Genomic DNA, 60,948 nt, shown 5'->3' with positions numbered 1-60,948 from the left:
TCCCTCCACGTGCTCCAGTTTCCTCCCATTCTCCAAAGATGTACGGATTAGTGGGTGTAATTGGGTGGCGTGGGCTCTGAGCTGAAAGGCCTGTTATCATGCTCTATCTCCAAGTAAATAAAAGCCCAGGTCAGTCTCCAGACTGAACATGGGAATCTGAGGGAAGAAATGAATGACGAGTGCAAGATACTGAAGAGGAAAAACATAGAAAGTCAGTGAATAAAGTCATCTTTTATTTTTAAAACACATTAATACAAAAATAATTTGTTAGAAATTCTGAAATACTGAACCAAAGGCACTTCAGTGAAATTTCAGTTATTTAGGTGAAGGCTTTTCCATGCTGCAGACCCCGTAACAATTTCCCAGAACCACACAAACACTTCTACAAGACTCCATTAATACTCTCACTAATACCGCAGCACCTCCAGGAGGTTATGTCCAAGGCTCTGGTGTCTCCACGATATCACCTCTAAAGGTAGCCAATTAAAGCAGGCACAGGCCTAATGACACGTCGCTGGCTCAGACCCTCTAAAGCCCCAAACTGGGCAATAGTGAACATGTTCACACCTGGGATAGTAATATGGATTGTAGTGACATCAATATAAATCAGCTTCTATTTTAAAAAGATCCCTCAAAGAGACGACTACAACACACAAAACATTCACTTGAAGCAGTGTCCTTCCCTCAGGACTTTGCAAAATGTTGATTCAAGACCAGATTATCCAAATTCATCTCCCAAAGAGAAGATGAGGAGTTGGAATTGGAGAACTGTCACCATGACCAATTGGTCAGGGAACTGGGTTTGACTAACGACACTCTCCCTTGCTGGGTCTTGGCCACTTAATGGTTCAATAACTGGCAGTTTCACCATCTCTCCTATTAATCTCTACTACTTATCACATTCATTTTGCTGTTTCCAACCAGAAGACAAACAGAATGGATATTTACAAGCACAGAGTCAGCAACAAAAATATAATTTTAGCTGCACAACCCGGGAATATGTTGTTTTAGATCAGGGGTTCTCCGACCTGGGGTCCATGGACCCCTTGTTTAAGGGTATTGGTCCATGGCCTTTAGAAGGTTGGGAACACCTGTTGCAGAGTATCAGACATGGTTCAAGGAGTTGAGGCCCTTTTTTATGATTGGCGCTTTTTAAAAGAAATAATAATATAAAACGTTGAGGCCAGGAACTCTCATTTATTTATCTGCTGTGAAATGCCTAGAAGCCAAGAGGTTATTAAAGTAGTGAAGGGAATGTGCTCGTGTACAAGAGCTTACCCTCTTCCACTGCACCCTCACTAGTTTGTCCACATACACGCACACACACACACACGCACACACACTCGCACCTCAGAAAGTGCATGTGTCAGCTTAAAAGTAGCTCAGTGCAGTTGCTAGGATCTTTGGTTACTCAGTCTCACTTAATTTCTACTTTATATAATTTTCCCAAGGAAAAGCATCAATAAAAACTCAAAACTTTGACAATATTCTTTCCTTCCAGGCACCTCCCTGATTTCCTTCTTACAATGAATAAATTCTTTAATTTGAAAACAGAAAAAACTTTGGATGCTGGAGATCTCAAATTAAGGCTGTAGTACTTGTTAACCTGACCTCACTCTTCAATCTCCGGAAATTTTGGCTAAGTTTCACAGGATGGAGACTACTTTAGTTGGACTCAGGAGCCTTCTTTTTGTGGAATTTGGTAAATAAAGACAGGTATTAAAAATGGAGAGCACAGATTTAATATTTACTGTCAATAATTAAGTAATTGGTGAAAATATGGATCCCATTATTCCAGTCAATAATTTGAGCTTCAAGACAGACAGGCTGGTCCAAGAGGGAGGCATGCAAACAGGATAATATTTATTCACTTAGGAAGATCAAATAATAAGAGTAGGTGGAACTCCTGAGTTGGGGAAAGGAGGTACTAATCAGAATTTCCTTTCCTGCATCTCTGTACTGAGATAGCTTTACCTTCTCTGGCAGATTAAAGGCAGACACAATCTTCTGACATTGGAGCAAAGAAGCATCTTATTCAAACTGTTGGTTGCTCCTGCATTGGGTAATAATCTCCAAGACTGTTCTCAGTGGATCAATAACTGGAATTCTGGTCAAGCCATCAACTTCACATTCTTGTAATACTACACTGCGTCAACAACAGCACTAGTAGCTTAGTGGTTAATATTTAAAGCTCTAATGGCTGTGGATTCAATTCCTGACCACTGAACTAGTAAGGGTGGCTGCACTGTTTGTTTTATGTGAACTAATAAGCCACTGGTCATATTATAGTGAAATGGTAAGAAAATCTTCTCAGTGTTGGATAAGTTTACCCAACAATCCAAGGCACTTCTTGGGTACAGGATGAAGTGCACTTCTAATGTTGACCCAATAAAGGGATATTTCCATGGCCACTCATTAAAAGGACTGTGAGAATGGCTGAGAGGATCATAGGGGTCTCCTACTATCCACTGGGGACATTTATCAGGAGCTCTGCATGTACAGGGCCCTTAGTATTATTAAGGATCCCACTCATCCATCCAGCATCCTTTGACCTTCTACTATTAGGCAGAGACTACGATGCATAAAAACAAGAACGGCCAGGAAAGGGAAACGGTTTCATCCATCAGGCCACTAGGCTTCTGAACTCCTGGCCACGAAGTATCACTGTTATTCAAAGTATCACTGGTTAAACTATTCTGTACCTTACAATTATGCACTTTAGTTTATGTATAATCCATCTGTAGATTTCATCCTTACTTTCATAAGTTATTATGTGTTATGTGTACTACTGTGCTTTACACCCTGGTTTGGGGAAACATCGCATTTGATGGTATACATGTATATAGTTAAATGACAATAAACTTGACTTGACTTTGAAAAATATTTCAGAAAATGTCCATACAGCCAGTCGTTGGTTTCTACCATTCAAAGGCTGAATGGGTCAACCATTCTTGCAGTCAACAAGGAGCCACTTGTGGATAAAATATCAACAATATTGGTAAAACAGGGCATTGAAATGATCACCACTTAAACTCCTAGAACACAGAGATTGCTTAAAATATAGCATTAGTTAATTCAAACTCTCCACAAAGTAAACAAGGCAATCCCTTGTGGAAAGGTCATTGGAAAAACAAATTCAATTTCTGAAAAATGGCTCAATGCCAAAATCTACAGTCCTTCAAAAAGCACAAATAAAGTTCATTTTACACATTCAGGGTCTCTGAAGATTCTTCAAACTCCAAATTTTAATAAAAAAACTTTTTTTGAAATGTAAAAGATGCACCAAATGTGGGAATAGACCTACCACAGAACAAATCTTTGTACCGGAGACAAAGCCCAAACCTCCAGTAATTTGTTCCCTCACATTTTAAAAAAATCTAATCCAAATACACCATCCCACATGGACTCGTTCTTAAACTCAATGATCACAACATGAGAGCTCTGAAACTGGTTGCCAGTCCATGTTTGGCACACAGGATGGGCCTGTGGCCTAGTTATCAGTTTTACCCCAAACCCCTCCCCATCAAATATGAGCAGTGGGTGGGGAGGGACAGGGATTAAGTGTCCTCATCCCACAAACACAACTGTTTCTGTGGGACATAGAAATCAAACTGGGAACACTTCTGGCAGCTTTTGATGCCACACTTGTAGGTACTAGTTTTGCCAGTAGCATCTTTTGTCCGACAGTATTTCAGGAAGCAAGGGTACCATTCCACACACAAGGAGTAGCGGCAGATGCAACCCTTCCACCATTCCCGACTGGCCCGGCATTGTGGAACATCCTCAGACACGTGGATTGCTTCAAAGATTGAACTGTCGACACCTGAAGGAGGTGCGGTGAGTGGGGGTAGGGGGTTGGGAAGTGGGAGGGAGCAAAAACAGAAATAGATCAACCAGGAGTCATAAACACAAGAAATTCTGAAGATGCTGGAAATCTACAGCAACACACAAAATGCTGGAGGAACTCAGCACATCAGGCTGCATCTAAGGAGGGGAATAGACAGTGGCAGTCCCTTCATCAGGACTGGAAGGGGGCAGGAGCCTAAAGAAGGTGGTAGCGGGATGGGACTTGATCTCCCTTCCACATCCATCCATGGTCCCCTTCACCTGGTCTCACCAATCACCTGCAAATGTACTCCTTCCCTCCCCACCACCACCTTATTCTGGCTTCGGCCCAATTCCTTTCTATTGTTGATGAAGGCTCTCAGATTAAAACATTGGCTATATATTCCTCTCCACAGACACGACCTTTCCAGTGTTGATCATTAGACCATAAGATATAGGAGCAGAACTAGGTCATTTGGCCCATTGAGTCTGTTCTGCCATTTCACCACGGCTGGTCCATTTCCCTCTCAGACCCAACCTCCTGCCTTCTCCCTGTAACCCTTCATGGCCTGACTAATCAAGAATCCATCAACCTCTGCCTTAAATACACCCAATGACTTGGCCTCCACAGATTCACCACTCTCTGGCTAAAGGAATTCCTCTTAATCTCCACTCTAAAAGGACACCTCTCTATTCTGAGGCCGTGCCCTCTGGTCCTAGACTCGCCTACCATAGGAAACATCCTCTCCACATCCACTCTATTGGAGCCTTTCAACATTCAATAGGTTTCAATTAGATCCCCCTTCATTCTTCTGAACAACAGTGAGTACAGTCCCAGAGCCATCAATCGGTCCTCAGATGGTAACCCTTTCATTTCTGGAATCATTCTCGTGAATCTCCTTTGAGCCCAAAAAGGGCCCAAAACTGCTCACAATATTCCAAGTAAGGCCTTACCAATGTCTTATAAAGCCTCAACATTATATCTTTTCTTTTTTATTCTAGTCCTCTTCAAATGAATGCTAACATTGAATTTGCGTTCCTCACCATTGACTCAACTTGCAAATTAAACTTTAGGGAATTCTGCACGAGGCCTCCCAAGTCCCTTTAAACCACACATATTTTTAAAAACTTACTTTCCATTTAAAAAATATTGTAGGCTTTTATTTCTTCTACAGAAGTACATGATCATACGTTTCCCAACACTGTATTCCATCTGCCACTTCTTTGCCCATTCTCCTAACCTGTCTAAATCAAAGTCCTTCCGCAGCCTCCCTGTTTCCTCACTATCTGCTCATCCACTCGTCTTCGCATCGTCCACAAACTTGGCCACAAAGTCATCAATTCTGTCATCCAAATCATTGACATATAACATATAAAGAAATGGTCCCAACATCGACCCCTGTGGAACACCACTAGTCACCGACAGCCAATCAGAAAATGCTCCCTTTATTTCCACTCTTTGCTTCCTGTTAATCAACTAATGCTTTATCCATGTGACAATCTTTCCTGTAATACCACGGGCTCTTAGATTGCTTAGCAGCCTCATGTGTGGCATATTGTTAAAGGCCTTCTGAAAATCCAAGAACACAAAACTCACTGATTCTCCTTTGCCTATCCTGCTTGTTATTTCTTCAAAGAATTCCAAAGGATTTGTCAGGCAAAATTTTCCCTCAAGGAAACCACGCTCTGACTTTTCCTAAACCTTACTTTTATTATCCTTAAGTTATTGACGCTACTGTGTATATTTGACATAATGCAATGGCCCATGTTGGTTAGGTTTTTTTTCTTGTTTGGGTTTTTTTTCTTATCTAGTCCATTTTTCATAATTACTACGAGTTTGGGAGGTTATTATATATGGATTATCATCTGTTTGTATTTATACCTTAACCTATTAATTATGTTCTCTCAAACTCTCTGTATTCATGTTTCATTTATGCTTGTTTAAGATTAATAAAAAGATTTAAAAAGAAAGGAAACCACGCTGACTTTGACCTATTTTATCATGTGCCTCCAAGTACCCCAAAACCACATCCTTAACAATCGATTCCAACATCTTCCCAACCACTGAGTCAAGCTAAATGGCCTATAATTTCCTTTCTTCTGACTCCTTCACCTCTTGAAGAGTGCAGTGACATTTGCAATTTTCCAGCCTTCCAGAACCATGCCAGAATCTAGTGATTCTCAAAAGATCATTACTAATGCCTCCACAATCTCTTCAGCTACCTCTTTCAGAACCCTGGTCCAGGTGACTTATCTACCTTTAGACCTTTCAGTTCCCCAAGCACCTTCTCCCCAGTAATAGCAACTGGACTCACTTCTGCCCTCTGACACTCTGGAACTTCCAGCATACTGCTAATGTTTCCACAGTGAAGACTGATGCAAAATACTTATTCAGTTCTTCCACCATTTCCTTGACCCCATTACTACCTTTCAGCATCATTTTCCAGTGGTCTAATATTTCCTCTCTCCTCTTTTACTTTTTATGTATCTGGGAAAAAACATTTGGATTCCTCCTTGATATTATTGGCTAGTTTACCTTTATATTTCCTCTTTTCCCTGTTTATAACTTTTTCATTGCCTTCTGTTGGTTTTTAAAAAACTTTCCAATCCACCAACTTCCCACTAATTTTTGCTCTATTATATGCCCACTCTTTGGCTTTTGTGTTGGCTTTGACTTCCCTTGTCAGCCACAGTTGCATCATCCTGCCTTTAGAATACTACTACTTCTTTGGGATGCATCTATCCTGCACCTTCTAGATCAACTTTGATCTTTGTTCTAATCAACTCTTATGCCTCTGTAATTTGCTTTACTCCACTGCAACGATGATACATCTGATTTTAGCTTCTCCCTCTCAAATTGCAGGGTTAATTCCATCTTTAATAATCACCATCTCCAAGGGGTTCCTTTACCTTAAGCTCTCTAATCAATTCTGGTTCATTGCACAACACCCAATCCAGAAAAGCTGATCCCCTAGTGGGCTAGTGTGCCCAACCACGAGTGCTCTTAAAAAGCATCTTGTAGGCGTTCTACAAATCCCCCCTCTTGGTATCTAGCACCAACCTGATTTTCCTAATCTACCTGCATATTTAAATCCCCCGTGCCTACCGTAACATTGTCCTTTTTACATGATTTTGCTATCTCCTGTTGTAATTTGTAGTCCACATCCTGGGTACTGTTCAGAGGCCTGTATATAGCTCCAATCAGGGTCTTTTTATCCTTGCAGTTTCTGAACCCTATCCTGCAAGGATTGTACATCTTCCAATTCTATGTCACCTCTTTTGAATGATTTGATTTTTTACCAACAGAGCCACTCCACCCCTCTGCCTAAGTGCCTGTCCTTTCGACACAACGTGTATTCTTGGTGGAAGGACTTGGCCCAAAATGTCAAATGTTTATTTCCCTCCATAGATGCTGCCTGACTTGCCGAGTTCCTCCAGCATCTTGTGTGCTTGGCTCAGTCAGGACTCAATCAGTAGCTGGAGCTTCCCAAGCAAGAGTGTGCATTTCTAATCCCATTCCTTACATCCCTTTCAGAACATCCCAAAGCACTCTACAATCTATCCAGTACATTTGGAAAAGGTGTTGTTTTGATGTAGAAAATGCAGTGACTAATTTATACACAGCAAGCCTTCGTAATCAAACTTCCGGGTTCAAATTTCAAAGTAAATTTAGTATCAAAGTACTTATATATCACCATATACAACCCTGAGATTCATTTTCTTGTGGGCAATCACAGTAAATACAAGAAACACGATTGAATCAATGATTCCCAATGAGACCACACCCAATGACAACCAACAACAACCAATGTGCAAAAATAAACAAACAGCAAATAGAAAGAGAATAAAAAACAAAATAATAGGATTAAATAGATAGATGTTCAGAACATGAAATGAAGACTCTTTGAAGGACAGTACATAGAATGTGGGAACAGTTCATTGATGGGGCGAAAGAAATGATCCCTTCTGGTTCAAGAGCTTGGTTGTTGAGGGTTAATGACTGTTCCTGAACCTGGTAGTATAGGCCCTGAAGCTCCTGTACCCTTTTCCTGATGGCAGCAGCAAGAAGGGAGCATGGTCCTGATGATGGATGCTGCTTTCCTGTTACAGCACTCTGTGTAGATGTGCTCAATGGTGGGGAGGGCTTCATCTGTAATAGACTAGGCCGTATACACTACTTTTTGTAGCCATTTCTGTGCAAGGGCATTGGTGTTTCCAACCAGGCTGTGATGCAACCAGTCAACATACTCTCTCCATCACAGATCTATGGAAGTCTATCAACGTTTAGATAACGTGCCAAATCTTCACAACTTCTAAGGAAGTTGAGGCGCTGCCGTGCTTTCTTCATAATGGCACTTATGCGCTGGTCCCAGGACACATCCTCTAAAGTGATAAGTTTTAAGTTGCAATTTTAAGTTGCTGACTCCCTCTACCTCTGATCCTCCGATGAGGACTGCCTCATGGACCTCTGGTTTCCTCCTCCTGAAGTCAATAATCAGCCCTGTGGTCTTGCTGACATTGAGTGAGAGGTTGTTGCTGAGGCACCTTTTAGCCAGGTTCAACAATATGATAATAGCTCAGTCATCTTTATTTACCAGATCACCAGAGATCCTTTGCTCCTCTGCAAAACGATACCACAGGAGCAGTTTCTTTGTTAAATATCTAGTGAAGAGTAAAGATAGCCTTGTTTAAACTATCGTGCCTGAAGAACTCGTCCCTCAACACTGTAGCACGCCCTTGGTACGAGTCCCTGTTATTCACGATGGACAGAGGGATAAAGGTATAAACATCCCACAGATTAAAAAAAACAATGGCCATTAGGCCCATTGAATAGACAAATATCCTTCAATGTATGTGCTGTGCTTGTGCTGTGTATGTTTCACCCCTTGGCCCCAGAGGAATGCTGGTTTATCTGGCTGAATTCATGTATGTTTGAATGATAATTAAACTTGAACTTGAATGTTCTAAAAAGCATCAACATAAATGGACGTAGTAATAAACTTAAAAGTAAATTATATTAGCAGCAACTGAATGTACTCAAACATAAGCAATTACTAATTTTGAAATCACCAAGTACACCTTTGTGAATACAGGCAGCTCTTCACTGGAACAGAACCCAGCAGGGAGCCACTTGACTCCAAAGGGTATGAAACTGATGACTTTATTCTGAAAGACAACATATTGGTTCCTCAAACTGTACACATATGTATTTATTTAAAAAAAATTGAAGATGGTGTCTGTGACAACCTGGTAAAAATGCAAACCCACAGATAAGGACTGGCGATACATTCTACATTTTGTTTTAAAAGATGGGAGTGTAAATGGAACCATCTGCCTCATTGGGAATAGTTAGGGAATCATACAGCTTGCGAACAGGCCATTCGGCCCCACATCTCCACCAACCAGTGAGCACACATCTACATTAATTCCATCTCCCAGCACTTGGCAACCGAAGTGCTCGGTAACTCAGCTCCCACCACTCTCTTTCGCTCTGCATCCCAGCACTCTCTGGGTGAAAAGGATCCCCTCCAAGTATTTATTATTTATTGAGATACAGCATAGAGTAGCCTCTTCCGGCTCTTCAAGATGCGCCACCCAGGTTTTCCCAGTTGAATCCTAGCTTAATCACAGGGCAATTTACAATGACCTACCAATTGGCAAGTCTTTGGACTGAGAGGGGAAACCAGAGCACCCGGAGGAAACACGTGCGGTCATGGGGAGAGCGTACAACCTCCTTACAGACAGCGGTGGGAATTGGATCCAGGTCACTGGTACCCTGCTAACCACTACACTACCATGCCACCGCCATCTTACCCCTTACCCCAGATCTATGTCCTTTTGTTTCTTTCACTCTTGAAATGGGGAAAGGATTTCTGAAGTCTACCCCGTCTGTATTTCTCATAACTACTGGGATAGTATGATAGCACAGTGGCTAGCATAATGCTTTATTGCGCCAACTGCAAGATTGGGGTTCAATTCCCGCTGCTGTCTGTAAGCAGCTTGTATGTTTTTCCCATGACCATGTGGTTTTCCTCCGGGTGCTCCAGTTTCCTCCCATGTCCCAGAGATGTACAGTTAGTTATGGGCACCGGAAGTGTGACGAGACTTGAGAGCTGTTTCCTGTACACCTTGGACTGCGTTGGTCATTGACCCAAACAACACATTTCACTATATATTTCAATGCGCATGTGATAAATAAAGATAATCTAAAGAAAAAAAAAACTTTATATACCTTAATCAAGTCCCATGTCAACCTCCTGTGCTCCAAATAAAAAAAACTAGCCTCTATAATCTCTATAATCTCTCCATAATAATTAAATGTACTATCCTTCTGCATCTTTTCTTTTTACAGCACAGTGACCAGAACTGCACACTGTTCTCTAGCAGGGGTCTGACCCACACTGTATAAAGCTGGTGCCCAACATCTCCTGCTCCACTCCTTCAACTTTCTTTCCCACTTCTTCCACTAATTTTACAAACCTGAGTTTAACCAGTGTTTCACGTCGCTCTCTCTTGCATAGATGCCGTCTGTGGCCTCTGCACATACATTGTGTACGTGGGCGCTCAGCTGACTGGCCCTGCTGTAGTTCACTGCTACATCCATGTACAAGTGCTCGAGCCCGCGCTGCTCCTCTGCCACGCGCACTGCTCTTGGATTCTTCTGCAATGGAAGAGAAAGCATTCGGTGTTGGCGACGCAGGAAGAGAAAGAGCAAAGGTCACATTTCAACAACATAAAGAGAAGTACTGCGAAAGCTAAAGTGAAGGCTTGAGAAGTTAAATTACAGAATATTGCACTGAGTATTTTCCATGACAGCCAATCCAATTCTTCTGCCCGCATTACTCATCCAGTATAATCTCAACTAAACGGGAGAGAAAATGGGTTGTGAGATCTTCCCTGGAGTGCATACAGATGCGGGCGGGAATGATATATTCTGACACTACCGCGTCATGGTAGCGTAGTGATTAGTGCGATCACTTTACAGCGCCAACAATCACCAGAGTTCAACTGACGGCGCTGTTTGTAAGGAGCTTGTGCGTTCTCCCCTTGAACACACGTTTTCTCCAGGTGCTCTGGTCTCCTCCCACATTCCAAATAAGTACAGTTTAGGTTTGTAGATTGCGGGCGTGCTACGTTGCCATTGGAAGCGTGACAACACTTGTGGGCTGCCCAGCAGAATCCTCACTGGTTTAATTTGATACAAATAATGCATTTCACTCGACATGCGACAAATACAAGCTGATCTTTAATCTCTATCACTGTTCAACTGTTGGAATTTGCATCATTCATTAAGCAGCTTTTAGAGGTCAGAAGCAAAATTTCCCAGGAGTTAATATTGATTTCTGCCAAAGTTTAGTTTATTGATTTCGAGGCATGTCATGGTAACAGGCCCTTCCGGCCCGATAAGGCTGCAGTACTCCGTTACATCCATGTGACCAATTAACCCACTTTGGAACGTGGCACCCGGAGGAAGCCCATGCAGTCATGGGGAAAACATACAAGTTCCTTACAGGGAGTGCTGGAATTGAACCTGGGTCGCTGGTGCAGCAAGAACATTGCGCTAGTTGCTGTGCTATAGTGCCACCCTTGAAGTGCTCAAAGCAACATTTAGATGCAACCAAAGCTAGAATGAGAGCATGTCCCTTACTGGAATGTACAGATCAGGAACAGGGATTTACCACCAAACCTCTGGATCTGCACCACACTATCCAATAAGGTTAATTTGCATGCAATCTCAATTCCACACTCGCAGTCACCAACATCAATTTTTACTGACAACTTAACCACTCCTGCCTCAAAACACTCAAAAACAACCTCCATAAATAAAGAGACATATCATACACAATTCCCCAGATGTAGTCTCAATAATGCCCTCTACAACTGACCTACAGTATAAACTCTCCAAGTATTCAATCCTCTTCACAATAGACGCCAACAGAATTTAGAATTTATTTTATTTCTCACATCCATCTCACATCAGGGAGTAAAATTCTTTATGTTGCATCTCCGTCGCAATGTATAAGCAATAAGGAAGGGAAAAGTAGGAGAATATTGCCCAAACCCTATGATTTTATGAACAATATTTTTGTATGATGTATATACAGTCAGATACAATGTAAATCAGATATGCAATCAAATGAATGTGTATTGATAAATCTGACAGCCTGGTGAAAGAAGCTGTCCCGGAGCCTGATGGTCCTGGCCTTAATGTTATGGTAATATTTGCCAGATGGAAACAGTGGAAACAGTTTGTGGTTGGGGTGGTTGGAGTCCCCAATGATCCTCCAGGCCCTTTTCACGCACCTGCTGCTGTAAATGTCCTGAATAGAGGAAAGCTCACATCCACAGATGTGCTGAGCTGTCCTCACCACTCTCTGCAGTGCCCTGTGATTGAGGGAAGTACAGTTCCTGTACCAGGCAGTGATACAGACAGTCAGGATGCTCTCAATCGTCTCCGTTACTAGCAGTACCTACATACTAACATTTGTGAATCACACATTTGGACTCAGATTCTTCTCCATCCACTCTCCCTTTTCCTTTGCGAAAATGGAGAATGTCACAGTTTTCCCCATTTGCTAGCTCATTGTGCATTCACTTGAACTATCATCTCTTTTGAGGCCTCCTTGCACCCTTTTCACAACTTTCCTACCCAGCTTGTGTCAACAGAAAATTTAATAAGTTTCTCTGGCAACTCCTTCCAAGTCATTTACGAATTGTAAGCATTTGTTGTTTTCACAATTCCTGTGGCACACGCTTGAATTTTACTAACTGGAGAAATACCCATTTTGCTTCTCTTTGTTTCCTGTTAGACAGTCTTTTATCCACCCTAATTTGTATACTACAAAGATTTTATTTACCTCATCAGCCTTTGACGCAACACCTTATCAACTGCCTTTTGGGAGATTTACCACCTTCCCTTTGTCCACAACACATTACTTGTTAAAAGCATGGCAACAGATTAATCAAACATGGTCATTAAATAAATATTAACCGCCTTGCTGTAACACCTTTATAACAAGTTCTGACATTTTCACAAGAGAAACAGTGCTCTCCAATCCCTGTTCAATTACTCCAGAGATGAGTGAATGCATTTTATTCTCACAGCAACATGAAATCGTTCACAAAATGTCTCAGCATATCACCACACAAGCCCGCACGGAGGAGCAGAGAAGAAACTGAAGGAAAAGAGGTAGCAAAAATGGTTAGAGACTCCCTCTGGCTTCGCGTGGAACCATGTCTCACCTGTCGAAGTTTTGCCATGGACTCACTGGGAATAATCTCATTCTTGTGAAGCCTGGTGATGAAACACAGACCCTGAAACTGTGTTTGCCCTCGTTCCATCTCCCCCAAGATCAGGGAACGGATAATCTTCACTTCCTATTACAAGGAGAACAAAAATGAGACACGTATTACCAATATTGTGGAAGAATGCAGGACAAGCAAGAGTCCACACGATACTCAGATCATCATCTACACTCTTCCATTATCTGAGCTTTCAAGTCAAGTTGAGATACGGGTACAATGAAAAAGTTGCTTGTCAGATCTGCAACACTGGCTCAAGTCTATCAAGACCCACCAAGGGAGTCAAAACTGGATGATTTCATAACAAAAGGAAATTCATGTTGTACATCCCCAAAAGATAATTCAGAACACAACGATGATTGCAGGAGTCCTTTCAAAATGTACAGGACCTTCCAAGATTTAAAGACAGATCACTGGCACATCTATTTCTTCTTCCTCCCAACCCACACCATAACCTTACCCCTCAATTTACAGCACTTGTGACAATATAAAAATGACAATTGAAATCCTTGCCCAGATGATGGCGCCAGACACCTACAAATTCCAGGCTCATTGGTTCAGAGTAATTACTTTAATAATCAACTACTTTCACACTCCCCCTTCACTGCCACCCTAACCCCCTCAGCAGTTTCCATCACCTCACCTTCTGACTTGACATCTTGATGAAAACAAAATTCAGAAGACCAATCAGATGCTAGAAATCTGAACTCAAACCAAAAAAAAAATGCTAAAAAGACTCAGCAAATAGGCAGCATCTGAGGAGAGGGAATCACAAAGTTGACTTTCAGGGCCAAGGGGGTTTCAACCCAAAACATTAACTCTGCTTCTTTTTCCACCAGTACTGCCTGACCTACTGTGCATTTGGACCATTATCCGATTTATCCCACCCTCCAACAACATTGGGAATTCACTTGACACTCACACAGTGGAAGAACTCAGCAAGTTAAATATAGCCACTTGACTCACTGAAATTTCATTAATGACCCTCCATCACTCAGAGAAGTTAAAAGATTAACATGCAACTAATGCTCACCTTTGGGGCAGCTCATTAGAAAGTTGTAGATTTGCAATCAAGGAACAGAAAGATCGTGTTTCTGAAAACAAACCTCTGAGGAAGCAGACTTTGATCATTCTCTTGCTCAAATTATGTGTCGCATTTTGAAATCTGTCCAGGTCCCTAATAAGTAAATAAACCACTTCTTGTTGATAAGCGTGTACAAGCATAAAATTGAACCATGTGCAACCAGGAAAGTCCCTATGGATCACTGCAGGAGCCAAAAAGGACAAGCCTCCACTGAATATTCATGCACAGTTTAGATTTCAAACAGATTAAAGTGCTAACGGCGATAAGATTGAAAGACAGTGACAGGTGAAAAGATGAGTGTTGAATATGTCAGTGTTTTCCCTATCTGGAAAATCATCAATTCCAAAATGACTAATTATACTTGATTAGTTCAGAAAATCTGAGTGACAGTCACTCAAGCCTGGTATTAGATTCCACTCAACAAACAGTGGCTTTGAAAAATTTGATCACAAGTTAGCATGGACGTGTATGGGCCAAAAGGGCCTTTTGCCATGCTACAGAGCACAAAGCCCAGGTTTGGGAAGGAGAACAAATATCCAAGCTGATGTTTCACTGCAGTTCCGAATACCATCACCTTTCAAAGGAGGCATTAACCTCAGGGTTGGTTTGCTCTCTCGGATGGGCATTAAACACCCCGTGGCATTTCAAAAGCAGCGTGCCAATCTTCTCAATGTTGCTCATCCAACACCATCATGAAGAGATTTATGGGTATTTGTTGGATATTATTCTGTACTCTTTGCTGCAAAGGACTGAACTCTGAAGTGGAAAGCAAGAAATGCATGGGATCCTTCATTTATTTGAAGATGCAGCAGCATTAGCATGATCATACTGAATTACCAAAATTGCAGTCACAAAGAATGCACAACAGGGGCTATATTTCATTAGGAGTTTGAGGAGATTCAGTATGTCACCAAAAACATTCAAAAATTTCTACAGATGTACCATGGAAAGCATTTTAACTGGCTGCATCACTGTCTGGCACAGGATCGAAGCAAGCTGCAGAGAGCTGTAAACTTATTATCATTCTATTATTATGTATTACATTGTACTGCTGTCGCAAAGAGAAAAATATGCCAGTGATATTAAACCTGATTCCGATGAGAAAAAAAATGAATGGAACCTTTGTGTTTCTGTTTTATCATTAAAAATCTCACCAGTGAAGCACTATGAACACTGTCTCCCATTGCTGAGAGAACAGTTTCGAGCTTTAGTCACTTTTAAGCTGTGTGAGCCAAACAGCTTTAAGCTTAAAGCTTTCAGAAGTGAAGCCGAGCATGGGGACGGGAAGACTGCAGGTAGCTGATGGGAGAGGGGCTGACAGCCGGTGGAGAGGGAGATGAGACGCAGCAGCTTCCTGACACTCAAAGGCATTCAATGGGCTACATTTCACCTTCCAGTTTCTGGATGACTTGCTCCCTTACTGCGGAAGAGTAGGGATATGGCACCATTGCAATTCCTGGTTGCTTTCCAGCTCGAAAGGTCAGACCATGGCAAAAAGCCAATTTGATTTGTCCAGAGAATTTTCCTCTATAGTTCCAGGTCACGTGCTGGTGTTCATGTGACACAGGGCCAGACAATGCACCACTGCATTCAAGTTTGTGTGCTAAGTGCCCATTTGTGCAATCCAGGTTTATTGTGGATCTCTGACCAGAACACACTTGAGAATCAACAGCATAGGCTTTGTGGCAAAAGACAGATTGAATTAGAATGACCAAACATCAGATCTGAACTCATGAAAAGAAAAACCTGTTGGAGGAACTCAGCAGGTCAGGCAGTACCTGTGAAGAGAAATGGACAGTCAACATTCTGCATTGAGACACTTTATCCTAACTCATGATGTTTGTCTTAAAGCTAGACTATCAAAGCAGCTGAATTTATATTGCCTACTGCATATCCTGTAATAAAATCACCAGCTCCTGTGGCTGAATGGTTACACATCCTCACACAGGTCTCTCCATCTCCCCATCAACAGCCAAGCTTTCTCTGCACTGCCGATACTTCTGAAGGCACCTTGGGCTTCCCCTTGCACTGTGAAAGGAGCACAGACAGATGGACAGCAAGACCATGTCATGTCTGATAAATGTGCTGTATCATACTGGTACTACTCTGTGGGCAGAGGAGCTGGTTGAGATGTGGTAATAGGGAAGAGACGGATGCCTGTGAGCTAGGAGAAATAATAAACTAGACACACACAAACTGAATGAGGAAAATGATACCGATGACCGCTATCCCTGAGCTGAGAACTCCACAGTACTTCAGCGGGTGGAGTCTTTTTCATTGTTGTGAACTGATTAATGAAAAGCCTGGACATATGCAGACCCAAAGCTGGCCCCTGGAATTCTCCACCAGATGTTTGGAATGTTGTTCCGGAGAAAACTCTCAACCCACAGGGAGGTGATTCTGGCTGTGATCAGTTTTCAGTCTGTGAATCACCGAGTTTCTCACCATTTCCCAGTTTATTTCCATTCTCCAGCCTTGTGTTTTAATGCCCCTCCTCTACTGGAGGGGCTCCAGAGTTAACCCAGTTAACCCAAATTAACACATTATTTTATTGGCTCTCCACAGCCCAGAAGCTTTCTTCTCCCCTACCCAATCACTTCTACTTGAACTACCGTCACCTCAGGTGAAGGATCTAAGAACCTCTACCATTCTGGAAGTGTAACATGAATGCAAAGTGTAGTTTGAGTACAAGGCAAATCAACAATCAGGAATTTAACTCTTCAAGCCATGCTCCTGCAGGATGCTTCCTCCTCTCTAGCATTAACCCCGAAAGGCTTGGCCTGCATCAAAGCAAAAGGGCCAGGATGTGGTGTTTGAAATCCGACGATCCATTCCTCATTGTGGTTGGACAAGAGAGAAGCAAGGAAAGCCAGGGCATCTCTGACCCAGCATCCGAACACTGACTGGAAACTTTTGTCTGAACTCGAAATGGAGATGCCCTTTCTCTCCACAACTTACTTGGAATAGTAGTGAGGAAGAGTTCTGCGGAACAGACTCAACGGGCAGAATGGCCTAATTCTGCTCCCATGTATTTTGCCTTATAAATAGCATACTCAAGCAGGAAAGCATTAGTAATATTGACTGGTGCCAGATTCAGTTGACAAAGGCAATGTCCAATACTATAACCTGTTAGAGGTCTTTTCCTCCACAGCCACACTACCAGGGGTGGTGATAGGGGCAGACACATTTTGGGACATTTAAGGAACTCTTAAATAGGCAGATGGACAGAAAGATTGAGGGCTATGTGGGAGGGAAGGGCCAGATTGACCCTATAGTAGGTTCCATGGCCAGCACAACACTCTGGATTGAAGGGCCTGTAGTGTTTCATGTTGCAATATGGTAATGATCAGCCCAATAATCAAAAGGCCACCTTGCCATGGGAAGGACATGATCCCAGGACAATCTCATTACAGTAAATGAATGCTGATTGGTAGTTATTCTTTGAGAAAGTTCTTTTAGGGTTGGTCGAAACAAGCTAAATACCAGCCATGGGATGATCCTTCTGGGCCAATAAGCCCGTGCCACCTAATTACCTTACTAATTGGACACATTGAAATGTAGGAAGAAACCGGAGTACCCTGAGGAAATGTGCAGTCACAGGGAGAACACACAAAATCATTACAGCGGTGGAATTGAACCTGGGTCACTGGCTGTGTAACAGCATTACTATGCTACTCTAAGTTGGTTTCTTTTCACATGGTTGGGTTTCGGGAGAATTGTCAGTGTCTTCCTTTGGTGGCCTTGGAAAGAAGAGTGCCAGTTCTATCCAGGGTTTCAAAATGGAGAAGATAGAAAGGCAACCAAGGAACAGATTGACCAGTGCAGTGAAGTGATGGGGGTCTTGAGGGACGAAGTGGAAAGGTTTTAAGGAGGGGTTTTCAGCACCCAGTGCAACAATCAGATGACTCTCTGAAGACAAGCCAAACTGTTCACTATGATACCAAGGTTCAGACACCAATACCCACACCATTTCTTTAAGCAGCTTGAACTTATCGAGGCAAATTGCCCAACATACTCTAACTCTTACCAGTCTCTCATTGTCCTTCCTCATAGCCCCCTTTCCTAGAACTTTGACAACTTATTTCCTGGAACACATACCAACACACTAACCAGCTGGGCTTCCATATTTCTGATTGTTTTTTCGTTCACTAGGTTGAAGAATAGATTACCTCTTTATTCTACCTCACGTCTTAACATTTTGCTAATACAAACAAGTACATGAAGAGGTTGGGCTTGGGTGCATATGGGCCAAATGCAGGAAATTAGGACTAGTTGGATGGCACCATGGACTGGTTAGCCTGTATTGTACAGTATTGCTCTATGACTCTAGTTGAGAGTGCTCCTTGCTCACTCAATAAGCAACAGGTGTAGAATTCTGAACTTACAGAATACGCTTAACAACCAAGCCTCCTTCGTGAACAGAAGCAGGATGTTGGTTTAGAAAACTCATCATTTCCTTCTCCAAGGCAAATAGGGATAAAGACACCTACATCCTGCACATTACAAACAACTTGAGAACCAACCTTTTCCAAACATTTTGGAGCACTTAAACAGTAGAGATTCTGCTGATGCTGGAAATCTTGGGCAGTACACACAAAATGCTTGAGGAATTTGGCATTTTTAATAAAATGCATTTGTTAAGTCACAAAATGATGGTTAAAGTGCTGAGTTGTTGATGCTGAGTAAATAAAATTCTGGTTACCCTCACAGCCCATCACTTCCCCTGGTGCCCTCCCCTTTCTCCCATGGTCTACTGTCCTTTCCTATCAGAGTTTTTTCTTCTTCAGTCCTTTACCTCTTCAACCTATCAGCTCACTCCCCCACCCACTTCCTTTCCCTCACCAGGCCTTGTCCATCACCTGACAGCTTGTACTCCTCCGACTCCTCACACCTTCTTACTCTGGCTTCTGAGCCCCTTTCCTTTCCAGTCCTGATGAAGGGTCTCGGCCCAAAACATCCACTGTTTATTCCTCTTCATAAATGCTGCCAAACCTGCTGAGTTCCTCCAGCATTTTGTGTGTGTTGCTTTTGGAGCACTTACCAACGTTAGTGACTCTAACCTCAACCCCCAAGCTTCATGTTACTTCTGTTCGACCAGCCCACCAATCAACTTCCCAGCTCTACTTCCCCCATCCCCCTCCCAGTTTCACCTGTCACCTACCACCTTGTACTTCTTCCTCCCCTCCCCCCACCTTCTTGCTCTGAATGCTCAACTTTTTCTCCAGCCCTGAAGTGTCTCAGCCCGAAATGCCAACTGTTTACTCTTTTCCACAGACGCTGCCTGACGTGCTCAGATCCAGAAGCAGTGATGGGCATGGAGGGATTACTCACTGGTACCCGTGCAGTACGTGCCCATGTAAACATCATGCTGTAATCTCTCCTACTGCCAGGCACAGTACAGTAACACCTCCTATATCATTGGCCAGAAGTCTACAGAACCATTGACTAAAACAGATGTATGTTTCAGCTAAGAAAATAGCTCCATGTTTTGGATATTAAAACATGATTTTAACATGAATCAAAGCATTAATATATTTTAAAAATGCAGATAGAAAGAGGAATTGGATTGGCTTATTCCCCGAAGTTAATTACCGTAGGCACTAGAAAACTTTGCTCTTACAACATCAAAGTTGTCGAAATACTAGGAAACTTCCTGCCCCTTAATAACTTGAACTCTCCACAAGAAAAAAAATCCCCACTAAACTCTATAGCAACCCGACTTAATAAGCAGACTAAATCTGAAGCCTTAAACACGCTAATTAAATCAATCCCAGCAGTTAAACTTCAAAACTACATCAGCAGAGTTCTTAACATTAACTATTAACTCCAGGTCACAAACAGACTAGTTTTACAATACTCAAAAATATGCACATTAGTGTCCCTGGCAATTCCACTCAACATCACAAAGTCACTTTATAGAAAGATCAATTGCTCAGAATTCTATTGAAAGCTACACAATAAAGGGTTAATAATCTAATTAAAGAACAAAATGGTTAGCCAACTTGTTACACATTAACAATCTAATATATCATAAAATACTAGATTAATACACGAGTTATACAGTAACAGGTCAATGCTCTACAAAAACCTCCCCCATCAGAAAACCTTGAGCATGGGCAAAAGTTATGAGAAGTTATGTCTTATCCAGGCGGGAGATTGAAAATGTGGTTGAACGGTGCCACAACAAGTCAATGTCAACAAAACCAAAGAGATGATTATTGAGTACAGGAGGAAGAGGCCCTTGAGCCAGTTTTTATTAGGGAATTAGAAGTGGAGAGGGCCAGTAGCTTTAAATTCCCTGGTGTTAACTATCAAAGGATCTGTCCTGGGGCCAGCACACAAGTGTCACCATAAAGAAGGTACTCTACTTTCTTAGAAGTTGGCATAGATTCGTCACGTTACCGTAAAGTTTGACATACCTCTGTAGATTAACTGTGTAGAGAATCCTGAGTGGTTCATATATCTCAGGCATCATAGCTTGGTATGGGAACACCGATGCCCAGAAACTGAAAAGGCTCCAGAAAATGGTGGACACAGCCAGTCCATCAGAGGCAAAGCCTTCTCCACCATTGAATACCTTTACATGGTGCACTGCCACAGGAAAGCAGCATCCAAAGACCCCCACCATTCTGGCCATGCTCTCCGAAAAATACTACCAATCAGGCAGGAGGTAGAGAAGCCTTAGGTCCCACACCACCAGGTTCAGGAACAGTTATTACTCTATAACCATCAGGCTCCTGCACCAGCGTGGATAACTATAATCACCACTACTCTGAACTGATTCTATGATCTACAGACTCACTTTCAAGGACTCTTTACAACCTGTTTTCTCAGCATTACTTTTTCATTTGCAGTTCAGCTTCTTTGGCACATTGGTTGTTTGGCTGCTCATAGTTTTTCATAAATTCTATTGCATTTCTTTTTTTAACCTGTAAAGGTTTGCAAGAAAATGAATCTCAAGGTAGCTTATGTCGCCATATATGGACTTGATAATAAATTTACTTTGAACCTTGATCCCACAGATTAGGAGGAAGTTACAGCTGTCACCTGCTGCAGCTGTGTTGGTTTTTTAACTAAATCTGAACTTAAACATCACAGCGACACAACACACCAATCCGGTTTCCCCTTCAGCAATGATGGTTACAGGACAGCAAGCAGTCTCTTTATCAGCTTTATCAGAATCAGGTTTAATGTCTCTGCCATACATCATGAAATTTGTTGACTTTGCGGCAGCAGTACAATGCATGATTAATGTAGAGAAAAACATGAATTACAGTATATATATTAAATAGTTAAGTTAAATTAGTGCAAAAACAGAAATTTAAAAAAAGCAGTGAGGTAGTGTTCGTGATTCAATGTCCATTCAGAAATTGGATGGCAGAGGCAGTTACTGAATTATTAAGGCTTCTGTACCTCCTCCCTGATGGATGCAATAAGAATAGCGCATGATCTGGGTGATGGGGGTGCCTGATGATGGATGTGGCCTTTTTGAGGCATCACTCCTTGAAGATATCCTGGATACTATGGAGGCTAGTGCCTGTGATGGAGCTGACTTAAGTTTACAACTTTCTGCAGCTTACTTTGATCCTCTGCAGTAGAACCCCCCCCCCCCCCCCAATACCAGACAGTGATGCAGCCTGTCAGAATGCTCTCCACTGTACATCTGTAGAAATTTAAAAGTGTTTTACATTCCCCTAAACAGACTGCAAACAATCCTCCCACTCATTTGCAGGAAAAAAAAGAAATGCAATAGAATTTATGAGAAACTACAAGCGGGCAAACAACCAATGTGTAAAAGAAGACAAACCGCAAACGAAAAAAAGTAATACTAAAAATATGAGCTATAAAGAGTCCTTGAAAGTGAGTCTGTAGGTCATAACATCAGTTTGGAATCAGTTTAGGATTTGAGAACATGGATGAGGGGGGACAGCATAAGTCAAGGGCAGTATATGAAAAGCATGGGTAGGTGTTCAAGTCCAGGTTTGGGTACTCTAGTCAAGGGTCAATGATTCAGGCGGTCTGGTCAAGCAGGCTTTGAGGAGGCCAAGCTGAAAAACTGTATGAGTAGTAGTCATGAGGGTTGGTGACACCTCCCAACCACCCCCCATGTCACCAGGATCAGAGGCCCAAAGATCAAATGATATCCATACGAATCCAGATGTCAAGGGTCAAACCCATGATTGGCGAATCGTGGGGTTGTTACCCAGTTGTTGGTGAAATCTGCAGGGCAACTAAAGGTTGATGTCCAGAGCACGGCAAGTCCAGAAACAGAAGCCTGAAGGTAGAAGCACAAAGGAGTCACGAGGGCCAGAGTTAAAAGGGTTGCAAGTCTGGAAGTCAAGGCCTGAAGGTCAAACCCACTGTTCCCTTTGAGATGCATGGGGGCACGACTGTGCAGTAACTGAGATGCTCCCACACACCTAGCCTTTGTTGCTGCACAGCTGGAATTTTCTTTTACATAATGTTTTATTAAATTAATGCACAGTTTTCAGGCCACATAAAAATTTCCTACTCAGAGCAAAGGCTGGTCTGCAAAGCTGTTAAAAAAAGTTTAGAGGGAGCACCGGTCAAGCCCATGATCGGCTAGTGTTGGGGCAAAATCCAAAGTTGGAGGCCTGTTGTCTGCAGTCAAAGATTCCTGGGTCAAGGAGCAGAGACCCAGTGTGCATGTGTGAGGCATGGGTGGGAAAGAGCCTTGTTTTGCTGTTTTTGCTGCTGCTGCTGCCATCATCATTTTTGCTTGGATTGTCCTGAACATTATAGACGTTCTATGTTGGTGGTGGAATCTGTGGCAACACTTACGGGTTGCCCACTGCACATCTTTAGATGTGTTGGTCATTAGCACAAACGACTCAGTTCACTGCACGCCCCATGAACATGTGATAAGTAAATTGGAATCTCGATCTGGTGCCCAGATTGGGTAAGACCAGGACAACTTGGCATTGCCTCTCATTATAGTCTTGGTTAAACAGACAAGGAGCAAAATTCTAGGCGGTGAGGCAAGCATGCCAATCCTTGCTGTCAAGTGATCAAACTCAAGTCAAAAGGGGAAATACTCCTGTGGTTGCAGTCAAGCCTTGCACAAGAAACAAGGGCTGGAGTAGGATGAGTCAGTCACCCCATTCCCATGTCATCACTCCAGCAGCTCCCTGGGACAGAGTCCTAGGTCCCATCATCTCCAGCTGATTCATCACTGACTTTTCTTCCATCCCAACATCTGAAGTGGGGATGACTGTAGGTAATTGTGCAATTTTTACCTCCATTCACAACTTGCAACTCTTTGCAAGGGAAGCAGCCCTTGCCTGCAGCAAAGTCTAAATGACAGCATAGATCGGTGACGTAACATTCCTGTCAACAATGGAACTTGGACCTCTGCCCCCCCCCCCCCACCCCCAGAGCTGACATTATATTTGATATGTTCTAAACAGTTCCCTCTGCTCTCACTCTCTCCCCCCCCTTCTCCACTCAGCCACAGCAATCAGTTGGTTCCTGCTTTGCTGTCAAGCATGAGCACAAAGCTCCTCTTGTTCTCCAGCCTCCCCTCTTGCACCCTGCCTTTCACATCACCTTTGGCCACTCACACACTGCGCCTTTCAAATATATTGTGTGTCCTCTCTCCTTTCAACAAATTTCACCCACAGCTTAATGTAAAAAAGACTAAGGAGCTGGTGGTGGACCTGAGGAGGGCTAACGCACCGGTGACCCCTGTTTCCATCCAAGGGGTCAGTGTGGACATGGTGGAGGATTACAAATACCTGGGGATACGGATTGACAATAAACTGGACTGGTCAAAGAACACTGAGGTTGTCTACAAGAAGGGTCGGAGCCGTCTCTACTTCCTGAGGAGACTGAGGTCCTTTAACACCTGCTGGACGATGCTGAGGATGTTCTACGAGGCTGTGGTGGCCAGTGCTATCATGTTTGCTGTTGTGTGCTGGGGCAGCAGGCTGAGGGTAGCAGACACCAACAGAATCAACAAACTCATTCGTAAGGCCAGTGATGTTGTGGGGGTGGAACTGGACTCTCTGACAGGGGTGTCTGAAGAGGATGCAGTCCAAGTTGCATGCCATCTTGGACAATGACTCCCATCCACTCCATAAAGTACTGGTTAGGCACAGGAGTACATTCAGCCAGAGACTCATTCCACCGAGATGTAACACTGAGCATCATAGGAAGTCATTCCTACCTGTGGCCATCAAACTTTACAACTCCTCCCTCGGAGTGTCAGACACCCTGAGCCAATAGGCTGGTTCTGGACTTATTTCCACTTGGCACGATTAACTTATTATTATTAAATTATTTATGGTTTTATATTGCTATATTTCTTCACTATTCTTGGTTGGTGCGGCTGTAACGAAACCCAATTTCCCTCAGGATCAATAAAGTATGTCTGTCTGTTTTTGCAAGCACTAACTTGTGGGTTGTATTGGGGGCTGACCCCTGACGTTTGCGCCCCTTGAATGTTAACCCTTTGGGGGGCGGAGGGGAGGTGCGGTTCGATGCACCTCAAAGGAAAACGTTGCAGCTGCTAGAAATCAAAGATAAAATAGAAAATAGCCAGCAGGTCAGGGCAGCATCTGAGAGAGAAACAATTGACGTTGCAAGTCGATGACTTTTTCAAAGCTGAAAAAGTAGGAAAACAGGATGTGGTTTAAACTGTAGAGAAGGGAAAGGAACAGAGGGACAAAAATTGCCAGTGTGGAAAAAATAAACCACCTATGCTTGGCATTCATGGGCATTTCCATGAAGGGTTCTTCGTCCTCAATATCCCGGCTAGTCACCATTGACAAAAAATTCAACGAGACCAGTCATGTCAATATCATGGCTACAAGAGAGGTCAGAAGCTGGGTACCCCATGGTGAGTGACCCACTACCTGACACCCCAAGTGCTCTCCACATTTTCCAAGGAATAAATTAGGATGAGACTGGAAAAGTGGAGAGTGCAGTGCCAACAACTTAAGTTCAACATGATCAAGGCAAAGCCCTCTGTTCCATTTCCACCACAATATCTACTCATTCCCTTGACCAGTCCATCCTATCCATGCAATTACTTGGACAGGTATAGTACAGTGAAAAAGTCTTAATAGATATATATATAGCTAGGATGCCTACAATTTTGCACAGTATTGTAGCATATAAATGCATTGCGCTGTACTGTCACAAAAAATAAATACATTTCTTGACACATGTAAGTGATGATAAACCTGATTCCAATATGGCTCTCTATTGTGGACTGAGTGGGAAGGGGGCAGGGAGAGGGGAATCATGGTTGGGATAAGAGGAAGGGAGAAGGGGGGCAGAAACACGAGAGACATTCTGTAATGATTAATAAACCAACTGTCTGAAATCAAATAACCTTGCCTGGTGTCTCAGTGCTGGGTGTGTCTGCACTCACACCACCTCCCTCACCCCACCCCTGGCACTCCTTCTCTGTCACCTGTCCCACACTCCTCCTGCGATGCTTCACCCTTGCCTTTTCCAACCTCCTTTGCACCCATCAGATTTTAAAAGTTCACTCACCACTCCACATTGACAAATACAGTGCTGTGCAAAAGCCTTTGGCACCCGAACTATATATATGTGCCTAAGCATTTTGCACAGTACCGTACATGGATAAGAAAGGTTCAGAGGGATATGGGCCCAACACTGGCAAATGCGATTAGCTTTGATGGGGATCTTGATCTGCATGGACCAGTTGAACCAAAATGCCTGTTTCTGTGTTGTACCACTCTATGATTCTACTGCCCAGTCTACTTCAACACCTCCGAGGCCATTCCCTTAGTTTATTCTTCATCTCCCCTTTTCCCAGGACATGGCCATGCAACCAGAGGAAGGGCAAGATCTGAGCTTTTGCCTCTATCCTTCTCATGGAGGGGCTCAAGCATTCTTTGTGGTGAAGCAGCAGCTTACCTGCTACTCTTCCAATTTGGTGCACTGCTTTCAGCGTCCGTGATGTGGTCGCCACTGTACTGGAAATACCAAACTGCTTTGCACAGTATGTCTGCTCAGTCTACAAACCATATAACCATAAACCAAAGATAGCTCCCATCACTTAGCCGCTTCTCACTTTAACCCTTCACCCCATTTCTATTGGCATTTGCCTTTAGTCTCCCACGCTGTTCCAGTAAATCACAAAGCTAGATCAAGTTTCAGCAACTCCTCTAACATTTTGCAATCCCTAAGGATTAATAAAAAATTCAACATATTCAGATAACCAGCTTTTCCTGTTTGTGTCGCAGCTGGCTGGATTGGATGAAGAGTTGTCCATCTGTAACATTGGTTGTGTTTTCTCCTTCCTGATCCATTGAGCATTTTCTGGAATTTTCCTTTATTTCAGCATTCCATCAGCTTTTGTGTTCACCGTCTCAGTTCCAGCATTGTCATCAACCTCCCCCCCCCAACTCTATTTCCCATGTTCAACAGCCTCCGCTTACATTCCTCCAGAATGACCAGTTATAATGACAAGCTTTCATTGTTGTCTCCTAGATGGCACCAACAATCATGGTTTTGAATTTATCATGGACATCCTCTCTGCTTCTTCCCCTTCTCTGCAATTTAAACCACATCCTGTTTTCTTACTTTATCAGCTTTGAAAAAATCATCAACTTGAAACGTCAAGTCTGTTTCTCTTTCCTCAGATGCTACCCTGACCTCCTGATTATTTTCTGTGTCTTGGATTTCTAGCAGCTGCAATGTTTTTCTCAGACGTGCATCGACCCTGCCAAAGGGTTAACATTCAAGGGGCGCAAACATCAAGGGTCAGCCCCCATGACAACCCACATGTCAACGAGTTAGCACTTGCAAGAAGAGGGTGAAACTTGCTGAAAGGGGAGAGGACACACGATATATTTGAAGGGCGCAGTGTGTGAGTGGCCAAAGGTGATGTGAAAGGCAGGGTGCAAGAGGGGAGGCTGGAGAACAAGAGGAGCTTTGTGCTCATGCTTGACAGCAAAGCAGGAACCAACTGATTGCTGTGGCTGAGTGGAGAAGGGGGGGGAGAGAGTGAGAGCAGAGGGAACTGTTTACAGCATATCAAATATAATATCAGCTCGGGGGGGGGGTATCCAAATTCCAGGAATCGAATATTCTAGATTGTAGTCATTCCAACTAATTTAGCAAGCAGGACATCCACAGGGCACAGGGGCTGGTTAAAAGGGTTAATCAAAATTTAATTGTTGTTCGGATCCAAACACTATTTATCAAGTTCTGAAGGATGGGCTACAAAGACAATGGGAATGAATATTCTTAATCACATTTCCTGAAGGATTGGAACAAGTCGTGACATAACAGAAACACACCCACGCAAAGACACAGAAGATTTCGTGGGAATTAACACGGTGCAGACAACAGCAATTTCAACATCCACCTTTCAAGAGGTAAACCACAACCAACCAGTACCTTGAGCATTATCTGCAATCAGTGCTACAAGACACAGCTGAAAATACTACAGCTCGCCAGTGACTTACTGCTTCCCAAAGAACTCATAAATAACTGAACTTCATATGAAACACAGGCTGCCCTGTTAGTCTCCCCAATCCAGGGTCATCAACACAATTAACCACTGAGATACCAACCAGAACACAGTAACCATTCTTGCTGCACACTTCCCTCCATCATCAGCTAAATAGTCAAAAAATGCAATATAATCAATTCAGCGGATTTACAGCCCCCTCACATTCCATCCTACAGTGGCGAGTGGTTTAAAGATCACAATCTGACGGAAATGAATCATAACATTTGGAACAATCATTCTGTTCCTCTTTGCTTCAATGTTTCTAAGGACTGTTTTATTTCTGATTTCCAACAGCTGCCGTATTTTATGTTAGTAAATCCATGAGAATACCTGGTGTCACCACCTCTAGCCCTTTGAAGGATACCATCAGATTGGACAACCCTCAGCCCTAGTCAGTGACCAGTGAAATGGGATGTAGTGCCAGCTGATTCCCCGATTCATCAGACAACAGTGTGTACTGGGAACAAGATTATTAGATTAGGTCTTTTTGTCACATGTACACAGAAACATACAATGAAATGTGTTATTTGTGTCAAATCAACTCAGCGCAGATAGTGCTGGGCAGCCACACTTCCCAGAACCAATTTAACTTGCCCACAACTCACCAACTTTAACGTACATCTTTGGACTGTGGGAGGAAACCTGAGCACCCGGAGGAAACCCACTGGGAGAACGTACAAACTCCTTACGGGCAGCAGTGGGAATTGAACCCCGATGGGTGATTGCTGGCGCTGTAAAGCTACACCACGATGAAGCAACCATAATGTGCTTCACCTAACAATAATTCAAATTCAGATAAAGAAGTGTGGAATGTGGAGCCGTGTGAGAGTGATGCTGCAGACGTTCCCAGTTCAGAACATAAATCCTTCGACAGCCAGCATTTGACTCCACCTTGAGCAGTCTGTCCTGTATTAGAGAGGAAAATGGCTGTCTCATGCATTTCTACATCCCATAGATGGCACAGAAGTGTGAAGTGCATAGAGTCAACCGCCATAAGTCAAGCCTCTGACACGGATTAGGACAACAAATTGAGAATGGGCATCGAACACTATGAATGAAACTTCCCACTTCTTGTTTTTTTATTTTCAACTAGCTAGACTGGTGCTGGTTGGGGTGGGTGGGGCGATTTGCAGGACAGCCGTTACAGTAGACCACAAGGAAGAACAACCACTTTGGCAGTAAGTGTAGGCCCTTCACAAATGTGCCAAGCTCACCCAGCAGCCTAATGAATGACCCAGTGTCCATGTCCTTATTTAAACCTGAATTGGTAAATAAGTGCTCATGGTTCACCCCTCCTCACTAATCTTCACTGGAGCTTTTGTGACACTGTAATGTTTTCCAGACTTCCTCCAGGTTTCTGAGTAACATGGGACCAAAAATCACTGTCTACTCCCGACAAATCTTCCATAATCAAAAGCGTGTGTAACTGCGACTTCAGCTTCTTTGAAAATCTACATTCTTTTGACCCAAACTACACCATCCTTGCCATTACATTCCTATGCTATTATTCCAAATAAGAAACAAGTAAATGTTTCCCCTTCCTTCTCTGTCTTGAAAAAGGGTCTCGGACCAAATGTTCACTGCACTCTTTCCCATAGATGCTGCCTGACCTGCTGAGTTCCTCCGGCATTTTGTGCATGTTGCTTTGGATTTTCAGCATCTGCAAACTTTCACATGTTTATAACCAAATTTTCAGAATCTTTGTCGCACTGTATTAAAAAGTTCAGTTCAATTTTGAAAGCGTGGATGTCCAGAGGGATCACACCACCAAACACATCTTTCCCTCCTCCCCCACTTTCTGCTTTCCGTGGGGATCTCTCCCTACGTGACTCCTTTGCCCATTCGTCCCTCCCCACTGATTTCCCTCCTGGCACTTATCCTTGCAAGCGGAACAAGTACTACACCTGCCCCTACACCTCCTCCCTCACTACCATCCAGGACCCCAAGCAGTCGCTCCCGGTGAAGCGACACTTCAGCTGCGAGTCTGTTGAGGTCATCTACCGTATCCCCAGTGAACCCAGTGTGGCCTCCTGTTTAAACGGTGAGACCCAATGCAGATTTGGAGACTGCTTCACCGAGCACATACCCTCCATCCGTCAGAAAAAGCAGGATCCTCCAGTGGCCAAACATTTTATTTCCGACATGTCAGTCCATGGCCTCCTCTACTGTCACGATGAGGCTACACTCAAGTTGGAGGAGCAACACCTTATATTCCATCTGGGTACTTCCAACCTGATGGCATGAACATCGATTTCTTGAACTTCCAGTCATGTTCCCCTCCCCCTTCAACATTCCCCATTCCTGTTTTACTCTCTCAACTCATCTTGTTACCTTCCCATCACCTCCCTCTGGTGCTCCTCTTCCATTTCTTTCTTCCATGACCTTCTGTCCTCTCCTATCAGATTCCCCCTTCTCCGGTCCTTTGTCTCTTTCACCAATCAACTTCACCACTCTTAACTTCACCCCTCTCCCCTCAAAGTTTCCCCTCACCTTGTGGTTCTTCTTCCCCTCCCCCTACTTTCTTACTCTGACACCTCATCTTGTCTCCCCAGTCCCAATGAGGGGTCTCGGCCTGAAACGTCGACTGCACTCTTTTCCATAGACACTGCCTGACCTGCTGAGTTTCTCCAGCATTTTGTGTGTGTTGCTCAGTTGAATTTTGCCTGCCCTCACACCGAGCAAGGCATGCACACATTGCCAATTAAATAATTGCAGAACACTATTAAAAAGGATTCAGCAAGAGAAATGATTAAGAAGATAGGAAAAGGAAGAGTAGGTCATTATATCCCTCTAGCCTGCCTTACCTCTCAATAAATCACAGCTGTTCTGTCTTTATCACAATTCTGCATTCCCATCTACCCCTGATAAATTCCTGATAAGCCAAAGGGTAAGAAGTTATCTAACTTCTGCACTAAAAATATTCAAAGACTCACTGCTCCCTTGGCACAGAAGCATTTACTTTATTGGGTATATTTAAAGTGGAGGATGATAGATTCTTGGAGCACCAATGATTCCAGGGAGAAGACAGGAGAATGAGGCAGAAAGGGAAAATCAATCAGCCGTGATTGAATGGTGGAGCAGACCCGAAGGGCCAAAAGGCCTAATCTGTACCTAGTCTTACACAGGTATCCTTTAGTTTTTAAGCAACACAGACACACACACACAAAATGCTGGAGGAACTGAGCAGGTCGGGCAGGATCAAGAGAAATGAATAGACAGTTGACATTTCGGGCTGAGACCCTGCTCCAGGACTGAAATCGAAGGAGGAAGACACCAGCATAAAAAGGTGGGGGGAGGGGAAGGAGGCCAGCTGGAAGTGATAGGTGAAGCCAGATGGGTGGGAAAGGTCAAGGGCTGGAGAAGGAGGAATTTGAGAGGAGAGGAGAGTGGACCATAAGAGAAGGGGAAGGAGGTGGTGACACAGGGGAGGTGATAGACAAGTGAGACTTTAGTTCTGTGTTCTCCAACAAAAGTAAACATCCTCACCCTCCCCCCACCCCCCAAATTAAGGCCCTTAATACATTCATCAAGGAGGACATGGAACACAGTGAGTTCATGGATGGGTATATGGATAATATAGTGCAGGTCTGCTTAAGGAGAAGAAAGTGTTAGATATCATGGTTAATAAATCACCAGGGCCAGATGAGATTGATTTGAGGCTGCTATAGGAAACAAGTGAGTATAGCTGGGACTTGGATGAAGATTTTTTGCATTGTCATAGTTGATGGTCCTTTATTTGGGCAGCTTGGAAAGACACAGCCTGGAAGAAGGCAATGGCAACCCACTTCTGTGGAAACATTTTCTGTGGAAACCATGATCACCCATGTCAGATGACATGGTGCATATGATTAAGATGATGATGATTATTATTTAAGAGCACTTTCACTCTCAGTTTGAGCTGCCCAGTTCTTTTATTTTCTCTCTCTTTTTTTGCAGGTTTTTTTGTTTTGTGGTTTTTTTTGTATATATTATAATTATAAAAATTTCTTTATCTTTTTTCTTCTTTTTATGGATAACAGGAGAATCAATTTCTTTATCTTTTTCTTTATTATATACTATTAGATTAATACTACAACAATGTTTATTTTACCTTTTATATGAATTGTTATTGATATGGACATTTCAGATAATTCTCTTGTTTATACATATATGTGTAGTCTTTTATTTAACTAATAAAAAGATTGATAAAGAAAGGTTATTATTTAAGAGCAGCAGGAATACACTTGGTAATTATAGGCTAGTGAGTCTTTCACAGGTGGTAGAGAAATTAGCAGAGAAAATCCTAAGGGACAGGATTCATGTGTATTTGTAAAGATAAGGGTTGATCATTATGGCTTTATGTGGGATTAATGCTTCCTCAATAATTTTTTATTGAGCTTTTTCCTTGAAGAACAATGAACTCATTGTCTATATTTACTTTAATAAGGCATTTGACAAGGTCTATCATGCTAAGTTAGTCCAGAAGGTTAAGGCACATGGGATCCAAGATGAGCTGGCTAAATGGATCAAAACGTGGATTGGTGATAGGAGTCAGAGGATAGAGGTGCAAGGATGCTTTTTCAATTGGAAGTTTAACTGGTGGTGTTCTGCAGAGACCAGTGCTGGGATTTTAGATCTTTTCCAAGTTCAAAGTAAACTTATTTTCAAAATATATACATGTCACCATATACAAAATGCGATTCATTTTCTTGTGGCATACTGGATAAATCCATAAAATAATAATCATAAAAAGCAATGAAAGACCACTCAACTTGGGTGTTCAACCAGTGTGCAAAAGAGAATAAACTGTGCAAATACAAAAATAAAGAAAGAATAATAAATAAATAAGCAATAAATATTGAGAACATGAGATGAAGAGTCCTTGAGAGTGAGTCCATAGGTTGTGGGAAATGATGGGGTAAGTGAAGTTATCCCTTTTGGTTCAAGAGCCTGATAGTTGAGGGATGTGAATGTAGGAAATGTGATTTAGTAGGTCTGTGAATGACACAAAAATTGATAATGCTGGATCCTCACTAACGTTAGATAGTGAAGAAGTTTGGCTGAGGCTATAGCAAGATATAGATCCAATGGAAAGTTGGGTGAAGCGTTGGCAGATGGAATTTAATCCTGACAAAGGAGGTGACGCATTTAGTGAGTCAAATAGCATTAGGTTACAAATGGCAGGGTGACAATGAATAATAATGAACAGAGAGATCATAGGTCTCAATTCCATAGTTCCTCAAATGCAGCACACAGGTAGACAGGGTGGTGAAGGCAGCATATGACGTGTCAGGGCATAGAATAAGAATGAGACATTATACTGCGACCATCCTTATTTTCTGTAGATCTGGTTCCCACATTACAGGAAGAATGAGAGGTTGGGCTGGGGGTGCAGAGAGGATCCACCAGGACGTTGCCTAGATTGGATAGAGATTGGGTACACTGGATTTTCCTGGAGTGCAGGAGGCTGAGGAATGCCCTTTTAGGGGTATATGAAATTATACAAGGTAATACCTCACTACTTTGATCACTTTTTGCACCATTTCCTTTTATATTATAATTTACAGTACTTTTACACATTGCACTGTGGCATCACAAAACAACAAATTTCACGACATACGTCAGCGATAATAAACCTGACTCTGATACATGGCAGATAGTCAGAATCTCTTACTCCCACAGTAAGGGAATCATAAACAAGGCAGCATCAGTTTAAGCTGACTGGGAAGAGTTTTAAAGAGGATATAAAGGGAACTTAGAAATTGTACAGAGCATGGTTGATGTCTACAAGTCACTGCCAGTAGGGATGGAGGAGTCAGATACATTCCTTACATTTAAAAGGCACATAGGAACTTAGACAAGGTATAGAAGGATACAAACTTAATTCCGGCAAATGCCCTTAGTGTAGATGGATAGAAAGATCAAGAGCCCATTTCCGTTTTGTGCAACTCTACCACTGAAATATGAACCTCCGTTCAACCTTTCCTTGTATCTATTCCAGGAATCAGTCTCGTAATCACTCTCAGAACAATCTGCAACTTTTTTTACAAACTCCTTTAAATAAAGAGCAAATACTGAGAACATAAACACAAGAGATTCTACAGATGTTGGAAATCTAGAGCAACACACAAAGAATGCTGGAGGAATTTGGCGGCCAGGCAGCACGTACAGAGAAGACTAAACAGTCAACATTTCAGGCTGAGACTCTCCATCAGGACTAGAAAGGACCAGTCCTGATGAAAGATCTCAGCCTGATACATTGACTGTTTATTTTTCTCCATAGATGCTGCCTGACTTGCTGAGTTTCTCCAGCATTTTGTGTGGGCGTGGCTTTAAATAAGGAGACTATGATGCACACAGTACTCCAGCAGTTGCTTCATGACATGTGCCCTGTGCCCAGCAAAGACCAACTCCTGCTCACTGGGTTCTGAATACAGGCTGGTTGCGTTCCTATATTAGTTACTACAGTATTTTCATTTCCTGGGCACCTCTTGCTCCAACAAAACTGTCATCTGGGAACATGTAACCACAACATCCGATGTTTAACAGACGACTTGTTAATTTTCCAGACAGCTGCTCTTATTAAAAGTGCTGTGGCCTCATTAAATAAATCTCCTCCAATTCTCTGATAAATGCAGTTAAGAGGATCAAAAGGTTGAGAATGTGAGAGAGATGGAAAAGCAGGAGAGAGTGGTAAATACATATTCTCTCTCACTTCACAGCCTCTCAGATTATTAACACCCAGATCTTGAATGAGCCACAGTTTTCCCAATCTAAACACAAGGAAGTCAATGCCTCCTCTTCAGTTGACCAAGACCCCTCCCTCCACATTATCCTCCCCTGGGACTCGGTTCTCTCCCTAACCTCAAGTCCCACTATGTGCCTGTCTTCAAGTTGAAGAAAATGTGTCACTACCTGTTGCCACGGTTCACCTCCCACCACAACCACAAACCCTCACCACTAACCAGAATTCAGTTACTTTTCCCATGATCAGAGTTGGATTGTCTCAACCCTGATTTCACTTTCCCAGGGCAATACTGGCCAATCACTCCTGCTCATGGTGGGTTTTTCTGCTCTCAAATCAAGCTCATCACAGGGTCGAACTGACTCCAGACCTTCCTCCTCCAAGGTCCACCCCCCTCAACCCACCCTCAGAGGCAAGTTGACTCAAACTCCTCCCTTCCTTGTGTCCAGTTGAGCCCCAGGTCCATCCATTTGCACCCCCACCCTCACACACTCCTCTTCCAGATATCAGTAACCCTTTCACACCCCCTCCCCAGAGAAAAGTTGCCCCCCCTATCCAACCCTTAGACAAGTTGACCTAATCCCCCACCCTGTCATGAGACCCTAACTGGCCTACTTATTTACCCTCCTCCTCGCACACATTCCTCTTCCTGGGTTCAGTTAACCCTAACCCTCTCACACCCGCTCCCAAGAATCCAGTTGCCCCCATCCCGAGACAAGTTGACTCCATCCTGACTCAGGTATCCCCTCCCCTCCCCTCACTCGCTCGCACCCCCTCACCTTCCGTAAGTCTGCGATGAGGGTGATGAGACTCCCGTCACTCTTCCTGAACTCGATGCTGATGGAGTCGGCGTCCGTGTCCGCCTCCAGCGTCTCCTCGCCAACCTGCCCGTCCGCCTGCCGGATTCGGACCTTCAGCCCCGCCACCAGGGCTTGCGCCGGTCCGGCTCCAGCCACCCACATCACGGCCAGCAGGAGCAGCAGCGACGGCCGGCGGGGGTGCGGGAGCTCGGCGAGCATCGTGGGGGCAGCAGCTTCAGCAACTCCCCTGGCGCCACAGCACACCGCCGGGAAACCCGAAGTCATTCACCTTGAAACCCAACTACTCCCCCCGACTTTCGCTCTCAAACTCACTCCGAACTTCTCCTCCCGGGATCTCCCGTCACTTCCTGCAGCTCCGCCCGAAACAACTTTAAAGCCGCAGCCACCTCACTTCAGCGCAACGAACAGCAGAGAGAGGCATCAAACACTTGGGCATCTTGCACCAAAAAGACCGAGCTCATCCTCAGCAGAGGAATGTAAGAATCACGGAAGAGGCTTTGATCGCCACTGCAGAAGAATCAACCACAATACTTGGATACCCCCTTCCCCCAAAAAACTGTCATAGTCCCCTTTGTAGAGGCAAGAACAATGCCATAGAACCATCACAGGCGTACCTCTTCGACTTGAAGTTTAGTTTGTTATTCAACGCATACATGTAAACCACCAGACGAAACAATGCTCTTCTGGACTAAGGTGTCCATCACAGTACATATAACTCACATACATAACACAAAGTAATATTGCCGCTCTCCGCTCCCTCCGCACCAATCCCAACCTCACTATAAAACCTGCTGATAAGGGGGGAGCTGTTGTTGTCTGGTGTACTGACCTCTACCTGGCCGAGGCACAGCGACAACTCTTGATCTTGATTTACCTCTTGATCATGACCCCACTAAGGAGCACCAGGCCATTGTCTCCTATACCATCACCAACCTTATTAGCTCTGAGGATCTCCCATCCACTGCCACAAACCTCATAGTTCCCACACCCCGCACTTCCCGTTTCTACCTCCTACCCAAGATCCACAAACCTGCCTGTCCAGGTAGACCCATTGTCTCAGCTTGCTCCTGCCCCACTGAACTCATTTCTGCATACCTTGACACTGTCTTATCCCCCCCTTGTTCAATCTCTTCCCACCTATGTTCGTGACACCTCTCATGCTTTGAATTTTTTCAACGATTTTAAGTTCTCTTGTCCCCACTGTCTTATTTTCACCATGGGCGTCCAGTCCCTATATACCTCCATCCCCCACTGAGATGGTCTCGAAGCTCTTCGCTTTTTTTTTGGGTTCCAGACCTAACCAATTCCCCTCTACCACCACTCTCCTCCATCCAGCAGAATTAGTTCTTACTCTCAATAATTTCTCCTTTGGCTCCTCCTCCAAACTAAGGGTGTAGCCATGGGCACCCGTTTGGGTCCCAGTTATGCCTGCCTTTTTGTTGGCTTTGTGGAACAGTCCATGTTCCAAGTCTATACTGGTATCCATCCCCCTCTTTTCCTTCGCTACATCGACGACTGCATTGGCGCTGCCTCTTGCACGCATGCTGAGCTCGTCGACTTCATTAACTTTGCCTCCAACTTTCACCCTGCCCTCAAATTTACCTGGTCCATTTCCGACATCTCCCTCCCTTTTCTTGATCTTTCTGTCTCCATCTCTGGAGACAGCCTATCTACTGATATCTACTATAAGCCTACGGACTCCCACAGCTACCTGGACTATTCCTCTTCCCACCCAGTCTCTTGCAAAAATGCTATCCCCTTCTTACAATTCCTCCGTCTCCGCCGCATCTGCTCTCAGGATGAGGCTTTTCATTCCAGGACAAAGGAGATGTCTTCTTTTTTTAAACAAAGGGGCTTCCCTTTGTCCACCATCAACTCTGCTCTCAAACGTGTCTCTCCCATTTCCCGCACATCTGCCCTCACCCCATCCACCCACCACCCCACTCGGGATAGGGTTCCCCTTGTCCTTACCTACCACATCACCAGCCTCCAGGTCCAACGTATAATTCTCCGTAACTTCCGCCACCTCCAACGGGATCCCACTACCAAACACATTTTTCCCTCCCCCCCTTTCTGCTTTTCGCAGGGATTGCTCCCTTGTCCACTCGCCCCCCCCCCCCATCCCTTCCCACCGATCTCCCTCCTGGCACTTATCCTTGTAAACAGAACAAGTGCTACACCTGCCCTTACGCTTCCTCCCTCACTAAGGGCCCCAGACAGTCCTTCCAGGTGAGGTGACACTTCACCTGTGAGTCGGCTGGTGTGGTATACTGCGTCCGGTGCTCCCGGTGTGGCCTTATATATTGGTGAGACCCAACGTAGACTGGGAGACCGTTTCACTGAACACCTACGCTCGGTCCGCCAGAAAAAGCAGGATCTCCTAGTGGCAACACATTTTAATTCGACGTCCCATTCCCATTCTGATATGTCTATCCATGGCCTCCTCGATTGTCAAAATGAATCCAAACTCAGGTTGGAGGAACAACACCTTATATACCGGCTGGGTAGCCTCCAACCTGATGGCATGAACATTGACTTCTCTAACTTCTGTTAATGCCCCTCCTCCCCTTCTTACCCCATCCCTGACATATTTAGTTGTTTGCCTGTTCTCCATCTCCCTCTGGTGCTCCCTGCCTTTCTTTCTCCTGAGGCCTCCCATCCCATGATCCTTTCCCTTCTCCAGCTCTGTATCACTTTTGTCAATCACCTTTCCAGCTCTTAGCTTCACCCCACCCCCTCCCCCTGGTCTTCTCCTATCATTTTGCATTTCCCCCTCCCCCCACTACTTTCAAATCTCTTACTATCTTTTCTTTCGGTTAGTCCTGACGAAGGGCCTCGGCCCGAAATGTCGACAGCGCTTCTCCCTATTGATGCTGCCTGGCCTGCTGTGTTCTACCAGCGTTTTGTGTGTGTTGTTTGAATTTCCAACATCAGCAGATTTCCTCGTGTTTGCTCTAACAAAGAATAAGGTGCACTTATGACGCAAGTTAAAAAGTAAGTAGGAAGACGATACGGGCACTTCATACGTGATGAGACCCGGGTGGTGGCAGGGAGTTCGGTAGTCTTACAACCTTAGCTGTTTCCCATCCTAACAGTACTTATTCTAACGCTATGGCAGGGGTTCAGAAAGATTGTTGGACAATGCCTTAGCATTGTCAATGATGCCTCCCATCTGCACCCAGTACTGGGCCAGTTCCAAAGCAGGGCATCGCTGCAAATCAGCTTCAATATAGTCCCAGAGAGACCATCAGCACAACAGTTGAATTGATGTTAATATATATATTGCTATTCTTCTTATATACAGATCATGGGATGTGTTCCTTGGTAAGATCATCATTTATTTCCAGTCTTTTAATTGGGCACCAACAATCTCCATACAGGACACCTGCCTTAGTGAATCTTAACAGATTGGCATCAAGCCCATCTCAGATAGTTTATCTCCTAGAATGTCATTCTGGACTATTTTCTGGCCATGAAGCCTTACCATTAACCAAGGGGTCTGTGGATCCCAGGTTGGGAACCCCTGCCCGAGACTGGTGTAAAACCCAATAAAGGATCATCAAGCCACCAAATCACAACTCCTTTTTGATTCTATCCCCAGCCAGGTCAAAGTCATTAATTCCTCCCCAACCCAATTCCACAAGTAATGTGACCTCTGGGCATCAAACTTAAACAGGGGACATTCACTTTAATGATGCAAGTTATTCAGATCACAGTAGGGAGATCAATGCAAATATACATGGAAGAAGACTCTTTAGACAGAGGGTGGTGAATCTGTGGAACTCATCGCCACAGGTGGCTGTGGTGGCCAAGTCATTGGGTTTATTTAAAGCAGAGGTCGATAGGTTCTTGGCCAGTCACACTATCAAAGGTTACAGGGAGGAGGCAGGAGAATGGGGTCGAGAGAAATGATAAATCAGCCATGATGGAATGGTGGCGCATACTCAATAAACCGAGTGGCCTAATCCTCCTCCTATGTCTGATGGTCTTATGGAAATGAAATAGTCCACTCCAACCAAGCATTTAGATAGTACCTTCAACATAGAAAGCCATTCCATGGTTCTTCAATGAGGTGCAGGAGAAAATTGGAGTATATAGCAAGGCTTATGAGGAGACTGACTAAAAGCAAAGTCAATATGGTGGCTGTTAGAGTCACAGGGTTACAGCATACATCATGGAAACAGGCCCCTTGGCCCAGCTCAACTTAGTTGCTCGCTGAGTCCTATTTGCCTGCATTTTACCCGTATCCCCCTGAACATCTCCTATCCATGTATCTGTCCAAACATCTTTTAAACATTGTAATTGTACCCAAATATATCATTCCTCTGGCCGATTGTTCCACATGCCCCTTGCCCTCTTGTGAGAAAGTTGCCCCTGCTGCGTACTTGTTTTGCTGAAGGGGGGGGGGGTTGATGCTTGCTGCTGCTTGTGTAGGGGAGGGGGGAGGGGACTTTGGGGCTCTAACGTATTTCTGCCATTCATTGTTTTGGGGTTTTTCTGGTTTTTTTGTGGATGTCTGCAAAAACAAGCATATCGGGTTATATACTGTGTGTTATTCTCTGATAATAAACAAAACCATTTGAACCATATCATTCATACAAGTCAAATCATTACACAGTGCACTAAGGTAGAACAGGAACGATGTAAAATAAAGTGTAACTGCTACAGTGAAAGTGCACAGGGTCTCAGGCTGAAATATCAATTGTTTTCTCTTTTCCATAGATGCTGCCTGGCCTGCTGAGTTCCTCCGGCATTTTGTGCGTGTTACAGTGAAGGTGCAGTTCAGATAAACAGAAAAGTGTCAGATCATAACAAGATTGATTGCACGGTCAAGAGTCCATCTCATCATACTAGGGAAACATTTAATAGTTTTATAACAGTGGGTTAGAAGCTGTCCTTGAGCTTGGTGATACATGTTTACAGGCTTTTGTATTTTCTGTTTTTTGGAAGAGGAGAGAAGACAGAATGCCTGGGGCGGGTGGGGCCTTTCGTTCAGCTGTCTTCTTCACTGCAGCAGGAAGAATTATAGACAGAGTCCATGGGGCGGTGGGGGCCTGGTTTCCATAACATACTGAGCTGTGTCCACAACTCTAGTTTTTTTTTACACTCACATGCAGAGCAGAATAGGAAGTAAATTGTCAAGATACAAGAACTAATGTGGGTTGGAATGACTAACAAGAGAAAATCTGCAGATGCTGGAAATCCAAGCAACTCACATAAAATACTGGAGGCACTCAGCAGGCCAGACAGGATCTATTGAAAAAAGTAGAGCCGACGTTTCGGGCCCAGACCCTTCAGCAGAACCGGTAGAGTAAGAAGGTGGGGATGGGGAGGAGGAGGTACAAGGTGATTGGTGAAACTGGGAGAGGAGGAGGGGAAGTAAAGAGCTGGGAAGTCAATTGATGGAACAGATAAATGGCAGGAGAAGGAGGAATCTGATAGGAGAGGACAGAAGGTCATGGAAGAAAGAGAAGGACAAGGAGCACCCGAGGGAGGTGATGGGCAGGTAAGGAGATAAGGTGAGAGAGGGAAATGGGAATGGGGAATGGTGAAGGGGGGGGCATTCCTGGAATGCCTTGTCCTTCACCATTACCCGTTCCCGTTTCCCTCTCTCACCTCATCTCCTTACCTGCCCATCACATCCCTCTGGTGCTCCTCTTCCTTTTCTTTCTTCCATGGCTTTCTATCCTCTCCTATCAGATTCCCCCTTCTCCGGTCCTTTATCTCTTTCACCAATCAACTTCCCAGCTCTTTTCTTCACCCCACCTCCTCTCCCGGTTTCACCTATCCCTACCACCTTGTACTTCCTCCCCTCCCCTCCTCCCACCTTCTCATTCTGGTTTCTCATATTTTTTTCCCAATCTCGATGAAGGGTCTCGGCCCAACACGTCAACTGTTTACTCATTTCCATAGATGCTATCTGGGCTGCCAAGTTCCTCTGGCGTTTCCTCTGGTGTGTGGGCGATGGAATGATTGGTGTGAACGGGTGAGTGGGGAAGAATGCAAGTGGAATACAGGCAATGAAATTTCAAATGACGGACAGAGCGCCAACCAAGGGTGAAGTACGAGAAATGAAGAATCTCAGCTGCCAAGTTATTCTGGTAAATTGGGATTCTCCTCCTTGGAGCAGAGGGTTCAAATCTTTGGGGGAGCCTGGAGGTGAGAAAGGTTTGAATGAAGGGTTCACTAGCAGATGCCGCAGAAGCGGATGCTGAGTGTGATGAAGAGTTCATTTTAGGATGAAGTATAGACTCTCTAGTGACAAATTCTGATTTTATTTGGTTCAGCAATCAATTTGGTGAGATTATCAGTATTTAGGGTGCAGGAAAGGGAATATGTGTGGGTGGGGGTGGGGGTTGGCGTGATCTGAACAGTCTGCTGAAATAGTGAGAAATTTTGTTGGAACATCTGCTTCTTGTTGGATTTTTGGAAGAAGCATAGATTTTCCTGGCACCAATTGCTACTTCCCTATCAAGTCATCAACAGCACTGATGAAGCTGGATTGCACTATTCCCTGCTCGCTACGAAAGGGTCTGCCAATTATCTGTCCTGAGAATCTGCAATCCCCACAGCCATCTGGTATCATAGTCACTAGTTGAAACCAATAGTCTGCAGCCAAATCCAGACTGGATCTCATCCCAATAAATTGCTTATTTTTATATCCAAAATAATTTTGTTTTTGGAATTTTATTGTTCTGCTGTATCCTGGTAAACTGAAGCTAAATGCATAATCTCAGTATAAACGTGGCACTTTCCATTTGCCTTTAAATGTTAAACATGTGTCACTCATCTGAGTCTAACATTGTTATATTTTGTTGAGTGCCAATGTACTAAATTTTAGTTGCACATCTGTATGTAAGCATTATTACATTGAATTACTCATGATTAAATACTGTTTGATTAGTTTACACATCTGCATCAGGATATTGTTACATTGAGTTAGATACCTCTAAATATTATAATGCATTTAATAAAGATTGTCACATTGTACTACAGTATTTTTAATACTGCTACTTTGATTTATACATGTGTCTAATCATGGGTGCATTGTGTTCCTTCTCTGTGTGTCTAAACGTTATAACATTGAGCTACACATCTGTTTAAATATACATTAGTTACATTGGGTTATAGGACTGCATCTGTATGTCAGGCTACATGCTGTATCTCTAAATAAGATTTGATTCCAGTGAATTCGGACACATCGGGACCTGTATGTTTTGGCCCAATTAAGCAGCTCCCCCAATTACCCGAACTTTCATGTAAATAGTTAAAAAGGTATAAAAAGGACAAGTTACCATTTAATTGAGTAACAAATTGTGTATTTAAATGAAATACAGAACAAATTAGAATGCTATCAATACTTCTACAGTACTATAAAACTGTGAATTACTTCCTTATAGTTATGGATGAAGGAATTGATCCAGTGTACATATTCTTTTGATTGATTATAAATGAACAAAATCAGCGTAGACACGTAGCATAGATAATGGACTGCCTTCATATAATGCTATCAATGATTTCATCCTTCAAATCTTCATTTTCATTGTAACATTCAAGATGATTGTTGATACCTTCAAATTTTTTGTAGTTCCTAATTTGAAGAACTGAAATCGTTTCATTTTCACTAGCAGCCGTTTCTGGCATCTCCAAACCTGAATGCCTGAAATCACAGTGAGCTTACTGCTTACTTCTTACCAACTATCAATGACAAAAAAGCAATACTTTTTGAATACAAGTGCACACAACTGATATTACTCAAAAACTGATTGCTCTAAGCATGGTTAGTGTCTAACAGTCACATAAATGAACACATATGACACTAGTTAGAAACTGTTTGGCAACTGTCTCCTGCCCCAATTAAGTAGCATAATGCCCCAAATAAATGCAAGGAATCCTAACTATTTTCTTGATTAGTTTTTGTTCTTTAAGCCAAATAAGTGGCTGCATGATTCTCCAATGAGCCAATTAACTGGAAACCACTATATTGCTAGATTGAGCTAAACACCTCTGTTTCAATATGGTCATATTTTGTTACGTATGTCTAAACATCACTGCATTGTGTCATAATCCATTGCCTGTGTCTCTATGACATTGCATTATAGTGGTGCCTTAATGCCATCCTATTGTTTTAGCTAAAATAGGGTTAAATTGCCCTACACACGTATCACAGTTTTCTGAACATTTACATTGTGTATCTCCAAATATGCAACATTTGTTAGACTTTAACCTCTCTTGCTTTATACTATCACTTACAGATAATAGCAAGGTGAAGGCAAGTGAGTTCTGGGACTTGGATGATTGGGAGATCAGTCTATCAAAAGATTTTAGTGTTGAGAACACAGCAGCAGAATGTTGGATGAATTGGTGCCAAATTAGATACAAAGAATGGGAGGGGAAGATGCAGCCTGACAGGTCCTCGTAAATCCTTGTGGGGGTTGTGGAGCCTTGCAAGATCTTGTTTGAAAATTTCCTTTCAAAAGTACAAGAAGTACTTGTTTTATTCACAGCCTTACTGAAACTTGATTCCAATCACCTTCCCACTTGGACCTGATCAGATAGTGATATGTTAACTGATGTGTGACATACACCCCATGATCTGTGACTGAAATGTGGACAGAACGTAACTTCCCTGAAGGAAAATGTTCTCCCGGAGATGGTTGTCAGAGTTACATTGTACCTCTGTGATTGGAATGTTCCACCATCTAGCCAGCTGCTCTTGGCAACGGCCATCATGGTTAATGTGCTGAAGCTAGGTACTGTGATGACTTGAACTGTTCTGGGTACAGAATGTTATCACTCCCCCATAGAGAGTATCTGCATATGGTGAGAGTAGTGGTGGTGGGGGTAGTTGTTGATGAAGGAGGTAATTATACAGCTGCGTGACCAGTTGGTCAGGGATAATCACCCACGACTTTACTTCCCCGGGAGGCTAAAGAAATGCGGCAAGTCCCCATCAACTCTTACCAATTTTTATTGATGCACCATAGAAAGCATTCAGTCTGGATGTATAACGGCTTGGTAAGGCAATTACTCTGCACATGACTGCAAGAAATTGAAGAGAGATGTGTACAGAAACCAGCCTCTTCTCCATGGACTCTGTCTATACTTCTCACTGCCTCAGTAAAGCAGCCAGCATCAACAAAGACCTTCTCTCTTCTCCCGTCTCCCATCAGACAAAAGATACAAAAGCCTGAACATGCTTACCACCAGGGTCAGGAACGGCTTCTATCCCACTGTTATCAGAACCTCGAATGGATTTCTATCTGATAAGATGGAGTCTTGCCCTCTCAACCTACCTGGTTATGATCTTACACTTTATTGTTTACCTGCACTTTTCCAGTAGCTTTTACACTTTATTCGGCATTGTTATTGTTCTAGCTCAATGCACTGTGTAATGATTTGATCTGTATCAACAGTATGTAAGATAAATTTTTCACTCTGTCTCAGCACTTGTGGCAGTAATAAACCAATACCAAATCCAAGAGCCAAATGCTGGGGGTCAGGCAGGAGGAAGGGAGTCAATGTTTCAGGTCAAAACACTACATCAAAGAGCCAGAATATCTTAGTGCAAGTAAGGTTTGGTGGAGAGAGAAACAGATCTATTGTTTCAAGTTGACGAGTTTTCACCTCTTTGTACAAATTCACCATGGTAAAAAATCTAGACACCAAAAACAGATATGCAAGCAGAGACTGGCCATTTCAGTTCCCATTCCCACACCACACTGGCCTGTCTGCATACAGCCTCCTCTACTGCCAGAACATAACCAAGTGAACATTAGAATTAAAATGCACCATATTCCACCTGGGCAGTCTCCAAACTGACAGTATGAAAATCAAACATCCAGGAGCCACTCCTAATCCAGTTCCACTATTTTTCATCTTTTCCCTTTTATTCTCTCACATCATGATCTGACTGACTTCTATCACCCAATGCCTTTCCTCTCCCTCAGCCTCACCCTCAACCTCTCCCTCTGCCCATCACTCACACACTCCTCGCATCAGTTTCCCTTCCCACCTCCCTCCTTTTATTTCATGCTGCTCTGTTTTGCCAATCATATTCCATCATTGTCAGCCCTTTGTCACTTCCACCTATCACTGTCCAACTTCTGACAACATTCCTGCCCTCATCTACCTACCTCCCCCCTCACTTGGATCCACCTATCACCTGCCAGCCCTTGCTTCACTCCTTTCCCCCACCTTTTTATACGGGCTTTCTCTTGCTTTCTTCCCAGTTCAGATGAAGCATCTCAACCTGAACTTGTCCATTTTCTTGCCTAAATGCTGCCTGACCCACTGAGCTCCTGCAGTGTTGTTTGTGTTCCAGTTGATGGAGGCACAGCCTGTAAAACACTGTGACAGGACATCATAATAACTATTACAGACCAAGGGTCAGAAGACGTTGCCAAGTGCAAGGTAAAAGGGAGTTCCCAGGCCAGTGAAGTTGTAGGGTCAGAGAGTGGGAAGCAACTGCATGAAGACTGTTAAAGGCTTTGCCACTGACAAAGAGAGGGAGGCAGGAGAGCTGAGTATGATAACCGGTTTAGCTTATGAGAAGAGATTGAGTTGTCTGTGATGATACTCACTAGAATCCAGAAGAATGAGAGCGGATCGTATTGAAACATAAAATTATAAAAGGGGTAGATAAGACAGAGGCTGGAAAGCTGTTTCCACTGTTAAGTGAGACTAGCCCTATAAGACCATAAGATATAGGAACAAAATTAGGCCATTTTGTCAACTGAGTCTGCTCCACCATTTCATCATGCCTGATCCATTTTCTCTCTCAGTCCCAATCTCCTGCCTTCTCCCCGTCACCCCATAACTAAGGGACGTTGCCTCAGGATTTGGGAGAATAGACTTAGAACAGAGATGAAGGATGAACTGCTTTTCCCAGAGAGCAGTGAATCTGTAGAATTCTCTGCCCAGGGAAGTAGTAGAGGCTACCTCATTGAATATATTTAAGACACAGTTACATTGATTTTTTCATAGCAGGGGAATTAAGTATTATGGGGAAAAGGGAAGTAGTTGGAGATGAGTCAACAAGCCAAATCAGTCATGATGTTATTGAAAGGGCAAGAAAGCTCAACAAACCAAATGGCTTACCCCTACTCCTATTTCTTGCTCTTATCTTCTTGTGTATGAGTGCAGATAGAACAGCTAGAGTAAGGAAGCAGCCTTCTAGCTTTGTGTTGTGAGAGTTAATGGTAAGAACACAGCCAAATGCAGAGCTTGAGTCTTTGAGGCAATGAACCAGAATGACCGACCGGAGGATCACACCGTTCTTACACAATTCCCTGCCATATAATGGAAGGTAAGAGAAACCTCTTAGAAGATTTTGCTCCTAAAATTGCTCGAGTCCCATCCAGCCCTCCTCTCTCCTCTAAACAGGATTAGTTAAGCTTTCATTGTGCATTTGTTAATCACTGTGAATGCAGCTCCCAAACACCATGTCTTGTGACACCAATATACTTGAATAGTGGGAATGCGATATACAAAGGCTGAGACAGTCATAGAGTTGCCAAGTTAGAGAGTAATGCAGCACAGAAACAGGCTTTACTGCCTAACACGTCCACGCTAAGCAAGGTGCTTTCTTGAGCAAGTCCCTTTTGCCAGCAATTCACCCATATCTCTCTAAAGCAGGGCATCCCAACCTAGAGTCTATGGACCCCTCAGTTAATGGCTGGGAACACTTGCTCTGAAGCTTTCCAATATATGTGCCTGTCTAAATACATTTTAAACATTATAATTGTAATGGCCTTTACCAGCTCCATATTTAATTTGGACTCTTGTTTAGTGCTGCTCATGGAGTCCTTGTGTGTGGAGAATGATTTGTCTCACAATGCCATTGATGCTCTGTTGGTATTCCTATGCATGACTTCTTGTTTCTGTCTTTACAAGAGAGTCTGCCATTCCTCTGCGCCAGTCGTTACCAGTGCTCACCATGACACCACGTGCATTCTCACCTAAATCATTAATATATATGCCAAACAATAGGGAACCAGTATTGATCACTCCAGCACAGCACTAGTCACAGGCTTACAATCTGAAGAACAACCCTCCACTACCACCCTCAGCTCCCACCATCAAGCTAATTTTAGAACATCTGGATTTCCAGCATCTGCAGAATTTCTTGTATTACAATACAGTACCGATACTTCAGACCACAATGCTGTGGCCAGATTTTAACCTACTCTAAGATAAATCTAACCTTTCCCTTCTACATAGTTCTCCATTTTTCCATGGTCCATGTGCCTGTCTAAGAGTTTCTTGTAATGCCCCTAGTGTATCTGCCTCCAGCAACCCCAGCAGGGTATTCCAAACTCCCTGTGTAAAACACCTGCTTCTAGCATCTCCTCCTATACTTTACTTCAATCACCTTAAAATTATGCCCCCCCCCCCCCCGGATTTTGTATCCAGCTTGGTAGCTCATTCTGGATTCTGTGTGATCTGACGTTCCAAACCAGCTCACCATGCAGAACCTTGACAAAGCTTTCCTCGAGTCCATGTAGACAACATCTAATGCCCTGCCCTGTTCAACCCTCTTGGTTGCCTCTTCAAAAAGCTCAGATATACTTGAAACCCTGTTGGACATTGGTAATGTAAAATACTTCAAGTCTGGTTCACTGTTGGCGAGACCGACAGTGGAGGAGTTGTGTGGCCTGAGTTGTAGCAAGGATGAGGCACTCAGGCCGTGGGGCCTCCTGTGGCAGCCACCCTGGAGAGGAGATATTGGAGGCAGTGTGGCATCGTGACAATGCTGGGTTGGGGGCTAGCCCTTCCCATCAATGCTGCCCTCTAGTGTTCATTTAGTGGAAGACAAGCTGGATTATGTTGGTCTGCGGACTGCAGTGGATTTGTTCTTGCAGACGACATCCATGCATCATCAATCTACAAGGTCATGAGCAATATTATATTACTTTGTGTGACTGCATGTCTACCGCTGTCTTATCTGTGCCTTGAGCTGTGTGTGACTGTTGGTACCGCGTTTTGCACCTTGGCCCCGGAGGAACGCTGCTTCATATGGCTGGATTCATGCATGTTGAATGACAATTAAACTTGAACTTGTGAGAGGCCATCTCCCATGCACATAGCCGCATGTCATGAGGACTGAAGTGAGATATCTAAACATTTGGTCAAACTTTTGTAAAATTCTCACCATCTCAGAAGTTATAGGAAAATAGGAATTGTAACAGAGCGAGACGCCAGTGAAAGTTCAGCTCAACAACTACCCACTCTCCAGAAGTTTTTTGCATTGATTTTAAACAAACTCCAGTCACAAGAGTTGACGTATATTCTCTTGTTTCTGCAAGTCCCCGCCAACACTTATAATTTTTGCTGATGTGCCACAGAAAGCATTCTGTCTGGATGCCCAACAGCTTGGTATGGCAACTACTCTGAGTGTGAGTATAAGAAAATGCAGAGATTTGTGGAACAGGAACCTGGCTCTGTCTACACTTCTTGCTGCCAGCCAGGAAAGCAGCCAGCATCATCAAAGACCCCGACTACCCCAGACAAAGCCAAAAGCCTTCTGTTTCAGAGGAATGGGATTCAATAGGCTTGTTGGGATCAAGAGCAGGAGGGCTACAGAACGGTAGGCGTGATATTCAATGGGAAGGTTAGGTATAGGGTTCAGTGGGAAAGAGCTTAGTGCGGTTGGTGGTTGGGGGCCAAGGTAGAGGGTTCACTTTGATGGTTAAGAAAATTGAAGTTCCAATTTAGGATGAGGGAACTTGAGGGGATTTGTTTGGTGAGTTAGGGGAGCAGAGAAAGGGGTTCAGTTTGAGATAAACGAGATGAGATTCTGCACATAGATGGGGTTTAGTTTGAGGGTTAGGTGACCTTAGAGATGAGTTAAGATTTCAGAGGGGTGAATGCAATGGTATTTCTTTGCAATTATTTTGCAGTTTTAGTTCTCCAGGATTGGGCGTTTGTTAATTTTTTCCTCCTCCCAGTTGTCATGGCTTTTGAACTCCAGAAAGTCAGAAGGAGTCAGTATGTCGGATAGGGAGTGTTTCAGCTGATGGTTTCATTAAACTGTCCATAGTTCTGGGAACTATATATTTGAGCCTTTCAACTGTCCCATACCTGCTGAGTTTCAGCCCCAAGGCAGAGGAGCTTGTGTGCAGGACACCAGTAATTTCTCTGGGCTGCAAACTCTCATCGCTACCTCTTCCCTCTCTCCCAGAATTAAACTCATCAGAAACTTCTCTATACACTGAACTCAGGGTTGTTTGGAGAAGGGCATTCACTCGCCACTGTCCAAAGAATATTTACTGTGCCACTAGAGCCTCTCGAGTTGTTAGACATCAGCATTGTTGTGTACAGGGTTCCGGTAACAGTGTAAAGGGCAGACAGATGTTAAAATGATATCACCACTGAGCCAAAGACTCACTTCCATCAATCCTGCAGGGAATTTAAAACACTCAACCTTAATACCACGGTGATGTCATTGTGTAAAACAGCTGCTGAACACCCCTATTACCCATCCCCCAAAAAGAAATCAGGGCCAGAATGCAGTGGTAATTGTCTGTAACAAACTGTGAGCTGGGACCCATGGAGAAACACGAAAAGTACTAGTGGAACTCAGCAGGTTAGGCAGCACCTCAGGAGCGAATGGACAGCCAATGTTTCGGGGGAAAACCCTTTATCTGGTTGGAGAACTCTAGGCTGGTCTGAAGCCTGGGGTACAGAAACCAAGGCCAGGAGGCTGGTTGGACACGGGGGATAGAACACATGTGATTCCTTATTGAGGGGGTCAGCAACGGAAAGAGTCAACTGTTTTAATTTCCTGGGTGTCAGCATAAGACCATAAATCATAAGAGAAGAATTAGGCCTCTGGTCCTAGACTCCCCCTTTACAGGAAACATCCTCTCCACTTCCACTCTGTATAGGCCTTTCAATATTTGATAGGTTTCAATGAGATCCTCCCCTTACTCATCTAAACTCCAGTGAGTACAGGCCAAGAGCGATCAAACACTCCTCATATGTTAACCCTTTCTTTCCTGGGATTATTCTCATGAACCTCCTCTGGACCCTCTCCATTGCCAGCACATCTTTTTTTAGATAAAGGGCCAAAATCTACTCACAATTCTTCAAGAATGGTTTGACTAATACCTTACAAAGCCTCAGCATCACATCCTTGCTGTTCTAGTCCTTTCAAGATGAATGCTAACTTTGCATTTGCTTTCCTTACCACCTTCAAATTTATCTTTAGAGAATCCTGCAGAGGACTCCCATGTCCCTTTGCACCCCTGATTTTTGAATTTTCTCCCTGTTTAGAAAATAGTCTTTCCCTTTATTCCTTCTGAAAAGGTGCATGACAGTGCACTTTGCTACACTTTATTCCATCTGACACTTGATTGTCCATTCTTCATTCTTCTAGTCTGTCTAAGTCCTTCTGCAGACATCCTGCTTCCTCAAAACTACCTGCCCCTCCACCTATCTTGGTACCTTCTGCAAATTTGGCCACAAAACCATCAATTCCTTCATCCAAATCATTGACATACAACATGAAAAGAATCGGTCCCAACACCAACCCCTGCGGAACACCACTAGCACCGGCAGCCAGTCAGAAAAGGCCTCCTTTATTCCTACTCTTTGCCTCCTGCTAATCAGCCAATCTTCTATCCATGCTAGTACATTTCCTGCCATACCATGGGCTCTTATTTTGTTCAGCAGCCTCTTGTCAAAGGCCTTCTGAAAACCCAAATACACAACATCAGCTGACTGTTGTTTGTCTATTGTGCTTGATATTTCCTCAAAGAAGTCCAACAGATTTGTCAGGCAAAATTTCCCCTTAAGAAAACCATACAGAGTTTGGTCTATTTTACTATAGGCTTCCAAGTACTCCGAAACTTCATCCTTAATAATGGACTCCAACACCTTCCCAACCACTGAATCCAGGCTAACTGGCCTATAATGTCCTTTCTTCTGTCTTACTCCCTTCTTAAAGAGTGGAGTAATTTTTCAGTCTTCTGGAACCATCTAGTGATTCTTGAAAGATCATTACTAATGCCTCCATAGGTGCCTTCAGCCACCTCTTTCAGAACCCTGAGGTGTAGTCCATCTCGTGTAGGCGACTTATCTACCTGCAGACCTTTCAGCTTCCCAACCACCTTCTCCTTTGTAACTGCAACTACACTCACTTCTGCCCCCTGACACTTTCAAACTTCTGGCATACTGCTAGTGTCTTCCACACTGATGTAAAGTACTTATTCAGTTTGTCCGCCATTTCTTAGTCCCCATTTACTACCCTCCAGTGTCATTTTCCAATGGTCTGATATCCACTTTCACCTCTCTTTTTATTCTTTATACATCTGGAAAACTTTTGGAATCTACTTATACAGTATTCATAATTCATCTTTTCTCTCCTTCTGGCTGTTTTAGTTGCCTTCTGTTGGTTTTTAAAAGCTGCCCAGTCCTTTAAATCCCACTAATTTTTGCTCTATTATATGCCCTCTCTGTTACTTTTATACTGACTTTCCCTGTCAGCCACAGTTGCCTCATCCTTCCTTTATTCTTTGGTTCTTTGGGATGTATCTATTCTGTGCCTTCTGAATTTCTCCTAGAAAATCCAGCCGTTGCTCTTCTGGCATCATCCCCGATAGTGTCCCTTTCCAACCAACTTCGGCCAGCTCCTTTTGTCGAGCCTTTGTAATTCCCTTTACTGCACTGTAATGCTAATATATCTGACTTTAGCTTCTCCCTCTCAAACTGCATGGTGAATTCTATCATGTTATGATCACTGTCTTCTAAGGGTTCCTTTCAGCTTAAGCTCCCTAGTCAAATCTGGTTCATTACAGAACCCCAATCCAGAATAGCCTTTCCACTAGGTGGCTCAACACAGGCTGCTCTAAAAAGTCACCTCATAAGCATTCTACAAATTCACCCTCTTGGAATCCAGCGCCAATTCGATTTTCCCAATCTACCTACAAATCATAGCATTGCCCCTTTGCCACGTCTTTACTATTTCCCGTTGTAACTTGTAGCCCACATCCTGTCTACTGTTCAGAGGTCTGTATATAACTCCCATCCTTAACAAGTGTTCTACATCTTCTGATCCTATGTCACTTCTTTCTAAGGGTTTGATTTCATTTCTTACTAACAGACCCACCCCACCCCATCTGCCTACCTGCCTGTCCTTTTGATACAATGTGTATCCTTGGATGTTAAACTCCCAACCATAATCCTCTTCCAGCCACAATGTCATACTTATCAATCCTTAACTGTGCTACAAGATATAGCACTTGTTAAGGATGGGAGTTATATGCTATTCTTATTCCATATACTGCATGCATTCAAATGTAACACCTTCAGTACTGTATTCACCACCTTTTTCAATCTTGCCCCCATGTTACACTTCAACTTATCTCCCTGACTGCAAATTTGCCCTATCATCTGTCTGTCCTTCCTCATAGCCTCGCTATACACTGCATCTGCTTGTATACCGACTCAGCTCTATCTCTTCAGATCCCAGCCCCCTGCCAATTCGTTTAAATCCTCCCCAACAGCTCTATCAGCCCTGCCCACATTGATATTGGTTCTCCTTGGATTCAGGTGTAACTCATCCTTCTTGTACAGGTTATTCATTCCCAAAAGAGATCCAGATGATCCAGACATCAGAAACCCTGCCCTCCGCACCAATTCCCCAGCCACGCACTCTAGTCAAATCATCCTAATCTTACCCTCCCTGGCGCATGGCACAGGCAGCAATCCAGAGATTACTGCCCTGGAGGTCCTGCTTTTCAGCTTTCAACCTAACTCTTCAGGACGTCCTCCTTCCTCCTACCTATGTTTTTAGTTCAGCTATGTACCATGACCTCTGGCTACTCACTCTTCTCCTTTGGAATGCTGTGGACCCCATCTGAGACGTCCCTGATCCTGGCACTTGGGAGGTAACATACCACTCTGGTGTCTCTATCATGTCCACTGAATCACATGACTGCTCCTCTAACTATAGAATCCCCTATCACTACTGCACTCCTCTTCTCCCCCCTTCCCTTCTGAACCACAAAGCCAGACTCACCACTGTGGCTTTCCTCTGCTAGATCACCCCCGCCCCCCCCAAACAACATTATCCAAAGCAGTATACCTGTTGTTGCGGGGTACAGCCACAGGGGTACTCTGCACTGGCTGCCTATCCCCTTTCCCCCTCCTGATGGTCACCCAGTTACCTGTGTCTTGCACCTCAGATGACACTACTTCTCTGTATGTCCCCTCAACCTCTCAAATGATCCAGAGTTCATCCAGTTCCAGCTCCAACCCCTTAACACGGCTTGTTAGAAGCTGCAACTGGATGCACTTCTTGCAGATGCAGTCATCAGGGACACTAGAGATCTCCCTGCCTTCCCAATTCCTGCAAGAGGAGCATTCAACTAGCCTGTCTGGCATCTCCACTGCTCTAAATGTGCAATAAGAAAGAAAATTAAACAAAAAAAAGCCTACTTACATCCCTTGCCTCTCCTCGCCAAAGCCTCTATGAGTCAAAACCCAAGTTCCCCACTCTAACACTGACCCACTCCCACAATGGTCACTCTGCTTAAACCTAACTTCTCTTTATTGGCCTTTGCCAAGCGCCAATACACAATCCAATTCCTCCTCGGGAACTATGGGGCGCAAAATGTCCCGACTGCTCCCACTTGCTGCTTCTGAATTCTCTTTCCCACTATGCAATCCAACATCTCCTCAAGAACTGCGACGTGCAAAATGTCCCGGCTGCCCTGCTTGCTTCTTTTGAACTCTCTCCCCTGCTACACAATCTCAATATCTCCTCGAGAACTGTGGTGTGCAGAAATTTCTACAGACGCCCCACCCAGAGCATTCTGGCTGATTGCAAAAGTCTGCAGCTGGCACATGTGTGACTAACAGTATGAAAACCGAGAGGAAGCTACTGACACGATGAAGGAAGCTCTGAACTCCGCCAGAGATGGAGGACCTTCATTGCTCTCCTAAATGCCAACGGCATAACAGGCAGTAAGTAAGTTACTAACCCCTCCCTCCCACATAGCCCTCCATTTTTCTATCATCCACGTGCCCACAGTATCTCAGAGTCTCTTAACTGTCCCCAGTCTATCAGCCTCCACCACTACCTCTGGCAGGACGTTCCATGCACTGACTACTGTCTATGTAAAAACCTCTGACATTCCCCCCATACTTTCCTCCAATCACCTTAAAATTATGCCCTCTCATATTAAGATGGCTGTCCACTCTATCAATGCCTCGGATAATCTCTAACGTCACGTCCCATCCTCCTTCGTACCAATGAGAAACGCTCAGCCTTTCCCCTTAATACACAAATTCTTCTCGGGACTGCAGTAGAGCAGATCTGGGGCTGTGCTACACAAACTATACTGGCTGTGTTAAATGCCAGGAAATATCTGCAATACTTTATTGTTTTTCATTCAGCCAGACACTGACCAATCAGAGCAAAGCACACAACCCTCTGACAGACTGTGGGTCTGATATTCCTGTAAACACAAGCATTGCACCATCTCCCTCTGTGCAAAAGCATTCAAACAGAGAGATGAATGTTTATTTAAAACTGCAGACTGAGATGAAGGGAGGTACGAGGGGGAGAGGATGTGTGTGACTGATCTGGTGAAAAGCCTGCTGTAGGCTGACTGCCAGCTCTGCCTGCAATAACTCCCCCCCAACAGTGCCACAGGCTCACGGAGACAGCAGCCTTTCCCAGGATCCCTCCGGACTCTTGCCAGAACCACAGTTAGTCCCTGAGGCTGTGCCAGAAACACCCGGACCTCTGCTGTACAGATTCAACACGGAATGGGGCAGATTCCTGTTTGGGTTCCTCAATGAAGATCCCTCCTCTCCTCCAAGATCACACAAACACACTGAAATTGCACTATGAATTGATTGACAGTACTCATCGAAGAAACATGTTGAGACAGAGTGCATCTGTGGCTGCCAACACACACACACACACACACACACACACACACAGAGCTGAAAGTTCCTGTTGGCACCACACAGTAACCGTCACATGTTTTTCATCCTGACCCTCGCTATGCAATCAAACCGCGTAGGAGCAGTCCCAGAGTATTTAACCTGTTGGGGGGCTGGATGGCGCAGATTGATCCAGAGTACTTGCAATGTACCTAGTTGTTTCCCCTCAGGTTGGGTGAGACTAGAAGTAGGGGCCATAGGTTAAGGGTGAAAGGTGAAGTGCTTAAAGGGGAGCTTCTTCACTCAGAGGGTGGTGCAAGTGTGGAACGAGCTGCCAGCGGAACTGGTAGATTGGGTTCAATTGATAGATTTGAAAGAAGTTTGGATAGGTATGTGGATGAGAGAGGTAGGGAGGGACATGGTTTGGGTGCAGGTAGGTGGACTAAGCAGAAAACCAGGCCAGCACAGAACAGATGGGCCAAAAAGCCTATTTCTTTGTTGTAGTGCTCTATTAGTACTCCTGGGTTGGGACTTGAACTCAGATCATCCTGAGGCAACTGACATTGGGATAAAGGCAGGGAGTGTGATGAGGGGAGAGGGAGATGAGAGGAGTGGGGGGGCAGGAGAGAGAGGGCTGAGGTGTGAGGATGAAGTGGTTTGATAGGGAAAAGGTTTAGAAGGCGAGAGGTGAAGGAGCGGAGGACGAGAGGGGTAACTGGGGTGAGGGAGTGATGGACAGGAGGGCAGGAGGTGTGACGAGCCAGAGCAGGAGGAGAGGGGCAAGAGGAAAGGTGAAGAGAGGGTGAGAATGAGGCAAAAAGAGTTTGAGGGATGAGAAGGAGATGCATGGTGAAGACATCAGGGGGGTAACTGGGTGTGGGGGATTTCGGTGCGGGTGTGATATGTGATGTGTGGGAGCGAGGGGTTTTGGGTGAATGGGCTTCAGATGCGGTTTGCCCGTCCACAGTCACAGCCCAAAACGTTTTTGCCGAAGTCCCTCATCTCGTGTGTTTTAATCAGGTTCGTCAGACTGCATACGCTGGGATCTAGTGTAACAAACGATCCGCTGGAGGAATTCCGCAGGTCAAACAGTGTCTGCTGGGGGGGGGGGGGGAGGGAGGGGTGTGGAAAGAATTGTTGATGTTTTGGGTCAAAACTCTGGGACAGGACATCATAGTAATACACAAGGAGTGTTTGATGTCTCTGGGCCTGTATTTGAAGGATTTCAGTAAAATAAGGAGAAATCTCATTGAAACCTACTGAACACTGAAAGGCCTGGATAGAGTGAATGTGGAGAGGATGTTTCCATGAGTTGCAAAGCGCAGGGCCAAAGGACCCAGCCTCAGAATAGAAGGATGAGGAGGAATTTCTTCAGCCAGAGGGTGGAGAATCTGTAGAGTTCGTTGCCACAGGGGGCATTGGAGGCCAAGATATTGGGCGTATTTAAGACAGAGATTAATTGGTTCATGATTGGTAAGGGGATTAAGATTTACGGGGAGAATGCAGGAGAATGGTGGGGGGGGGGAGATCTTTTGAAAAAAACCCACCCATGGTTGAATCACCCAGACTTGATGGGCCAAATGACCCAGTTCTGCTCCTATATCTTATGGCCCTGGCATCCTGAGGTCAGATGCAGTGAGCAGACTGGCATGCTTGCCCCGAAACATCAGCCCCAAACATCTGCGTCCCGAAAACTGCTCTCATAGCCGTGAGTCCCTCCCCCGAAAACCTGAGCCTGTGGCTCACCACACCTGAACAGCGAGTCGACGTTGACCAGTGTGAGCGATTGCCTGAGTGAGTCAGAGAGAATCGGTGTGAGTGGGTCAACGAGAAAGGGCGGGAAGGGACAAAGAGCTTTGAAGGTGCCACCTTCCTGGATGGTTCGGGAACTTGCAGAGCTGGTGATTGAGAGGAGATAGCCTTCTTCAAGAAGTCCCAAGCCTCTCTGCGTGCCAGCAAAGGATTATAATATTTGAGGCAAAGCTCTGAATGGAATAATCTGGCCACTGCTTGTAGCAAGAGCCAGAGCAGAACTCTTTGAATAGAACAGGGTAACGTTATGCCTGATGCTGTTGCTGAACAGAATGTGATGCATTGACTCTGATCTGAATGGCTCGGCTTCACCCCTGCTGGGCCCAGCCTGTGTGCCTGGATATATGAAAGTCCAGCTGCGTGGCCACAAAGGCCATGTGTGCACCAGCATTTTAGTTACCGTGCGGCCGCGCGCCCGTGCATCTTAGAGGGGACCGTGATCACAAGCATTGGATACATCTTGTCCCACTGGTGGGGTCCTGATACTAAAGGCGAGAGGAGTTCTCAACACTGTCTTCAGACCCCATGAAGTTTCACAGCATTGGGTCCAACATGAACAAGGAAACCTGACTCTCTGCAACCACCTTGGCTCAACTGGTGAATCAGTGCTCCTCTATGTCAAGTAACACTGACAGTAACAAGAATACAGAGTGCACTCTGTACTGGGGGGCCTGGATGTCCTTTACCACAAGTGGTTTATCACTGATTCGTGAAGGAACGAGCTCCCCGGTACCCTCATGCTAAATGATTGAAATACAGAACACGCCCAGCAGATCGAAACTGGGCTTTCCTAGACCCCCAGCCCGTAGCCTCCTGGGCCTAACCCTTACTCTGCCATCACCAGCGAGCCTGGGGCTAACCTGGCTTCCACGAGGAGCTCGGTAAGGGTGCTGGGAGAAACACCGAGGATACCTGAACATGACAGGACTGAGTGATCCCACACCCAGCAGCTCAAAGTGAGCCTCTGTACTGAAACACCACTGCCTGCAGGTTCCCCACCAAGTGATACTGAATTAGAATGATCTCAATATTCCTTCAATACTACCTGAACTCCAGGTAATCCCAGCCCAGCAACACTGTAGAAAGGTCACCAGATGGACTCTACAGAGGTAGATGGCTCGTCCTCACCTCCCCCAAGGGTAAATTGGGACAGGCACGAAGTGGTGGCTTTGCCAGCCGCAGCTCAGGATAAAGGGGAAAAGCAGGAGGATGGACCGAGGGAGTAAACAGACTCATCCTATTGGACACTGTGTGATGTGCCAGTTTCCTCAGTTCTGCTAGGCAGATGGTGACTGTGGTCACTTCACTCCACCTGGCCCTGGTCTCGAGTGGAATCATATTGCAGTTGGATGTTTAGAACACACCACACACATTCTATTGTAATCTCACTGTACAGTATGTGTAATAGAAAAGGAAACAACATCTCTTCGACTGAAGTGCTCTTCCAGAGTATCGGGCAGAGGTGCACATGGTTAAGAGGGCCAAGAATAAAGCACAGGAGACACTTCAGTAAAATCAGTCACAACCCTGTGCACTGAGCCACTCAGTAACTGGGGACATAGTCATTGGGGAGTGGGAGGGGTAGGGGAGGGAAGGGAGAAGAGCAGAAGAGGGAGAGGAAGGGTTCAAAAGGAGGAAACAAGGAGGTGAACAAAACTGTTTAGGCAATGGAGTGAGGGGCAGATAGTATCTATAAGGAAGATAAAAACTGTGTGAACTCAAGTCCCATAACTGTATAATTTTATATTTGTGCAAAAACTCATTTGCTACTAACATTAATGCTGCAACTTTTTAAACCAAACTTAATTTGTCTGTGCAGGTGTAATGGATAAATTAAGCTTTGCAATCTGGTTTTGGATACAGCTGCCCTCTGGTGGCCAACAATAGCAAAATACATCAACTGTTGGAGATCAGCAGCAGAGAGTGCCCATATGTCCCACACATACGGCAGCTCTGCAATGAGACCTAGAAATCCGAAATATTACAGGTGAGTTTGGTTTATCATAAGGATGAACACTGCCCCCTACAAAACCTCCATGGCCCAGAAGCCCATTTATAGCAACACTAAAACCACTTTGCACTATTGAGGACTTCTTTTGGTCTAATTCTGTTCTTTCTTGTATAATGTGTTTATGTTTTTCATGTGACGATTGTGTCTTTACTATAACGTGCCTGTGATGCTGCTGTAAGTTTTCACTGCACCTGTACGTACATGTATTGTGAATGTGACAATAAATCTCCACTGAAAATCGATGAGAATTGTTTTTCAGATTTCTATGCTTGAGGTACGAAACATTTGGGTGGACCTGACCCAAGTATGTCTGGAGTATCTGAAGCACAAAGAAAAAAAATAATCAAACCTGTGCACTGCGTTTCTGTAAGAGATCAGCAATGATTGAGACTTGTTAGATGAATATCAGTCAGATTTAATATCTATATCTATCAAATAGTTAAAATAAGTAGTGCAAAATAACAGAAATAAAAAAGTAGTGAGGTAGTGTTCACGGGTTCAATGTCCATTTAGGAATCAGATGGCAGAGGGGAAGAAGCTGTTCCTGAATCGCTGACTACGTGCCTTCAGGCTTATACTCTAGAGAAAGAACTAAGTTTACTAAGATATCAAAGAAATGCCACAAATACTATGACAGAGGCTGCTCACAGTGACCAAGAAAATACATTTTTATGGATGCTGGTGATGGAATGGGAAGTCCTTTCCTTATTATCCCAGTTTTTGAAAATAAGACAAGATTGCTCTGGCTGTGACATCATCAGGCATTGCTTTTGACAGGAGTGAAATCTGCAGGGTTGGCTTTTAAGCCTGAAAAAAAGTGGAGACTCCAACATGTAATGTCGGTCGGGGAACAGCAAAAGCAAGAAATTCTAAATGATTACAACAAACACAAAACACTGGGGGAACTCAGCGGGTCAGGCAGCATCTATGGAGAGCAATAAACAGTCGATGCTTTGGGCCAAGACCCTTTATCAGGACTTACAAAAGATTGTAAACTTGTTTTAGATGTGTGCATCACAAACCTGCTGTTGAAGCATTAGACTGAATGTTGCAAGATCTTCAACACAACAATAAATTAGTGAGAGGTGATACTTTAGCACTAACTGGGTATTTTCATTAAATGCTACCAGTAATTCATGAGGTACTAAAGCAAATTGATTAAAATCCTCCATAAAGTATCATATATCAGGGAAAATGCTATACAATTACACTTGAAAACCAATATGCGGGCTCATTTGGCAGGTGATCCATCAGTAGACATAGCTTTGAATATACTCACATTAGGAAATAGAGAAATTAAACAGGAGACTCCGCAGAAATGATTTCAATGAAGAATGTGCACATTATACAGCATCTGATCAAAGCTGTTTTCCAAATGTCACTCACACTATTTGAATTATCAATGGTTGTGTGAAAGGGCAAATTTAGCACCCAGAAATAATGCAGCTCAGACCATGAATAAAGACCTACTTTTGAAGCTTCCAGGACAACCTGTACAATATACACTCAGAGGCCACTTTATTATGTACCTCCTGTACATAATAGTAGCCACTGAGTGTATGTTCATGGTCTTCTGCTGTTGTAGCCCATCCACTGCAAGGTTTGACGTGTTGTGCATTCAGAGATGCTTTTCTACACGTCAGTGTTGTAATGTGTGGTTATTTGAGTTACTGTCGCCTTCCTGTCAGTTTGAACCAGTTTGGCCATTCTCCTCTGACCTCTCTCATTAACAAGGCATTTTCACCCACAGAACTGACACTCACTGGATTTTTTTTTTGTTTTTCTCACCACTCCCTGTAAACGCTAGAGACTGATCAGCAGGTTCTGAGATACTCAAATCACCCCATCAGGCACCAACAATCATTCCATGGTCAAAGTCACTGAGAGCACATTTCTTCCTCATTCTGAACAACAGAACCTCCTGACCATGTCTGCATGCCTTTATGCAGTGAGTTGCTG

General features: G+C 44.0%; 1 protein-coding gene across 1 annotated transcript; it reads right to left on the bottom strand.

The window, feature by feature from the left end:
* Positions 1-212: 212 nt before the first annotated feature.
* LOC132385178 (out at first protein homolog) lies at positions 213-35,793 on the bottom strand. Its single transcript, XM_059957034.1, has 4 exons — positions 35,229-35,793; positions 13,069-13,203; positions 10,306-10,486; positions 213-3,823 (listed from the first exon to the last, which is right to left on the bottom strand). The coding sequence occupies exons 1-4, from the start codon at positions 35,532-35,534 to the stop codon at positions 3,558-3,560; spliced, it is 888 nt and encodes a 295-aa protein (XP_059813017.1). The 5' UTR covers positions 35,535-35,793; the 3' UTR covers positions 213-3,557.
* Positions 35,794-60,948: the final 25,155 nt, after the last annotated feature.

This window comes from Hypanus sabinus, chromosome X2 (assembly GCF_030144855.1).
Source record: "Hypanus sabinus isolate sHypSab1 chromosome X2, sHypSab1.hap1, whole genome shotgun sequence".
NCBI classification, from domain to species: domain Eukaryota; kingdom Metazoa; phylum Chordata; class Chondrichthyes; order Myliobatiformes; family Dasyatidae; genus Hypanus; species Hypanus sabinus.
This window is presented reverse-complemented; position numbering and strand designations above follow the sequence as displayed.

Coding starts and splice junctions, on each gene's coding strand:
- LOC132385178 (XM_059957034.1), bottom strand. CDS start 35,534: ATGACTTCGGGTTTCCCGGCGGTGTGCTGTGGCGCCAGGGGAGTTGCT. Junction 13,204..35,228: donor TCATCGCAGACTTACGGAAG/GTGAGGGGGTGC, acceptor TCCTTGTAATAG/GAAGTGAAGATTATCCGTTC. Junction 3,824..10,305: donor GAAACACTGGTTAAACTCAG/GTTTGTAAAATT, acceptor CACCTCCTTCAG/GTGTCGACAGTTCAATCTTT.